This window comes from Falco rusticolus, chromosome 3 (assembly GCF_015220075.1).
Source record: "Falco rusticolus isolate bFalRus1 chromosome 3, bFalRus1.pri, whole genome shotgun sequence".
NCBI lineage: Eukaryota > Metazoa > Chordata > Aves > Falconiformes > Falconidae > Falco > Falco rusticolus.
In genome coordinates this window covers 44,914,597-44,972,437 of record NC_051189.1, presented here as the reverse complement: position 1 = coordinate 44,972,437, position 57,841 = coordinate 44,914,597, and the positions used below count along the sequence as shown (strand labels likewise).

The following is a 57,841-nucleotide window of genomic DNA, read 5'->3' as shown; positions in this document are numbered from 1 at the left end:
CTAATAGGTACCCAATTCTAATTTGAAATTACTTGGTTCTAACATCTAGCCACTGGTTGACATTATGCTTGTTTGCCTTGACGGAAGAGCCTTTATTACTTTGTGTGTTTTCCCTAATGTACTCACCCACTTTAGTCTCATCACCTCTGTGTGGTCTAAACAAGAGGAGCTCATTAGCACTTACTAGAGAGTTAAGACCAGGATATCATGGTTTTAGCTATTTTCTGCATATTTTCCACATTAAAAATACAGACACCAGAATTCTCTGTAATTCTTGTTTTCACCTCTGTGTTCTCATTCATTTTTTTTTATCTGCACATTGAAGATTCACATTAGTGTTTTTTTCTTTTTAATTACCTCATTTCTCTCTTGTTTTCTTCAATATTTACAAAATGTTCAAATTCCTTAAGTCTTGTAAAATTTTCCTGGATTTTGCATAAAATACTGAAGATCTGCTTAGCCAATTCTTGTACAACTGTACAGTGTAAGTACATAGATTTAACCAAGATTTTTAAAAATCTAAGTTTTATGATATTATATAATATGACTTGGCTATTAATAAACTGCAAAATTCTTTATCCACATATGATGTAAGCAGATCAGACTCCTCTATCCCCAAAATATTTATGAATATTTTATTTCTTTATCAACATTAACAAATGCACAGTCTCAGCCAGTAACTGACTTTGGGTTTCTTTTCTTTCTTTTCTAACTAATGTAGTTAGAAAATTGTTACTTATTTGTGTGAAACCTGGTTATGGATTTTTCCCTGAAGCATTCATCAATATTTTTATAGTCTACAATTTCTACTTCATATCAGTATTTGTTTACTCTTTTTTCCACTTATTACGGGTTTTATTTCTAATTATTTTTTATGCACCACTGAATCAGCACCAGATTCTAAGTACAACAGCTCTTTTTTTTTTTTCAGTTGCAGATTTGTGACACTTTGTCACGTCTTACAGCAATTAAAGAGCTCCCTATTTTCATTCCATTTTTTCTACCTTTTTCCTCTCAAGTCATGTCACTTGTAATCTTAGCAATAGAAAACAAACCGTATGATTTCAAAGTATATACAGCAGGAAGCAAAAGATATGGCAAAGCAGTTTGCAGTTTCAAAGTCCAGTGGTCAACTGCAGATAATAATTATGAAGGAGCAAGTATTTAAAGTGAGACCAGGCAGTAAATTATAGATGACAGTGTGAGATAACACTGTAATGCTGCTAGAAAGACACAGCTCACATCCTCAGTTCTGCAATTCAAAACGGTTCAACTGCAACCTAGGGAACAGGAGATATTTCCATTCAGATTTAGATTTTACCATTCATTAATCATGTTTCAGTGTAGATAACTAGGAAGAAGAAACTGATTTTGTTCTGATTTAAAGGTTCAGGGCAGGAACACTGAACACTGATTTCTTGAATAAGTAATCTTCCAGGATGATAATATCATCAAAAATAATGTAGTAATGCCTGACTTAGATTGGATGTGTTCTAAAAAGGATCACCCCAGCCTCAAAGAACTGAGATCTTACACAGACACAGAAATGTTCATATTCAAATGCAAAGGGACTGCTAATTTTTCAAGCCACTGAACAACTTCAAACAGTTGCCATTAAAAATAAAAATCCTTTCACACACTACGTATGAAATCTTTGCCCAAAATGCCCCAGATTTCCACGCAGTAAGTTAACCGTGACTCTACTATTTTATCAATGTCCTGTAATACAGTCATATACAGAAGTTTGATATGAAAACGGGGGGGAGACGGGGGGGGGGGGCGGGACAGACGGACCGCATCAGAGAAGACTTCTTCACTAAGAAGAAATGTTCCGTATAAGCTTTTTTTATTTTTTCCTATAAGATTTTGAATTTCCCAGTCTCCACCCACTTGTTTAAGACTCTGGAAACAGTATTTTCTGGTTTACACTGAAACATGAGACTCTTAAATATCTCTTCAGCTGCTTCCTAATGTTTGTTCCACAGGAAGGGAGTTAGTTCGTAGCATAGTGTGCTTTGTTGTATCTGCATCAGCAAAGCAGATAAGCTCAGCGTCTCTTCATCTGGGAAAGGGACAGAGGAAACGCACCAGGAGACAGTGCAGTACTTAAGGATTATTGTGAAGGTTTCAGGGAACAAGACAACTGTCAGGTAAGCAGAAAAGGAGAAAAGGTCCTCTGCTCTTTATGTTCTTGTGCTGCTTCCCAAAGTGCTTAAATGTGTGCAAGCACCTTCTCTGAAATAGCTTATTTTTGCATCCCAGCTGTGGATCGGTTTTTCTTATAATGAACTGAAATTCTCCTAAATTCTATTAGTATTATTATTTCTGCTTAGCACTTAAAAATCTCATTTTGGCACTGAAAATCTCTGTCTTGGGTTCGTTAAGATACATTTGAGCACTGGGTATTCCCTTCACGCAGAAGATGGACCATCTCTGGCAGTTCTACCTGACATGCTTGAGCTGGGGTCATATTGAAGGAACCAGCGGGGCTTTTTTCTGCAAATCTGATGCTCCGTGAGATTGGCTACCTATGTACTTTGATTAAGCAACAGTTCGTTCCAGAGAAATGTTATTATATGAAAGGGCAGGCTCCTCATGAGTCCCCAGATGTTTTGGGCTTTGGCAGATCCCTCCTTGGAATTCAGAGAGGCAGAAGATACTTTGCAGGTTGAAAGGCGTCATTCATAGTCTCTTGGGACTTTTCCTGGACTGTCTACATTACTAACAAGTAGAAGGCCTGTAGCAGTAAGACTAATGGCACTAAATCAAAGCATCTACAAAGCTTCTAACAGTACAATTCTTCTGTGCACTTCCCATGAGCACTTTCTCTCCTACCCTCACATTTCTTTTAGTGTCTCTGTTTGGGGCTGAGCTTTTGGCACAGTCATTGACACACAGCTTTGTCAAGTTGCAAATTACAAACTGAAAGTGTGGAAATACAAAATTAAAAGCTTGTTTATCACAGAGCTGCTCTGCTAGCCTAGAGCACTGAAGCAAGTTGTTCTCTGACAGGAGGGCTAGTGCTTTTTCAGTGTCACAGGGAAAGTGAAATCCATGCCAGACAATGCAGTGCATCAAGCCCAGGAAGCTGTAGGAGTTTACAAGAAAAACTTCTCCTTTCATAGTTAAAATCCCAGAGACTCTACAAAATCCCTGCAGTGTGGTGTTTAAAATGAGGTACTGCAAGAGCGGCAAATAAAAGTGGGCATGCTCTGCTAATGAGGGTGCATTGTGCCAGCTTTTCACAAAGAATAGCACATTGCCACCCACATCAAACCAGGTCTGCTTGACAGATGTGGAAAGAGAGGGAAGAGAGGCTATTGCACTGTTTATTCCCTTCTGCCCACCTTGGTCTGGCATCTTGTAGAGACTATGGATCATACTGGGTCTGATCTTGCCCTCATTGAAAAAAGACAATGTTTTGTGTCAGAGTTGGATAACCTAGGGGAAAATGGCAGCATTCAGATTCTCACCCCACACCCAAACATAACATGCTCTCAGACCGCATTTCTGTTCACTTTAACAGCAATAATATGATTGGCAACAATAAGATTGCAGCCTTCATTAGGTTCAGGAGTTAAGATACTGTTTGTCATAAATGATAATATTTTACAGCTACTACTTCAGGGTATTTATATGCAGATTCAGACAATTCCACAATGTATGGAGAGCATCCATTTGCGGGTTTCCAGTTTATAAAAAATTACTTCTAATAGCATTCCACTAAGGCAGACATTTTTTCTGGTATTAGGCATTTTTTCTTGAGTACTTTCTCTGGTAATTTAATAAATCATTCTTCATATCCTCATGTTTAAATTATATTCCCATACAAACTGCATCCATCAGAGCTGATGAGAGCACAGCAGTGCACACTGTAACTTCCAAAGAGCTGGCGTCTCACACACTCATTAGCAGAAATGTATCTAGAAGTTATAAATGCTTTTCCAAAGATACGTACAACACATGTCCCAGTGACTTACTCACTTCCTGCTTTCCTTCAAAAGCAGCTGAAAGAGGCAGTCTGCACCTGCTTTCTCCTTGTGCTGACATCTGTTTCTAAATGAGAAAGGAGGCAATGAATGTTAAGCTGAAGGGGCTTGTTTTATTTATGATTGCAAAGATTCTTGGCTTGAAAAAATCAGTTCAATTCCAGCGCCTTTCACCTTCCAGGCTAAGCAGGGAGACAAAGACAGCATTCATAGGCACAACACATGTGACATGGGGCAGTCTAATGGCATTAAAACAGTTCAGTGAAACATTAATGAATTTACAGTTATGACAGCACAACAGTGCAAGGATCTAACCTGCTCTGTGGTAAGTGGTTTTCGTAAGAAACCTCAAATACAAATAACCAGTCAGGAATCTAACTAAAAAAAGTTTCTCTTCTGACAAAACAAAATCAACATGTTTTTTTCTTTTTTTTTAACCAGTACCCATTGTCTTGTTTGCTGCGTTGCTGGTGTTTCTCCAGTCCATGCCATATCTCAGACTGTTCTCATCAAGCTGAGACAAGACTTCCGCTATTCCAAGCATCTGATATTTCAAATACATTTTTGCCTATAATCTCCTGTGCTTCATGGCGCTAGCCTCAGCAGCTGCTTGGAACTGAGATCCAGGAAAAAGCCTTGCACAGAAAAATAGGTGGTATGATCTAGTACATAATGCCTTACCTTTAATCCAGCTTTATATTCACATCCTTTTCTTCACCTTTGTATCCCCTTCCTGTCACATATGTGTGCTCACTCGTGTATTTGGGTGAGGTTGGACGTGTAAGGTATTAAATCACATATCAGCAAGGTTCCTGAGACGAGGAAAGATGTGAGCACTGGCTGTTCACACAAGATATTATCTTGCCTCACTGACATCAGAAAGGTTACTGCCATTGACTTAAATCAGCATGGTGACAGAGACAGCAACCTCTGCTAGAATACACATTTCCAGAATCCTAGAGAAGAAGGTGTTGAGCTTGAGGAGATAAATATGTAGGGCATCTTCTCTTCACAGTCTACCAAGAATGGTGGTCACACATTAGTATCCACAATTTTTTTCACAAGATTAGTCATTTCATTGTAGACATTCCCTTGTAAGAAGAAGCAAAGCAAAGTAAAAGTACTTCCAGTTTTTCTTAAATGTCTGTGTTTTAAAATATATCCCATGACATTTCTATGAAGAAATAGGTGTTCTTCCAAATGCTATAAAGATACATATTCTAAATCACATTGTCCCTTCCCAGGAAAATGGATAATGAAACAGGCAAGGGACACAGAGGGGAAAAGTATTCATCTCTGAGTTTTCAGGGATCTGCCAAATGAAGCTGGGTTTTGATTACTTAGATGAAGGCAGGCTGGAATGGGAAGAGAAGACGGTAAGAAATGGAGATGCACTGCAGTCTGCAGTGTTCCCACAGAATGGGTAAATACAGTGAAGCTTACCTGATTTTAGTTTACTCCAGCGCTAATACCAGTGAAACCAAGCAGTATGGGGTGCAGTGCAGCCCAGCTAATTACATAAACACCCAAAGGTATAACACAGCAAAAGCCTTTGTTAACAGTATCCAAGTCCGCAAGACTAAAGGTAACTTTCATAGCAGCTAGAGTTTGTTAGCACACCAATAAGTTCTATAACTGTGCTCCAGACGCACTGTAGCACTTTTCTTACTGAAAGAAAATGTTGCTGCAAAGACATTGTCATGAGAGAGGAACTACAGACACAAGGCAGAATAGAAGTGCAGCCACAGAATTTTATTTAATCCTCAGACTGCTTGTCAATTGTTTTCATCAGGACTTCTCATATCAGCAGGGACTGTTGGGAGGAGAAGAAAAATTTCCTTTTTCTATCAGAAATGCTTTGAGAATCAGATTTACAAAAAAATAGTATATAAGATTGATTGCCTTCATTAGCCTCATTTCAGTAATACTATTAGCTATAATCAAAAAACAGTTTCTTATGGAATTACATTCTTATTAATATCACAACATCCTCATCCCCCCACCAGTTATCATATTTGTTTATTGTATGCTGGAAACCCCAATAAAATTAGCTAACTGGAGACTAATAGGATGGCTGTTTCTTTCTCTCTTCCATACATCCTGTTCGCTTGGTTTTATCTTTCTTTCTAAAATGTTTTTTTGTTGTCAAATTGTATTGCAGAGGACAGAATGCTTTTCTGGTCCTTACCATGTCTCATACATTAAAAATGCATTAGGGAAGAGATCGACTACCTCAATCCACTTTAAAATGTTGTGTTTCCCTCATAGCCACCGAAAATAAGACTCATGAATACATCAGTCCTAAACAGAGTAAGTGGTGGTTCCTCATTTAATAAAAATGCAGGCCAAAACTTAATATTAAAAGGATGATGTAAAAAAAAAAAAAAAAAAGTATAGTTTGCTCCATATATTTGCTGTTCAAAATGATTCATCAATTATAATAATTGTAACAATAATAGGAATCTGAAGAAAAAATAAAATGACCTTGTCTAATTCAAACCTAGGAGGAAAATTAGTTTTCCTGAACAACCAAAAAAACTGCTTTCAGAAGTGGTTTTATCTCTGTGGAATTGGTGCAAAAGTCATGCTGTTACATATCCCTTCTGTTCAGTACCTAAAAGGCTGGGGGAGATATTTTTTCACACATATTCCCAGCCCTGCTCTATTCCCATCATGCTTTGTGGGATCAGCACAAAAGGTCTAGAAAGTAGGCTGGAAAAATCAGCTGCGGGTTCTCCTTGAGAGAAGGGCTCCCCAGCTGCTGCCGTGCCAGCACAGCCAACTGCTCCCCTCCAGCAGCTCACTCCTCTCCAGTATACTGGCGGACCAAGGTTGTGATGCTTACTGTGCTCCTTACGTGGGGATGGGACAGCCCACCTCTAAGTAATGCAGCTGGTGTGGAGTGACAAAGCATCCCACATATACCCCAGAACCAGGTCCCAGAAGGTCACTGCTGTCTCTCTGGATGTCAGGATCCTACACCCTGCAAGTCTATAGGTGATTTCTTTCTAATAGAATTTACTAACAGCAGAACTTGCATGATTGCACCCATGCCTATAAAATGGAGCTTCCTACAGGGACAGCACTTTTTGTTTTATTATATGAGCAATGATTTCACAGAATGGCTGAGCTTGGAAGGCACCTCTAGAGATCATCTAGTCAAAATCCCCTGCTCAAAGCAGTGGCAGCTAAAGCAGATTGCTTAAGTCCATGCCCCACTGGGGTTTTAATATCTCCAGGGACAGACACTCCATCTCTCATCCTCTGGGCAACCTGTGCCGGTGTTTGAGCACCCCCAGAGTAAATAACATTTTTTTCTTATGTTTAAGGAGAATTTCCTGTATTTCATTTTCCCTGTTGCCTCTTGTCCTGTCACTGGGAAGCACTGAAAAGAGCCTGGCTCCACCCTCTTTACTCACCTCCATCAGGTATTTATTCACATCGATGAGATACCCCGAGCCTTCTCTTCTCCTGGCTGAATAGTCCCAGCTCTCTCAGCCTTTCCTCGTAGCAGAGATGCTCAAGTCCCTTAACCGTCTTCATGGCCCTGTGCTGGACTCTCTCCAGTAGCTCTACATCTCTCTGGGACTGGACAGCCCAGAAGGGGACACAGCACTCCAGGTGTAGCCTCACCAGTACTGAGTACAGGGGCAGGATCACCTCCCTCAGCCTCCTGGCAACACTCCTCCTAGTCAGCCCAGGAGGCTTGTTGGCCTTCTATGTTGCATGGGGGCATTTATGGCTCACATTCAGCTTGGTGAACAACCCTCGGGCCCTTTTTATTGGAGGTGCTGTCCAGCTAGTTGACCCCACAGCTTCTTCTGGTACCTGTAGTTGTTTCTTTCCAGGGGGAGGGCTGAGCATTTCCCATGAAGTTCAATGAAAGGAAATGCTCAGCCCTGTCCCTGGAAAGAAACAACTACAGGTACCAGTAGAAGCTGTGGGGTCAACCAGCTGGAAAGCACCCTATTGAACTCCACGAGGCTCCTGTCAGCCTGTTTTTCAAGCCACAAACACTTGGCAGAGCAGCCACTCCTCCCAGACTTGTATCATCTGCAAACCTGCTGAGGGTGCATTTTGTCCCACTGTCCAGGTAACTTATGAAGTTTTTAAACCATGTTGGCCCCAGTATCGATCCCCAGTGTACACCTCTGGCAAGTGGCCTCCAGATGGACTTTGTGTTGCTGATCACAGCCCTTTCAGCCCAGCAGTTCAGCCACTTTTCAGTCCAGCTCACTGTCCTCTTACCCAGTCTGTACTTCATCAGTTTGCCAGTGAGGATATTTTGGCAGACAGTGTCAAAAACCTTGCTAAACTCATGACAAACACCATCCACTGCTCTCCCTCATGCACCAGACTAGTCACTTTGCCACAGAAGGCTACCAGGTTGGTCAAGAATGATTTTGCCTTCCTAGACCTGTGCTGACTACTCCCAGTCACCTTCTGTATGTTACGTGTTTGCAGATAGCATCCAGGATTATTTATTCCATCCCTTCTGCAGGGAATGAGGTGAGGCTGACTGGCCTGTAGTTCCTTCTTGAAGAAAGGAGTGTCATTCGCTTTCTTCAGTCCTCAGGAACCTCCCCTGATTGCCATGACCTTTCAAAGATCATCAAGAGTGGCCTCTCAGTGATACTGGCTGGCTCCCTCAGCAGTTGTTGCATCCCATCAGGTCCCACAGACTTGTGCGCATCCAAGTTGTTGAAATGTTCCCTAATTTAGTCCTCCTCCAACAATGGTACTTCTTCCTTATTTCAGATGTTTCCATGTGTTTCAAAGACCTGGCATTCCAGAAGGTTGGTCTTACCAGTAAAGACCAACAAGAAAAGAGCACTGAGTACATTGACCTTTTCTGCATCCTCTGCCACCATTCAGCAGTGGGCCCACATTTTTCCTAGCCTTCCTTTTGCTGCTGATGCACCGGTAGAAAACTGTCTTGCTGCTCTTAACATCCCTCACCAGATTCAGCTCCAGGAGGTCTTTGACTTTCCTAACCTGGTCCCTACATGCTTCAGCAGTGTGTCTATATTCCTCCCATATCACCTAGCCCTACTTCAGCCTCTTGAATGTTCCTTTTTTATCTTTGAGTTTTGTCCAGAGCCTCTTGTTCATCCATGCAGGCCTCCTCCCACTTTTTGTGTCACTTCCTGCATGTGAGGACAGACCACTCTTGAGTCTGGAAGAGATGACCCTTGAAAATCAGCCAGCTCTCCTGAACTCTTCTCCAAGATGGTCTCCCATGGGATTCTTCCAAACAGGTCCCTGAACAGGCCAACGTTTGCTGTCCTGGTGTCCAGGGTTGTTTAACCTGCTATTTGTCTTCTCTCAGGATCCTGAGCTCCACCACTGCACGATCATGGTGGCCAGGGCTGCTCCTGATCTTCACATTCCCAACTCATTCTTCTTTGTAAAAATCAGGTCCTGCAAAGCATTTCCACTCTTCATCTTCTCAGTCATCTGTATCAGGAAGTTGTCATCAATGCACTCCAGAAACCTCCTGGAAACCTTTGCCCTGCTGTGTTGCTTCTCCAGCAGAGATCAGGGATGTTAATGACTTCTGTGAGGACCTAGGCTAGTGAACAGATTTCTTCCAGTTATTTGAAGGAGGACTGATCTGCTGCTTCTACCTGATCAGGGAGTTTGTAGCAGACACCCACATCAATGTCACCCACATGGGTCTGCCAGCCAGCCCAGACCCATAAGCTCTCAGCTGGCTCATGGCAGAGCTCCATGCATTCCTACTTCTTTCTCAGAGAAAGAAGTTGCCCTTCTTACCATCCTGTCCTGCCCTTCCCAAAGAGCCTGTATCCAGCCATTGCAGCACTCCAGCTGTGTGAATGTGATTTGCCCATTAATCAGAGATTTCAAAAAATGCAGGCTCCATCTACTGCAGAATTCAAAGAAGGTGAGCATTTTCCTTTTTTTATTTCTTTTCCAAACAATTGGCAACAAACTCCATTTCTCAGTACCATTGCAAAGTGTATGTCTTATGGTCAAATACGTCCTATGCTACTGTTAGTTTTGTAACAAAGAAATGTTTCTATGAAATGGTGCTTATCACTGAAATTAAACAGAAATGATAAATGGCTTGCTAATATTTTTCTGTGAGCCAGTTTTTAAATGGGTCACATTGTTCTTCTCTTTGCTAGCAACCTAAAATAGAAGTTATTATATCAACAGTGGTTTGCACATAATAGAACGTTATCTGAAATTGAGTTTGATAATGTTTTTCCTTGAAAATTAAGGCTATAGCAGTATAGTTATTGAAAATTATGATCATTTACTCTTTATTTTTCTATTTTAAAACAATATTCTTGATAGTAAAAGTTGCATTTGGAGTTCTGACCAGAGAAAATCTTGGTACAAGCAATAAGGAAAATTAATGTTCACATTGAGAGCATGGCTTTATCAAGGCTTCTTTGCCTTTTGTGGGCCAAATTCTCTACTGGCATATTTGATGCAATTGCACAGACTTCAGTGGGACCACACTAATCCATGTTACAGTGAATGCAAGACTTTTTTTGTTGTTGTTAAAATTGAACTAAGCTGTAAAAATAAGGATAGAATTTAAGTAAAAGCATTGACAGCATTTTCTTTCACAAATCTTGGATTTGAGAGGTTATTTACGAAAACCAAACTGTGGTCCATTTCTCCCTGGAGTATCTTGCAGATGTGCAGCTGGCAGCTCTTCAACAGCAAGGAAAATATGAGCTACCCACAGACACCAGCAAAAATCCAGGCACATGATGTAGCCCGCCCAAGGCATGTGGGGCCATTCTGGAGTCACCAGCACCCCCACGGGAAGGGGTTTTTTACACTTCCTGTGAAGCACTGTTGGAAAATAGAAATTCAGATGTGCACAGGGTGCAAGTTTTTGGCCCAGCTCAGATTTGTGCATTACATCAGTGCTGGTGAGGACTGTGTTCAGGCAATGCCACATGCAGCTACAGAGAATTCCTTCTCAGAGAATGGATTTTCCTGCTGTCATGTAAGCAGCTTCTGCTCCCACTCAGCTCTCAGTTCAGGATTAAAGGGTATCTCAGGGCTCCACTTTGGTGGCTTAAGTTAAAGAAGCACCAGACTGGTCAAAATCATTTGCAACACTTAAAAGCATAATAAAGGAAAATCAAGAGGTCGTTCCACCACCTGCTGAGGAGAACGGAGGTGCAGGAGAGAACAAACTCAAGTACAAGGTCCTGACTACACCTGGCACCATGTGTTAGACTCTTCGGGGATTCTTCAGAGAGGTGAACTTCACTTGCACTGAGATCAATGAAAACCTGCGCATTCAATCTGTTTCTCATGAAAAAAATAACTCTGAGTCTCTCCAGTGTGCAAGTCAGAACAGTCTGAAAGTCACAGGGAAATGAAGGGCTGAAAGGCTAAGAATTTCATGCTTCTTTTTCTTTTTATATATTCTTTATTCCCGCACACCCTATGGGAAACATAGGACTTCAGCACAGGGACAGCGAGAAAGATTCAGGGCTGTTAAATTAGTAGCTTGTTTAAATCCCAAGGTAAAGCAATTGTGCTAAATTAATCTATGAACCCTCACATCAGATCTAGAGCCTCTGAGCAGTACAGATATTTTGAGATGATCTAATTGTGGTTGGAGAGAAAGGTAAGTATGGGTGCAAGTAACACTATACTGTGTGCTGCAATGGGGTTAGCCCACAGCACAGTGCAAAAAGTTGACACGACCAACACAGCCAGAACACCAGGGATCAAAGATGCCTAGGCATTTCTAAAAATTAGTTGCTGGAATAATCACAAGATACTAGATTTGAAATGCTTGCTAGGAAACTGAGCAAGATATGTAAAGAAAAAATGCAAATTTCTGGAAGGGGTGGAGGGATTGGGAAAAGCAGGGAAGGCTACTGCTGCCAATTAATAGGTTACTAGACAGGAGCTGTCTCTCATGGGAGTTTTTCCAGCTCTTAAGCAGGAATCAGAGGCAACCCAGTGAGCTTTGCTTTCTAAACTCAGTCAGAACCAGTTAACAGTAGTGCCTCTCACCCAGGTGAATTAGAGGATACAGGTACTGCCGTCTTTAATATCATATTGGGAAGCAGGGGACAGGTCTTGACAAATCACAGGTGAAGGCTGCACTGTGGAGCTGAGTGAGAGCAGCATTTGGGGTAATCTAGGCTCCTTCTGGACAATGCTCTTCTGTGAGTCCAGTATTGGCAGATGCTGTGGGATGGAAGCATTACATCCATCCCCACTCCGCACCTAGCCTAACATCAGCACTATGAAAGCACACGCAAATCATCATGGCATTGTCAATTTAATCTCTACAACCAAGCAAGAAGGGAATGGAGAAGGCTTCTAATGTGCAGCTGGTAAATGTGGAATTTGTAGTTTATTGGTATATCCACCTTCACTGGGTAGATGACATTTATACACTGAAATGGACTTTTTAAATAAAATTCTTCAGGTTACACGTTTGGTTTTACCTCTCTGCATGAATGGTGGAAAACATTTTTAAATACTATGCTGCAGAATGAAAATAAAATGAATAAGCATTTTGCAGTTTGCGACTCTTTAAAGATGTGATTGATGATTGTCCCATTGCTGCAGGTCAACCCCTGCCATACAAAACTCCAGATAATCTTCAGCTGCATTTCCTAAACCTTTAATAGGATGAACAAAGCTAAAATAACAATGCATGATTTATTTCCCAAAAGCAGCTGACAGAAGGAAATGGATACCAAGTGAATTAACGCATTAGAACAATTGGAAATACAGCCCATTTGGAAATCCAAAACAGACTGCCTGGAATGATTTCACTCTAGCACGAGATTAATGCCAGTCCCTTGCTTAGGTGTGTCATCTAGGTGTAATCTAGTGCTCCAGTTTTAGAAAGGTTGATGGGTGCACACCCTGGGGCTTGAGTGTTAGGGTGAGCCTTGACTTAATTGATTACATGACCAGAGTAGCACCTATCATGGCCACACACATGTTGAGGATTACATGCAAGGGCTACATTCACATGCATGGACAGACACACACAACACAACACTTTCTAATATAAACAAATATTTCTATTATTTGGTTGTTGAGAGGCATTATAAAAAATAGCAGGTATATTATAGGCTGTAAATAACATTCTGTCTTTAAGAAGCTGCATCTGTATCCAGAGCAAAATCTTGGCGGTCATCTCAAGGGAGTAAGGTTTCTCTCACACCTGATTTATAACCAAGAATTTCTCAGAAATTGGGGGTTACCATTTGTCAGCCACAACTTGTCAGCAAAGCCTGTTTTCTTCAGGTAAACTTCCACCTGTGTCTGTTTCAAAGTTACAGGAGTGTATTTTTAGAAAACTGTGGACCTTTAGTCAGCATACCAGACTCAATCACAGCACTGTTAAAGTAATATGTACATTTACAGCTGTCATTAACAAGGTATATTTAAGAGCTTTAGTTCTTTTTTATCCTTCATGGGGTAATAAGCCATAATTAAAGGAATGAGGGGCTGTATTACAGAAACATTTCCCACCACATGTGTAGCACAAGGATTACTTTGCAGAGAGACAACTGGCAGCTGAAGCAGTTCAGGGTATTTCTTCATATATTCATGGCAAAAGCATGATAGCACTTTCCACTAAAAAAAAAAAAAAAAAAATCGACACCCAAACTCTAACACAAGACCTTGTTAAATCACTGTACCTGAAAATGGGTCAAACTTCATTAGTGTGTGCAGGTAATGGAGACTAGGCAACGTCATAAAAATGGTCCTGTTGGTGGATATCTGAGTCCACATACATGATCTGTGACCAGCAGCTGTAAAAAGCTCTTTGCATTCCTTTTGGTGCAAGAATCACTTGGAACAAAGGTCACCCCAAAACAAAATCAGTTCAAGCAGCCTATCTGAGAGGAAGATGAGGAAGGAAGGAGGAAGGCTTATTTCATCTTCTGCACTGTCAATCATTTTTACACCACTCCAGATTATGCAATATGCCAGAGCAGGGACTGTGAAGCATGAGTTCCTCAGGAAAAGGCAGTGTTCATTAGCACTATCTGCTGCACAATGTGTGCTCTCAGATGTCTAAGGTGGAAAGGTCGCAGCCACAGACTTCACAGCATCTTTATCCAGCCTCAGCCTACACCCACTCTTGAGTACCCACAGTTATGAGGAAGAAAAGTTAAATGTTTTCATGTGAAGTCTTGTGTTTATCCTGGTGGCATATAAAGAAGAATCCAGTTAAAATCAAATTAACTAGCTCCTGTCTTAAGAATGCCATTGTTACCAAGCAGTACAGATTAAAATAAAATTCCATTAATTAGTGATCTGATTTAATTTTGCAATGCTGTTTTACAATGTGTAGTGTCCAACAATACATAGCAATAATCCTAAAAAGAGCACCTGAGGATTTACAATGTATAATGATGTGTAATGTCTTTGGTACTCAAACTCTTGTTCCTTTGTTTGCATGTAAACCATGGTGATACAAACTGGCTTCGCATAAGGCACAAGACTTTTTATCATCTCAAACAAAAATCAGCTGTAATGGAATGAGGTAAAATTACAAACATAAGGGCAGAATTACTTCTGTTCAAGGGACTGTGTCATATGGTCACAAACCTTCTTTTCCTTGAGTATCTGGGTTTATTGTGATATTTCAATAATCTTCAGAGAAGTGTTGAAAATCCCTTTTTTAAATTGTATTGGTTTCTCTCCTTTAGTTGAATTCCCCACCTACACACGTACACAGGCACACACTCTTAACCTTTTTAATTATGCACCGAAAGGCTTTAATGGAGCCTCAAGCCACAGTACTTCTGAAATCAAACATGTTGGTGTTTTGTGGAAGCTATCTTGCAAATTTTTGGCAGAACAGATTCAAGGCAAGCTCCATGCAACCTCCCAGCTCTGCATACAAATTGAGAGCCCGAATCAGAAACAATCCTCTTCCTTTATTTTGTTCTGGCTTAAAACAGCTCTCTGAGATCAACCTCATCCATGCAAATGTCCCAAAGAGAAATGCTAGATTTAGCTGACAAATGCATAAAATCTCATGTTGTCACAGAATTCCCCAGTCTCTACTCAGCACCAGATGTTAAAGAATGCAAATCTACAGCTGGGTCTGGTGTTCATGTGTACTCCAAATTCCCTCCTTCACAGCTGTTGTTTTCCACTTCCATGTACATAGAGCCAAATTTTCAGAAGCAGGAGGTAGACCAAGGCTCCCTATGTTGATGTGAATATACGTGTTTCTTTATTTGCCTGGAAAACACCTGTTTGAGTTGAATAATCGTTTAATTGTGAGGGCTTATTTGGGTATGCTCACCTGCTCACTCACCAGGATTGAAAACAACCTTTCTCATCTTTCAAATACAATTTTCTCTGGAAATAGATTTGTCTTTCCAAATATCTGTTTGGAGGTACAGAATAGGATTTTCATCCTTGCTTAGGCCTCCTGGGCTCCGTGGAAATAATAATTATAACCACAGTAATACAAAACAAAAGATGTGATTATGAGGAACTGCAGAGTACTGTTTCTTCAGATATCTCGGGGGGGAGGGAGGGCTTTTCTGGCCATCCTCTGTGCCACTCAGGAAAGGAAGATCTAGCCTGGCACTATAATGACTGTTTTAAACTTCTGTTCTCCCTTGTGTAGATACAACCAGTCTGTGCAGCTTTTGAAATATAGTCAGTGAGTGCCATGAAAATAATAAGTCGGCAAGAGCTGAACTGGTGTGATTGTTTTTCCTTTTCTTCCTATCTAAATAGTGGAAAATTTCAAACAACAAGTAGGGTGACTACAACACCCACATTGCTTTCCTGAGCTTCCTGTAAATTAATTCAGATTTGCAAGGCTCACCTCCAGTGGCCTCAAGTGTAGTTTAGGTTTTGTTTTCTTAAATGAAGATAAAAATGCATATGGGACCTTTTCTTTACCCTTACTTATGTAACAATCTTCAATTCACTGTGTTCTCAGTGTACAGGCAGTAATCATAATCTAACCAAACATTTGTCTTCTTACACCTCTGATTTTCAGCCAAAGTTGAGAGATTGGTTTCACCTAGGGCTGAGATATATTACTGTGTTTAAAAGGGTTGAGTCTTACATGATGGGAGAGGAATGTAGTCAAGACACAGGTTCAAATTTAAATAAAGAGTCCGAATTGGACGATCACATGTAAATACCTGATTTTTAAGGAAAGCATAGCATGCACTGTACCATTGCAACACACCTTATATCAGACTCCATTAGTTTACCAGAATGTTTGTCTTTTCCCAAGTTGTTTTTATTCCTTTGGGCTAGATGGGGATATTTTTATCCTGGTTTTATGCCTCTGAATGTTTTAATGCCTGTGTCAAATGCAATTCACCCAACAGCACTGTCTCCCCGATGTCACTGAGACCTAAGGTGGTAAACCCACGCTATGAATAGCAGTGTTGTCCAGCTTGGTCATCCAGTACCTGTAACTGGTACAGAGAATTACCTCAGCCTTCAAGCCCTGAGCTGGCTTGCAGGAGCTACCCCAGTTCTCTCTACAGCACTGCTATCCACCACCTCTGCTCTGGCCCTAGGGCCAACCGAGCCAGGCTGGTACTTGCCTCTGCATACCCAGTGCTCTTACAAACCTGCACGTTGCCGATAGATTGAATCAGGTAAACAAATCTGGCTACAAATACTGAAAAATTGACTCCTAAAGTTGCATAAGCTAATGCCAGAGTCCTCTTATTGTCGTGAAATGTTTTAACATAACTTGAATGATAGCTATGAAACGTAGAAGTGGAGCAGAGATGTAGTGAGAGTCCCCAGCTATTTCTGCATTTACTGACTGTGGCCATAAGGCAGAGCAATAGTAATGAAAATATTCAGTGTTAAAGACACTTCCGGGCAGTCTAGCAGGTTTTATTACTACTATTATTGTACACATATCCATAATATCCTTTTTTTAAAGTAAACAATAGTGTCACTTTAGGAAAGCTGTGATTTAAGATAAAAGGAAAAGTAGTGTTTGCTGGTTTTACAGTAAGCAATAACAGAGTTATCCACTTATCTGATAAGAAGAATGGAGGGAGAAAAGTTTAAAATACTTTGTTTGAAGTTATATGACCCGGCACAAATAGCCTCAGTGACATTTTAAGATCAAATAGTCCCAGCATCAAGTACCTGTACTCATGTACTTCAGATCATAAGGGGAAGTTGTGACAAGTTGTGCCTGACCTGCCCAAGCAAGGGAGCTAGTGCCTGGGGTGACATTTAATTTATGTTATTAATATATGTGTTATATATATGTATATTATGTATACATTATATGTTATGTACATTATGTTATTTATTAATAATCAGACTTTAATTCTGAGTTCCTGGAGTTTATCCTGCATATTTTGCAAGTGTCACCAGGTTGTATTTACTTATTTATTTGACTCTGAATATCTCCCTAGTAACAATATCCCAATTAAGTGTTTTATACCAGTAATTAAAATTGCATTTACCGAGTTACCTTTTTAGGTTAGTGACTGTTTTCCTGGAAGAATGGAAGGGAATTACTACCAAGGCAAAACTAAATATTTCGAAATTGGTAAAGAAATACATGGTAGACCCTTTAAAAAAACAAAACAACCTGAGGCAGAGCTGACATTTAAATATGATAAATGTAAAAGGATTGTTAAAATGTTGAGAAATACTAAGAAAGAGGAAGCACTGAGAAAGGTGGGGACGCCAGGGAGATTTCAAACAGCCTGCACCATCAAAAGGCATTAAATCTGAGACTACAAGATGTTGAGACCTAAGCTGTGAGAAGTCACGAGGGAAAACAAAGTGCTGATTGTGCCCAGAGTAAGCATAAGGGGTGCATGGGGAGGGAGTTTAAAAACCTGGCTGCAGTTGCGTTTGGAAGGTTTGGGGGGAGCATCATTCTGAGGCAAACAGGCAGGTGGGAAGCTGTTACATAAAAAATAAAAATACATACATACATAAAAATAACTGTGGGAAAAGCAAAGTCACCTACAAAAATCATTGGAAAAGAGGGTTCTTTTCTTCCATAGCAAAGGTTTTCATTCATAGGAAGCAAATAAAGGAGATTTCTACAGGAAAAAGCAGTCTGCCAAAGCGTGCCCCCTACCCCGCACGCAGCAAACATCACTGCTGTTAGGAAGGCGGCGTTTTCAGCCAGCACCGCTCTCAGGGAGACTGCAAAGCGCAGTGAGCCCAGTGCCAGAAGCAGGGCTCGGGCAGGACAGCCGGGCTGTGGGGAGCCAGGCCACAGGGAACAGCCACCGCTGCTCCTTCAGCGCGCTAGGTATAAAGCAGGTTACCTTCAGATTAATTATATTGTATGCCTACTTTATGACATTGTCACAGAAATTATCTCAGAAGAGATGCCTTCTGCCTGAAAATAAATGTTTCTGCTCTGCTTCATTGCCACATAGCTGGAGGAGTCCATTGTCTTGGGAAAACATTTTTCCATTTACACTGACTCTTAATATTTATTATTCATTTTCCTTTTTAGCTTTGCACAGTAAATAAAGCAAATACTTGACAGACACTAGATGTTAAATAGTCACCAATGTATATAATTTAGTGTATACATTGACTCCTCACCTATTTTCATCCTGACTTTCTATAAATTGTACTGTACGCTATGCTGTTTCCTTTGATTATTTTCATTTACTTTAGACTGCCAGTGCTTAGTTTGACTACTATTCAGTCTCTATAAGTACTTCATAATGGGCTTCAGGAAGTACAGCTTTTAAATGATGTAGCTCTGGGGCTTGAATCCGAGTGTTTGAAAGGCATTTAATTATTACTTCTTTTCTATGAGGATTGCTGCAGTACCTCTGCCACTAACTCACCTTCAGTTAGTTTAGAATCAAATGTTATTTTTATCAGTCTGAAAAAGATGTTAGAAGACTTTTTTTTAACAATCAAATTTAATACATCCTGTAGTTCTGCACACAGAGCCAGAACAGCTACATGGGTTGAAAGCAGAGGGGAGGGGGAGACTCAAAGTCAGCTTAGGGATGCATTGATTGAACATGTCCCTGAAAACTTATTTCTATAGCACTGGGGGGGGAGGGGGGGGCTCCTTTCTGTTTTCAGGAATCCTGATGAAAGAACAGCAGTAAGAATACCTGCTTTCGCTTACATGTATCAGCCACGTGGAAATGCCCAGGTATGTCCAGGGAAACTGAGCCAAGACCTCCCCAACATGGGAGCAGATTCTGCTTTCTATACTGAACCACTCCAAATTGGGTTATATATAGGTAATAGGCAGTGCCCTTGGTGTATATGTAAAGCACCATGTGCATGCTTGATGCCATACATGTAAAGGGATGATCATTATAATGTTGTGCACATGATTAAATCAAACCAAAAATTTGTAACATTGTAGGAAAAAAGCACCTAGGATTATTCTGTTCTTTAAATCTTGTAAAATCTGGCTCTGTTTTGTGAGTCTCAAGTTGAACACTTTGAAAAAAACATGCTTCTTACTTTCTGAAATAGAAGAAAAAAAAAAAAGTAGGCCCATTTCATACATTATATTTTGACTACCAAAACCAAAAAATAATTAGTGTCTCTGGAAAGCATCATCCTTTTCCATAAAGTCTCTCTCTTCATTTTGCGGTGTGCAGAACCACACTGATAATGTCATGAAATGTTTCAGGAACTCCCTCCAACCTTTATGGAACAGTTACATTTGCTATGTGCAGATATATATGACATCAATTTTCAAAGGTCAGGATATGCAAATATTACATTATTGCAACCTATTAACGGTACCCAGTGACTATCACCATCTGTACACCACTGACTAGACCATCACAGCATTAACATTTTTTCTTTGAAAAAAAAAAGAAAAATACAGGCTTGAGAATACCAGTCACCTACCAAACTACCTTTTCTGAATCTTGCAATGACCAAAAGAAATTTTGTTCTGTTCAAGGAGTAGTTACAAAGGAGGTGAGATTTAAGGCGGCTTTAGAGCTGGGCAACATAAGTTTTTGTGTAAAGTAAAGGAACTATGGGGGGTACTGGAACCAGGGAACTTTGGATAAAATCAGCTAATAAATTCAGCCAGAAACAGGACTGACTGGGGAGAATAAAAAGTCACAATATTTGTTTCATATTTCCTTTTTAATGAATTCCTTATTTGAAAGCACTGAATACTTTGTTATGAAGGCTTTTAAACATTGACGTCATATTTTTAAACACCACTTTATTACTAATTTCTTATTTTAATAAGTAATCAAAAGTCTTAGCCCTAAATCTTAAACCAGCATTTTGATCTTAAAAAAAAAAAAAAAGATCCAAAATGGGCTTTCCAAATCATTAGAATATAATTTTTTTTCCTGTTTGTTTAGTTTCTCCTTTGAATAAAATGTTCTTCAGATTACTTTCTCCTAGTGAAACATAGGGTGTATAATCTGCCTGAGCTGTAGATTGCACTACAAACTGATTTTACTTTTTAGACCGTTTCTGAAACCTGCTTTATAGATGCATTCATTTGACCTAAATTTTACCTAAATCCCTGGGCCGATCGTCTCCTACCGTCCAACCTTAGACCTTCAGAGATGACTTGTTAATAGAAAGCCCACTGCCACAAAATTTAACTGGAGTTTAAGCTGTCTGAGAGTGGTATTAGGTTTATTGCAATTCCTACATTGAACTTTCAAAAGTATATCTATAATATCTAATACAATACTTGAGTATGTTTTTCTTGGCCATTTATATGGTCACTTTATGTCTACTAATGAATAGGAATATTTACAGGAATGTTTCTGACTATTAAACCCATACTGGGGAACTGCACAGTGAGCACCTTACTTCCTAAACCATAGCGAGAGGCATGACAGTGATGCTGTTATGAGAGGAACAGAACATATCCAAAATATGTTTTTTCGCAAGCCTCAACAGACAACTCTATAATATTAAAACTTAATTCTCTTTCTATCAAAGAATGGCAGCTTGCTTTATGTCGTACCACCTTGGCATAAGACACAGTAAATAGTAAACTGAAGCCCTTGAGTGCCAGTTGCACCACTCTCTTCACACCACCAGAGATACATGACTCTCATTGCCACAGGCTGCCACGACTCATGTTTTAGTTGCTGTAAATTCTTTAGGTAATGTGTTTAAAAGGTTCACACAATATAATGAAGAAGTTCTATTTTGCTAAAGCAGAGAAAGGTGTATAGTTTCTGTGTAATGTTGAAAAGATCTTGAAAAGGTGTATAGTTTCTGTGTAATGTTGAAAAGATCTTGGAAAAGAGATTCTTTTGGCTGTTGAGTTTTCTATACTGAAATATTTCCACACGGCAATTCAGGGTGAGGCAGTAGCATTTGCCATAACTCCACTGAAACTCTAGTCAAGGAAATGCCCTCAAAAAAGTGTGATTTCCTTTCAAATATTTTTTTCAGTGTTATCTTTCTGGTTTATTTATAAAATTAATATGAACATTAATATGAACCCAGTCTACGACTTTAGGTACCCAGAATCGATGTATTCCTTAACGTTCCCTTCACCCCATGCCCAGTATCACACAACGAGCAAGCCATACTTCATTCCTGCTTTCCATCCCTTCCTCAACTCCTGAAAAGGAGTGAAGTAGGAAAAGGGGCCTTACAGCATGCCCTGAGGGAGAAAATAATCAGGATTAATGCAGGAGCAATTTCTAAAGTTGAGGGCACATGAAAACATTTTCCTCCAGTCCCAGAATTCTCATAGGTAGCTGCAGCTTCAGTTCTTCCTATGGACACTGAGTACAGTGCTCTGGGGCTGAGTAAGCAAAAATACTGCTTTCTCCAGGCCAAATGTTTCTTTAGGAATGGTGTTTGTTTAGGTTGTCCAGGTTATCTGAATAATTGGGGTTCTGTGATATTTCTATTCCTCACCAGACCAAGATATATGCAAACTGTAAAGAAAGAGAGATTATAACCTCAATATTACTTATTTGTGCTATTTATTTGTACCCTTTTGCTCTTTGTTGTTTTTATAGCTTCAGCTTAATGCAAAAAGTACTTTTCAGATAGTATCCATTCAAGGAAAATCCCTCTGGCTCATCCAGATTTTGCTTGAATAAAAGTAAAGGAACAAGTCTTTGTCTTCTTAACTTGAACTGCTCCATCTTTACTACATACCCTCAGAATCTGTATGACAGACGTGCTATATAAACAGAAAAACTACCTACTGATAGTAAAAGGATGCAAGCTTAGAGTATTGGATTTGTCATGCTGGGACTTAGCCCCAGTGTATTTCATCTACCCAATCTGACCCAAGCCCCATCAAATGTGCCTCTGCAGAAAGCAGCAGCATCTCAGTGCCTACAAAACTTCTCCAAAGCACATCTGATCTGTCTTTACTCTCACACAGTGCTTGTGATGGAGACCCATGAATGACTAAGCAGAAGCGCATGAACAAGAACATCATCAGCCCATTCTCCTTTCTCTTTATGTTGTTTTGTTTTCCCAAATCTCATGGATGGAATCTGCCTAGTTAGACAGATACAGTTGCTAGGGACTTACAGAAAATCCCTAAACACTGTATGGCATCACTTAATCTATATAAATTCTCTTGACATTTTTCAGAAAGGGTAGAAGCTTAGCTGTACCTCAGTACTAAAGATGGTCTTCAGCTTTTGCAAGCCCTATTTGCAAGCCCTATTTGAGCATCTGTGTCACATGTGAGTCCCCAGAGAGCACTTTCTCTTCTTCCATCCTCTGATTTCCAGCTGGTATTCACTGCAGTTTAGCTTCTAGGACTCCCATATGTAAAAGTGAAATGACTACACTGAGAGTTTTAACTTGTTTTTCTACCTACATAACCCACAGAACGGCTGACAAACCTCTGTGTTTTATGAGAACACAAATGTGTGAAGCAAAGCATGTGTATTCAACATTGACTTTGTTTATTTTCTGTGACTATGTTTCACTGTAAACTTAGGATCTAAACACTCAGTTTGAATCTAGGCATAGAGGCATGCACTTATACATTTTTTATTACTACAAAAATAAATTTCCTACACCTTGATCCACTTACTGATCTTACAAACACTTTCTATGTAAAAGATATTTATTTTTAAGCAATCTGCTTAACATATAATGACTTATCACAAATATTTATGATCAATCTTACATAGCTTAAAAGAACTGGCAAACAAAATTATACTAGCCTCCCCCTCAGAAACATAAAAATAAATCAGCAGTGTATGTTGGCCTGCATTAACATACAAGCACTTCAATAATTCCTCACTGCCTAGTGCCTTTTCCTCAACAGTGTCTTTTCCCTACCTCTGCTGCCTTCCAGTGGCTCTGTTGCCTTTCAACTGTGACCTACTCTTAACTGCATCCGTTCTTTCTTCAAGGATCTTTGGTATCCCTTTACCTGTAAGTCTTGCTTTACCCTCTTTTGCCTTATTTGCTGTATAATGAACATTGAGTTTGGAGGTTACACAAGCTTCTTCCAGCTTCCCTTTTTGACTTGAACTGTTTCTTTATAAAGAAACTTAAAAGGTGCTCAGTTTCTGGAATAATTCCAAATGGTCAAATATCCCAAAAATCCAGATATCTCAAATTCCTGATCTATCTTGTAAACCTCACTGCTACTTCTTTGCCATTCTTCTCTTAAAAAGAAGAAAGAAAGAAAAAAAAAAGAAAAAGAAAAATCTACTTCTGGCTACAAAAAGCCTCTTCTTTGAGTATCTTCAAGCATGGCATCATTCCTTATCTGATCCCATGGAAACATCGCAGTGCCTTTTATCAAACTGTGTAGCATGACTGGGAACACCTTTCAATACCATTAGTGATCCCACAATTTTGTTCCACACTTCTATTTTCTGTATCCACTTGGTAACAACCACCTCAACAAGATAACCCAGCTCTAGATTTGTCTCTTCCCAATACTTGTGTGAATGACTGTCTTCCAGACTGCAGATATGACAAATTTCCTGGAAAACAAGCAAGAAATTTTTCACTAACAGAAGTGCATGAACTGCGTAACTCTCCTGCTGAAGCTCAGATAGGGTTCATTATACAGACAATACAAGCTATTAATGCAGAAAAACAAAATTTGCTCTTATATCATTCAACTGTGCCTGTGCCAAAACAAGAAGTAAATCATTGAAGCTGTGTATTATGCATGAGGTAGACAACATCATTGAAAATTGGGGTTTTTTTAATTATAAAAGGGAATTTGCACAGGAACAAAATGTGATTTAAAATTCTTAGCCTAATATCATTGCTAATTTTAATTGCTATTAGAAGAACCTAGTTTTCCTCTAAGGCATTATGTAAAGAATCATTCTAGCCCAAATATGCATGGGAAATGTTTAAGGGCCATTACAGAACAAACAATGAATATGAAAGCAACAGCAGTAAACTAGCAAATATCCCTAGCTATGATGCCAGGACTTGGCTGTTTAGCTATCAAACAGACGTTAACAGATGACAGATAAGTAATTATTCAACAAAATTGGATGAAAAATGCTTACATGTATCCAAAAAATAATGCAAAATACAATCTAAAATTTGATGAATGGGAAAAATTACACATAACATAATGACATAATTTCTGTGTAATATTCTTAATTATGAAATATTAACATTTCATCATGCAAGGGTTTAGCAGCAGTTTGGAATCCCATTTATGAACCGAGTCCCACCCATCTGCATATAATTGGATCCATGCAAAAGATTCCAGTCTGTGCTGAGAACAGACTCTGGTGTGCAGCGCCTCGGAGGGGGGGAAGCAGCCCAAAGGGCATTGCAATCCTATATGTTGCATAGACACTTTTCTGCTTAGAATCAAAGCTGTCCTGTATAACAATAGCAACAGCCAGGAGCTCTTACCACCTTACAGGAGGTGACCTTCACAGGAAGGCAGAAATGGTCTTTAAAGGCACACCTTTTTCCTCTCCTGACCTCAGGAAAGCCCTGCTCATTGCTGAAGGGAGAGAAATTACATTGGTGAAGGACCAGGCATGGGATCCCAAAAGTAGCATCTGGAAGAGATACCAGCACATAGATAAAATGGAGTGCTTGGCAATGGGGTTTTTAACACATCTAACCAAACTGTATGAAAATACAGAGAGAAAGAAAACGCCATATGTAAGTAGCATGTGAGTAAGTGCAATTCAGTGATGGAAAAGGTATTACACAGCAAAACCAGAGGGATGAACATTCAACTAAAAACAGTGGAGGAATGCAACCAGAAGGATATTTATTAGTGTTGTGGAAGATGTAAGCAGATGCTGTGTTCACTGAAAATATAAAAAAAAAAAACCAAGAAACACAGAGAAAAATTTTTCTAATCAAATTTTCTAAGCAAGTAGCTTTTTCATAAGGGTGGGAATTGGACTAAACCAGTGCATGAAATCAAATCCAGCATCAAAATCTTGGTCATTGTGACACCACAGACTCAAATACCTTCTTCATAAGTATCTCCTGTAAAGTTTATTACTAAATATGGGAATAAGGAAGCAGGAGAAAAAGAATACAACAGAGTCAACTCAATAGCCGAGGCATTCTCTGATAAAGGTTCACATTTGTGCTATTCTGCAATATAAACTCAGAGAACTATCCAAAGTAGACAGACTTTAGGGTAATTTATAAATCAATTACTTACTTGTTAACACTGTTATGAAGAACACTTTGGACATTACATAAACATTTGCCCAAAACAACAAATTTGGGTTTAATAGCACAGAAGTGCCTGTAGCCAAACAAACGTGCAGGCCATATGTAGAACAATTTCACAAAACTAATAACTAAATGGAGTTAATTTATAATCAGTTAATCTGAAGTAAAACTATAGTTTAAAATACCCCATGAGACATGTAGGTGCTAGAATTTTTGCTATGTGTTCTGTGTTCTAATTGGCAGGAACTATTTGGTCACAACAATTACATTTTAATTAGTAACAAAAAAAAAGGTAATGTAAAAGACATAATGACAAGTAAGAACAACAGATACCGGCACTATAGTATGAAGAAGTACAAGTAGAAGAAATGAAGTATTAGTCATAGTAGTCACAATATTTAATTTCAAAATATTTGAAGGAGTGAGAACAAAGCAGTATTGGCACAAAAAAATTTCTGATCAAACAACACAAAACTTTTTGCAGATAAAAGGATGGAAAAATGTTTCGACTGAGTTGGATTAAATACAATATTCTTAGGTTATAATAACATCTGATTTATGGGTTTTGTCGTAAGAAGTTTTTTATGTGTAAATATAGGCTGATTGGTAATGGCTGGAAAAGAAGTCTGTATGCTTACTCATTAATTGCTTATTAAGTATTAACTTGGAATTGTAGTTAACCATTTCAGAATTATTATAATGAAAGGTTACTTATACTGTTTGACATGGGCATGCATATTTTCTGCCATCCTTCATTGCTCACTGCTTTGCATGTTTCACAGAAATATAAGATTGGAAGCCCCCCCTCCTTCAGTCACTAAATACATTCCCTGCTGACAAAGACAGCCATGTGAATAGTTTGCTATCATTCAGTTATTATTAGATACATTAGACAGCTTCCTTTTTCTTTTTTTAATAATATTGTCCACGGAAGCTCTGTAAGTCTCATTATGTTAGGTTCACTGCCAATGCTCATGAACAAAGGGGAAAGACATACAATAAAAACAAAACCAGTTATCTTTTAACCACATGTGAATTCCTGGCATGACTGAAGTCAGTGGGTGTTTTGCCATTTGTTGGGGATTTCACCCTGCAATTACAGAAAGTGCGTGTTCTCACTCTGCAGGCTTTTCTCATTTAGCAGTCAGAAGCACAAGAGCAAGAACGGGAATATAAACCTAGATTCATAAAAAGGTTAGGGTCCAGGATTTACACACTGAATCTAAAAGTCACCTACCTGAAGTCTTCACTCAGCAGCCCCTTGCTCCAGAAAGGCCTAAAATTTCCAGGTATCTAAATTTTGCCAATAACATTACTAGGGCACACCCAGAATTGCTTCTGTCCTCAGAGGGAATTCCCAAATGACAGGAATACCATTGCCTTTCTCCCTGGTAAGGCCATATGCAACTGGTGTTCTTAGACACAAAAAAAAAAAGCTGTTTCTTCTACAGAATTAAGAAAAAAGAACTGTGTCTTTTATCCTGATGTTTTAATGTCCTTATCAGTAATTAAATATTCAGAGGTTAAACCACTTATCCAGGATATATGACACTCAAGGTTAAATCTCAGGATGACTTGAACTATACCACCCACTTCCCAAGGGACTATATTTTCACCATGTCCCAAGTAAGCTAGAGTGAAATTCTCTCAATTAGTCCTCTTAAAGCAAAAGTTTCATCAGAAGAAATTATGGAACCCACACCCAGCTCTCCCTGCACTGCCGCCTCCACGGATGGAAGAACAAATCTAAGTATGGCAGTGAGTGTTTCACCACACTAAATAAATTGTATTGGATCTGTCTCTCTTCTGCTTTAGGGATTTCTGAGAAAGGGCATGTAATTTCAGGAGAGAGAAGGAGAGCCTTAGCTTTCTAAGGAATAAGGCTTCTGCTCACTTGGGATTTCCTGTTACCATTGCATGCCGACAAGTGGCTCCATATACCCCACTCCTGCACACCTAACTCTCCGTACGTATAGTCTGACTGCTTAACTGTTGATTTCTCCACATTGAAAAGCCGATCCCTGAAAATTCTTTAGCTGATGGAGTGTACAGGCACAGAGAATAAGAGAAAATAGAATTTATTCTTGTCACTTTTTAGGTCTAAATTACTAATATTACTGATCATATGGGATATAACAACACCAGTGTGAAGCTGGACTGTTAAAATACTTTCCTGGGGAAGTAATGCTTCTGGGACTTATATAAATGTTTTTGTATTCGTGAAAACATGGAGTTGATGAAGCACTTCTGGACTGAAGATCAATATTTCCATTACAAAGAATAAGTCACGCAGGCTCTCTTAACCAACTGCAAAATAAGCAAAAACCATCAGCTTGTAAACATGTTTGAATTGATAGGTTAAGAAAAAGATGCTTGCATCTGCTGTCTTCTGAACAGAAAATAAGGCTTTCACTGTCCAAAAGACACTGGTTTTTCTTATGTATTTCATTGTGTTGTGCATCAGTGTTGCTGAGGTCACTTTTACACAACTGTTTTGTGGCAAGGGGAAGGAGTTTACGACCTTCCTCCTTGTGGGTTTTCACTTGTTCTACAGATATCACACTTTAAAACAAAGATCTCCATCATTACACCTGAACTTTGTGTCCCACGATTTTATCTCTGACTATGGACATCTTGGCTCTTGATCTCTTGTTTCTGCCTTAATTATATGGAAAACAATTGCTCAGAGTAGCCAGCTATCTGGAATGCTTCCATACAGAGACAGGAAAACAGGAGTGTTTTCTCAGTCTGGCTCTCACTTCTGCTCCTTTGAAGCACAACTGAGATAAATTATTTTCTGTTCTCTGTCCATCACATAATATTTGAGAGCATGTCAGCCTCCTGTAGCATTACCTGTACTGGCACATAACAGGCTATTAGAAACGTTACAAGAGCTGGCAGAGCAAAACTTATGGAGAACAGTCAGGAACACTCTTACACGTGGAACATCGTGCTAAAAAATGCACCAAACAAGTCTCAAGATAGCAAAGACGCTAATAAACCCTCCCTACCCATGTTGAAATTAGAGAATTGTTTGCCTTCCTGATCAGTTAATCCTTTTCACGGCTGTACCATCAAAAAAAAAAGCAATTGTTAGCCACCTTTTCATCAAATGGTAACTCTTGACAGCCTATTCTTTCAAAAAGCAGATAAGGAGATGGAGGTGATTTATAAGATATAGCACTCCTTATGCCTACCATCTTAATTTGGTACACTGACATGTGCCTCATTTAAACGCTTCTGAACAGTTTTAAGCATGCATGGAAACAAACGGGATATGTTTTCTCAGAAAACAAAAAGGGAAGGCTGAAAGGCTGTATCTCATTAACACCAAACCAGAAGGTGCAAAACTGGTACAATGCAGAAGTCAGAAGAGTTGCTGTGATCTAGGTTTCTGAGAAGCAATCTGCCTTCACCATATCTTGGGATGGGTTGAGCCAGATCTTTTTCCTGTAGAGATGAACACCACCCAAAAAGACCAAAAACACTTTTAAATTCAAAGAAGTCAGTTTTCCTCAGAAAACTGAATCCTTTGGTTTTATACCCAGGAAGCTCAAAGTGAATTAACTAGGCAAAAAAAAAAAAATTGTTAAAAGTTTATAAAAAACTCTCCATTTGCCTTCCATACTTTGCAGAGGAGCCAGCTCAGTGTTCAGGCTTTGTACCAGTTCAGTGACCTTCTGGACCAAAGGAAACTGCAAAGTCTTCTGTGGATCCCAGCAAATCATAAAATCATTTAGGTTGGGAAAGACCTCCAAGATCATCAAGTATAACTGTTAACCTAGCATTGCCAAGCCCACCGCTAAACCATGTCCCTAAGCTCCACATCTACACATCTTATAAACACCTCCAGGGATGGTGACTCCACCAAGCCCCTGAGCAGCCTGTTCCAATGCTTAATAACCCTTTCAGTGAAGAAAATTTTCCTAATATACAGTCTAAACCTCCCCTGGTGCAACTTGAGGCCATTTCCCCTTGTCCTGTCACTCATTACTTGGTAGAAGACACTGGCACCCACCTCGCTACAACCTCCTTCCAGGTAGCTGTAGAGAACAGTAAGGTCCCCCCTGAGCCTCTTTTTCTCCAGGCTAAACCACCCCAGTTCCCTCAGCCGCTCCTCATACGCCTTGTGCTCCAGCCCCTCCACCAGCTTCGCTGCCCGTCTCTGGACACGCTCCAGCCCCTCAATGTCCCTCCTGCAGTGAGGGGCCCAAACCTGAACACGGCATTCGAGGGGCGGCCTCACCAGTGCCCAGTGCAGGGGGACGGTCACTGCCCCGGTCCTGCTGGCCACACGGTTTCTGACACAAGCCAGGGGGCTGTTGGCCTTCCTGGCCACCTGGGCACACTGCTGGCTCACGTTCAGCTGGCTGCCGACCAGCACCCCCAGGTCCTTTTCCTCTGGGCAGCTTCCCAGCCGCTCTGCCCCAGCCTGTAGCGCTGCGTGGGGTTGGTGTGACCCAGGTGCAGGACCCGGCACTGAGCCTTGTTGAACCTCACACACTCGGCCTCGGCCCATCGGTCCAGCCTGTCCAGATCCTCTGCAGAGCCTCCTGCCCTCAAGCAGATCAACAATCTCCCCCAGCTTGGCGTCATCTGCAAACTGACTGAGGGTGCACTCAGTCCCCTCGTCCAGATTGTTGATAAAGACATTAAACCGAACTGGCTTCAACAGCCTCGGGGAACACCACTTATGACCAGCTGCCAGCTGGATGTAACTCCATTCACCACCGCTCCTTGGGCTTAGACACCCAGCCACTTTTTTACCCAGTGAAGAGTACACCCATCCAAGCCATGAGCAGCCAGTGTCTCCAGGAGAATGCTATGGGAATGGTATATTTTCTCTTTTCTTAGCTATGGATGCTCCCTGCACCTCTTGGAAGCCTCCTGGTCTGAGCAGCAGCACCCAGCTCATGCTGTGACTCTCTCTCTGCTCTTCTCCTACAGGCTCCAGTCAATGGAAGTTTTGTCTCCAGACATGCCTAGATGTTCCCATGGGAAGAAGCCATCTTCTTCCTCCTTCAGGTAGTTTCTCTAACTCAGTCACCTTTTTACCTTTTTCCCAATGTACAGTCTAAGAACAAACAAACCAGACAGACAGTCTGTCCATAACAGTCCATTGCCCTCTGTCAATAGTCAACTTGTGCAAGATAAAAGAGAGGAAAGGATTACTGGAAATAAGACAAATCACTAAAGGTTGTTACAAGCTAAAAAGAGTATTAAATGGCTGGACATACCCATTTATATATGTGGCAAAGGACAGAGATGTCCACCCTTTCCATTTTTTGCAGTATCTTTTATACCGTGAGCATCGCAGGTCAAGTAAAGAACAGGCTGTCACACCATTGTACAGCATGTGCATTAAGGTCCATCTTTGCACCAGTCCCATTGATCTACACAGGTTTGATGGTTTCTTGTAACAACAGTGAAGCCTTTGCTGTGTCTGCACCACTATTGTGGTTCCACCACTGGGAGAACTTTGACCACCATCACAATCAGAGCAGACCAATATTTTGTCCACCTTTCCTTATGTCTATTACCCTTTAGCTGTTTGGCCTGCATCTCCTTCCAACCAGATGTGCTGTCACTCAACCCATGAACATAATTCCTGTATTTGGAGGTTTTTTCAGTTTAAAGTGTACTTCTCACCAGCCACCAGTGTAATACCAGAGCTATGCAGTGTGATCTACAGAAAAATGCAATGGGATTCTGGGGCATGAGCAGGTGTTGGACACATGTCATGAAATCATAGAATCATAGAATCACAGAACCACAGAACTACAGAACAGTTTGGGCTGAAAGGAACCTTTAAAGGCCATCTAGTCCAACACCCCTGCAGTGTTGGGGCATCCTCAACTAGATCAGGTTGCTCTGAGCCCCATCACACCTGAGTTGGAATGTTTCCAGGGATGGGTTCCCTGGCAGACAAAGTCAGATTCACTGCAGCCCTCTGCCAAATAGTCTGGGAGATAACCTGAAGTGAATTATCAACTGGTCTGGATTTACGTTTGGGTGAAATAATTTTCATCTTCCAAAGGGACACGGGCATGATGGCTCATCAAGGAAAATGAGGCTCAGAAATGGAAACAAGGAATGAGTGAGACAGACAGTGTGAGAACGCCTTCATGTTCCCCAATGCTAATGCAAGCCTTCATCGTACCCAGGAGGCAAGTTCATATACTACAAGAAAACCTAAATCTTTACTACTGCTGTCACGTCTTCTGTCTCATATCAGTTCTTGCAGCACTTATACAGGATGACAAAGTCCCAGGGCACTCCTGGGAAGGCAGGGCAGACCTGGCAGCCCATCCTGTCCCACTACACCAGCCAGGAGCAGCCAGGGGCTCTCTAACCCTCACCATGACTGTGACTTTGATTCCTGGCAGGGCTTCCCTTTCGTCAGTGGAAGGAAAATAATGTGTTGCCCCCTAATAATCAATTCTCCCTTTGTACCCCAGACGGCCCTACAAAATGCCATAATAAACTCGTCTGTTCAAATACTGGGTTTCCAAATGATAACTTCAGCCCTAATTCAATCTTAACTATGTTTAATTAGATATGGCCTCTAATTTCTAATATCTTTAAGAAATTGCCCTTTCTAAACATGGGTAGACCTTACATAAAAGAAGAATGTACTGTAGTTTTGAAGTTTTTGATTTCCAAGCTTTAAATTTACTTCCAACCCTGAACCTAAACTTATTAGCAGGAGTCTCTTCTAGTATTCTCCCTTATATTATTTAATAATTTTGGAAAGCTATGATTTTCTAGTAATTATTACTATAAATAATATTAGTAAATACTAGTTCTTTCTGTCTTTGTAAATCATACAAAGTGCAAATCCTAATGCAAAATTTCATTATATGAATGAATAGAAGGAACACCAGAAGTAAATGAGAATATAAAGCATTGGCCCAGCTAAGTGTTTCCTCTCTTTGTTGTTATCTACACCCTCTAGAATGCAAAAGAAAGAAGTTCCTTTAAGCATTAAGCCCAAAACTTTATTTTTAGCTCCAATCCCAATATTAACATCAGCACCAGCAGTGATCACAACAATGAAAATGAAGGAAAAGCATCGTCCCTTAGAAAAGCACATCATCTTTGTGTTTCCCTAGTCTGTGGAGAATCCACCCATAAAATGGGAACAGTGAACTTTAGATTCCAGATTCCTAACACTAACCCTAGGCAGTACAGCTGTATAAATCTAGCCTCTACAAGACAAAACAGAATATTGGTCCTTTCCAAAACCTACCTACTTCCAACTCTTTAGTAATAATAGGATGCAGCAAAGATCTGGGCTCTTAGGAAGGAGATAGTGCCTCTGAACCTGAAAGCTAGCCTCAGTCCTAAATTTAAAGCAAGTTAAAGCCTTAACTTAATACATAGCCCACCACTAGCCCTGATCTTACTTATAACCTGGTATGTATCCAAACAATAAAATGCACAGCATTTGCCTTTACTAGCACCTGTTATCTTGTCTTCTGAACTCTGCAAGCCACAGAGAAACTAGAGTCTTGAAAATCCAGTTCCAAATCCTATGTCTGAGGGTTTCTCCTCAGACAGATTGTCTCCTAATTATTCACAGGGTTAAGTGCATAATAAAAGAGTACATTCAACCTTCTACCCTGTCATCACCTGCCCTCTTACTAACTCTGTGAGACCACCAGAATAAAGACATGAACAAATATCTTGACTTGAATTCCCAAATCCCAGTTATAGTACTTGCATTAATTAAACATTAAACATATGTAAATAGTAAAGAAAGATATAGAACATTTACCCCTTTCTCTGTTTTCCTGATTCTTTACTCCCCCAAGAAAACAAAAAGCTCCAATTCTCTCTTATACTCCCAAAACCCAAATCAAAATGTACCTTGAAGCTTAATGTTAGCTAGTGCACTCAAACAAGCGATGGCCCCTTCTGGATTGTCCCCTTCTGGACATATGGGTCCTAGAAACTTTAGACTCTGACTCTTACATAAACGATATACCACTTTCTAATTATTACCAGCAGACAAATGTGCAGATTTCAAATTCCCAGAGATTTGTCCCCACAGATTAGCGTCAGCAGATTAAGAAAAGCTGGCCCCTTTAGTCTTTATTCTCCTCCCTCCTATATGGGACCTACAGAATACTGCAATGCTACAGAAATCTGAACCTGCAGAAGCTCCAAAGATAACCCCAGTCCTAATTTTACTTAATAGTTGGCACCTATATCCAGCACAAAATTACACCTGGAAATGTTCCCTTTTTTCATCATTTGTCCTCTTCATAGTTGTGAGAAATATTGGCCATGTTGACAGAACCAGGGAAAAAAATCAAACATAACATATCCTTAGTTTATGATTAACTGGGATCCAGTTAAATAGGGTTTAAAAAAAATTAATATCTCTTTTTGGCAAAGATTTTTCACTGTTTCTACCCCCAGACAGTCTGCACTGTCAGCACCTCATTAGAATGAGCTGGATAGTGAAGAAAAATGTTTTAAATGAGTACATACCACAGAAAAGTTGTCAACTACTGAAATTAACTTCTTCAGTTAACATATCACGAAATGTATGTTAAACCTTATATTATTTTTTTTAACATAAATCAATATAGTGTTCGACAACCTCACAGAATTTCTTTGCTACAAATCTAAAATTGCTCCTCACTAGAAATTATAAAAGGAAGGTATGAAACACAAACTATTCAGTTATTAGGAGTTTCATTTTTGCAGCAGTGGCTAGGATTTCAGTCAGGCGCACCTTCTTAGCTGCATATTTGATGCAAGTTCGCCACCTAGTGGAGCAATTTTTAATGCTCCAAAGGATCACAATTCCTTGCACGTCATAATTTTTATTTCTGATTTATTTAAGGAGTAACAGCAACAGTTTCCTGACATAATATTTTACAAATATTTAACCTATACAGTAATTTTTTTAAAATTACATTTTATTTCACACAGTGACTGAAATAGTTATAATAGTTTCAGAAAACATAAAGGCCAAGAGAGCTATGAAAGAAAACCCAAGTCACAGCAAACTGTATCCACCAAACTATTTGAACAAAACAACTCCAAATATTTTTTTCACCTAGATTTTGGTAGTTGAGCAAGAATCTCTATTTTTAGAAAATCCTACACTCTTCACAAATATTGACAACAATCATATTTTAAAGAAAATTTTAGCGCAGGCAACATACCTGCTCATATAGAATCAGCAAAACAAACCCATCCAGGTGCCAGAGTAAAGAGCAGCAATTTGAACAGCTTAGCATGGGACACAGTAAATTCCAAATCACCTGAAGTTCTTACTTTGAGGCTGGGTGGGAATGTAAAATATGCATTCTGGTCTGACCACGTATGTATGTATGCATGTACATCATCCATTCCAGGCAACAGAAGGAACATTGCCATGCAGAAAGTCAAACCAGATTAACATAATCATCCACCCTGCCTTAAAGGTATGAATCACAGTAATATTCCTCCCTGTGCTTACAAAGAACAGCCTTTTGGAAAAAAATATACAAAACCAAGAAGTGTTCATACAAAATACGCCGTTCACATCTCAAACCGATTAAAACATAAGCTGGCCCCCAGCTCCAGTACCTGTAATCAAAGCTGCAGCACACAGCATAGAGTAATAGATGTCCTTTCAGGTAGGTTGGTCCTGAGCCACTTCGGGAGACAAAGGTCAAGGCAGAGGATATGAATTTCACCTCTGTTCTTGCTGGCGACAAGTCTGCTCCCAAAGCAATTGGTGTAATGCACTGTGCTCCTTGCGTGACACATCACTTAGTAATTGCATGGCTGCATTTCAAGTCACCTTCGGTTCACAGTAGTTTTTAGTTGTGACTTGACAGCAAGAGTAGATTACAGTTATCCTGCACTTGAGATAATGAAGGTATAGATTATAGTTGAGAGCCCACATCAGACAAAAGAGGTCACACGTCCTGACTTGATACAGATCAACATTATAAACTTGTTCTCATGTAACATGAACATCAGAAAGGTACCTTGACTCATTCAGTGCACTTACCAGAACTCAATTTGCCAGTATTGGAGATCATATTCCCTTGAGCTGATGAAGTTCCAGTTTAATCTTTCTTACTGTACTGGCTGACTCTGCCACAGCACCAAGTCTTGCAGATGCAGGTAGGCTTACTTGGGTAACCTAGCTCTCAGCCAGCGCACCATCTCACGTGCACACTACGCTGCTCACACAGCAGCAGCAGGCAGATGTCCCTGCTGCACAGAAGGGGAAACTGAGACAGCAGGAGGCTAAGACTTCTCTCAACAGATTGCAAACAAGCAACAGTGGAGGAGAATCTTAACTGAAATCTTTTCCTGTATGCTAATAACACACAGCCTTCAAAAACGGTGCATTATCCTTCCAAGCAGGGAGACAGTACTTAATCCAGCACAAAAGATTTCTTAATGCTATATTAGGCAACATATACACAGTATCCTGCAGGGTATGACACGAGGCAAGAAAAGGCAGGACACTTTCCAGGTCATCATGGGATATACACATGTAATACCATCTTTTGCAGAGTCTGAGTTTCAACTGTGGTACAAACCTTAGCACATGAATTTTGTTGTATTTACTCTTATTTAGAGAAAAACTAAAATACAGAGATATGTAGCTTGTGGAGTTGTGCAGCTATTTTTTTTTAAAGTTACTGATCTCCCACCAAATTTTCATCACTCAGAAGCAAGGAACACTCCCAGCAACTTCAGGACACATTTTACTGTGATTCTAGCTCATGATCCATCACCAAGAGAAAAATCACTTATTTCTGGAGATCAGAGTGCAGGCTTTAAAAGCCCAGCAGCTCTTGACTGGAAAGAAACAGGTTAAATTGCAGAATCCCACCACCACCACCTCTCCAACTGGAGCCTGTAAGGAATACAGGTATATAGCAAATATACAGGGGAGCTAAGAGACCCCAAATGACTGTACTAAGAAAGGTCCTTCACCTCCTCAGCAACCTTCACTATAAGCCTTTCGCTTGGTTTTTAATGCACAAGGGGTAAATTTTGTGACCTCTCTTATTGCAGAGGGCAGCTGGGGGAGCTGGGGCTGCCTGACTGGATGCTTAGCCAGCACGTGTACCCCAAGCCTGCCTTCTGGCCCTTGGCCTGTTCCAGGAGTCATCTGCAGGGTTGAAATCAGAGAGGACTGCTGAACAAGGACTGTCAAATTCTAGGGTGCACAATGACGAGGGAAGATCAGACTTAGCCACTAAGTCAGACCATATCAGCAATCTGGTTGAAGCAGGAGGGCAGCGTTCACAACTCACCTTCACTGTTTTCCTGCCTGGGAACACGGCTCCTGCTCTTCACTTGTAGCCACGCTGGCTTTTTGCCAACATACTGCTTTTCAGTACATACTGTTCTTCTTCAGTTGTCAGTCATCTACTGATTTCATCTGTTACTCCTGCTTAGAAGTTCCCTTTATTTCTTCCTAAGCATCAATAATTACTGTCCTTCAGAGGCAAGGAGCTAGACTGGGTACCGATGTTCCCTGCTTGCCAGGTTCCTTCCATGAAGATTGCCACAAGGTTTCTGGTAATGAGCTAGAAAACATCTGCAATATTCTTCCATCCTGCTGTCCACAAAGGAGGGCGTTCACATGCTACATGTTTATATTCAATTAACTTCTAAAATCTTGTAGTCTGACTGAAATTAGTTTGTTATCTGAATGAAAACTGACCTTATGTTCCTTGATAAAACATAAATAACCTGAAGGAGAAAAAGATATCCTCAGACATTTGAAGAAATACCCTTAATTGAGGAGTATGCCTTGATTTTCATATTTGTATACACAAGGGTTGCCGAGAAATCTCTTGATACTGACAGGATAGTAATTTCTAGGGATGTAGCTACAAGGCACTGCTTGAAAAGTAAGAACTAACGTAAGTGCACAGCTCTGGAGTGTTTTTTTCAAATTCCCTTATGGAATTGCATGATAATTTCAGGACACCGGCAATGCAGACTGAAGGAATCAAAATGAAGTTTGGGAGCACAATTCAGAGCTCCTGTCCTGCCAAATTTCATCTTGCTGACCACCTACTGCTTTGGTTCTATGATTGTAAAAAAAATTAAAATAAATTCTTATGGGAAGAAATATTTTTTATTTGTCATGACAAAAAAAAAAAGAGAGAGAAAAGGCTGAATTCTTCTATGAAATTTGTGGGGGGAAAAAAAAAAAAACCAACCAAACCAAAAAACAAACCAAACTCTGGATCTGAAATCTTAACCGAGGAAAACTGAAGTTTCTAGAAGTGATTAATACATGCAGACATTTCTAGCAAAGGAAATATTTAAGCGTTGTTAGGCAGACTTGCAACTATGACACCAAAGCGTGCAAGTTTGCTATGTACTGTAGTTTGGAATAAGGTCACAACTATCCTTAATTCACAGTTTCATCAATGCTGATGCCCTTTTGGGTTTGGCTTTTTTCATCAGTTAAATTAAGATGGCATTTGTTTTGACTATGGGGTACTTGGTGCTTTCTTAATAGCACGGCAAATTCTCCTTTCTTAATTGCAGTTCATGAGAGAATCCTTAAATAAATGTGCGCTATTACAAGAACACAGCTCACTGTTAGAAAACATATATTTATATATCTACAGCTGAAGGCAACTTTCTGCAGATTGCCACTATGCAGCTACAGGAAGAGAGGGAACATTTCTTCATTATATTATCACTATAATTAGGGTCATACTGGACACAGAATAAGTATCTCTTGGGATTGGACAGTGATTCCAAATATATTTTTTTTCCACTAAAGATGATAAATGCAAAACATTTTAAGTAGCTTTTGTTCCTTTTTTATCTAGGCTACATGGACGAAATCTGTCACATTGTTCTTTTATGAACTGACCATTTACTGAGTACTTCAGAAATTCTGAAATACCTTTCACAGATGGATGTTGTTTGTTGGCAAGGATTATATTCAGTTATGATTGTAGATATCATGGGAGACATGTAGTCTATTTATGTGCATAAGACTTGTGTTTTTTCCTCTCATATGTACCACAATCCATAACTGAAGATGTCTGAGAAGTTTTAGAAAATTGAAACTTTCAGCTTTTATTGGATAGTACCACAGATTCATCACTTGCTTATTACCTGCTAAAACAAAGCCCAGAACACAAAGACATTGATTTCATACTGCCCAAAGTAAAAATAATGGTTCCGTATATAGTTCATGGAGCAAGACAGGTCAAACTGCTATCTGAAGGAGCTCTGTGATTTGCTTTCTGAAGATGTCTGTCTTTCTCCATTGACTAGAGAGGGAAGTTAGTAGGGTTGATGGCCAAACCTAGACAAGAAAAGAAGTTAGATGTTTTGGGGATGATTTCGATATAAATTAGGATAGCCTCAAGGAAGTAACTATGTTAAACTCTGCATTTGTTGTTGGGGCAACAACAGCTAAACATTTTTATTTGCAAGGCTGAGATCATCTTTCTTACAAAAACAGCAATGGAAGGCTTAGTTGGGCAAGAGGGTTGTTGCTATTGTCATGACGTTAAGATTGTGATATGCAGATTTTTCAAATGTTCTTTCCATTCACAGTTGCAGTCTTACAGTTAAGCAAAATGGATTGCCATCCTGCCCTTTGAATTGGCCCTTCAAATCCTTGTGTGTTCCTGCCTCCCTAAGATAGGAAGGGATTAAGGGTGACTGACAGCAGAAAAAAATTATGCAGCCACATATATGTTAATCTTGCCATCTTTTCTGCAGGATTTGGAAGGAGAGGGATATTTATAACTGTTCCTTTGTCTTGCTTTTGGACTAGCCACTGATTTCCCAGCACCCTAGAAAACATTTCTAAAGGTCTGGGAAAGAAAAATAATTCTTTCGAGACAACTAATCTCTCCATTCATGTCATCCATATGAAAGTAATTCTACACCCTTAATATTGGCCAGAATATTTGGTCTAGAGTCTCAGGCCAGGAAAAGACTGGGAGGCTCTGATAAACATTTCCTTTATCACAGTCTTAACTAACTCAGTTTATTGTAACATTTGAAATTAAATCAGTATACTTTTGCATGTTGGCAAAGTTGGGACAGCAGCCTGCTTCTGGCCACAGGCTGCAAAGGCTTTTTTCAACCTCAAACACAACCAAAGTCTTATCTGAAGGCCTTGTTAACTGAGAAGGGCTTAGAATGTTGACTTGTATAATCTGGCTGCATAACTGTTATCAATTCAAAGATGTTAACCTGGTTTATAGATGTGGAGATCCAAACCATTTTAAATAATAAGTTAAAGCCTATTCATTTCTTCAAAAAAAAATACTCCATATCTCCTCTAACATTTGTTCTACTTCATTTATTTTCAGCACTGTTAGGTCCCCCTTTTCCAGAGTTTAGCCTCAGAATACTGTTACCACTGCATCTGAAACAGACCCTTGTCTTTGCCTATTCAACCCTACATTAGGTACCAAACTGGAAAAGTAATCTGCTACTTAACTCTAACCACCATCATTTGTTATTACTACTTTTTTGACATGACCATATTGAATACCATGACAACATATTCTGGACAAGAATGACAGGACTTACAGGGAACATAAATGAATGCACTTTGTTCACTAAGTATGATCACTTCAATTTTTCACTTTATTAATATTTTACATACATAAAGATCCTTTTGTCCTAATGGATTCCAAAGCAAACCATTAAAAAAGGAATAGGAGTGATTTAGATATTACTCTCCATAATTGGATTATATGTTCCTTGCTTCTGTGTTAAATTACTGTAATAGTTCAGCCTACAGATGACCAAAGTCTCTGATTTCTCAGTTGAGAAACAGTCTTTTCTTTGAGCAACAGACTTGTAATTGTAGCGCAGAATTTTTCAAAAGATCCATTCTATCCTCTGCTGAATTAAACTCATAAAAGATGCAAGAACACATTTGTGCTGCTGATAGTGACAGCCCTAGCTCTGCAGATGTCACTGTTGCTGTCACTTTGCCCCACATAACCCAGGCAGTCTTGGGTATCTTTCCAGAAACTAGCACAAAGCCTGATTCAGTCCTTCCCTTTTAAAAGTGGCCTTTATAGTACACAGAATTATAGCAAGCAGGAAAAGGAGGATCCCATTTGGAGAGAAATTTGTAATTAATTTATATTTTCTATGTCTGAAGTACAGTTTCAGCAAGCTACTGCTCATTAATTTGGCCCTTTGGGGACGAGTGCCTCTAGATCCCTGGCTTTGGAACATGTTTCTAAGCCAGCAGGCTGTCTGAAGTGCTGACTGGTGCAGAACAAGGTCTTTTTTGAAAGACCAATATTCAATTACATTTTAGAAGTTTTATATTGTAAGAGGTTAGTGGGATAGCCACAGGTCCTCACAGCATCTTTCCGAACAAGCTGTCCAACTGTGGGATATGTGCGTTCACGGTGCACTGGCCAAAGAGCTGGCTGAAGGGCAGCGCTCAGAGGGTTGCAGTGAATGGGGCTACATCTGGCTGATGACCAGTCACCGGCAGCATTCCTTAGGGATCAATTCCAGGGCCACTCCTGTTCAAGGTATTTACCAATGATCCGGAGGCAGGAGGTGAACGCACCATCAGAAGGTTTGCTGATGATACCAAACTGGGAGGTGCTACTGACTCGCGTGAGGGACAAAAGGCCTTGCAGAGGGATCTAGATAGAGTGGAGCATTGGGCAGTGACTAATGGGATGAAATTTAACAAGTCCAAATGCCAGAGTCTGTACATAGGACAGAGTAACAATAGGCACAAGTATAATTTGGGAGAGGAGCAGCGGGAGAGCAGCCCTACAGGGAGGGCTCTGGGGGTGCTGGTCAGCAGCAGGCTCAATACAAGTCAGCAGTGTGCCCTGGCAGCCAAGAGGGCAAGCCACATCCTGGGGTGCATCACACACAGCGTAACCAGCCCATCACAAGAGGTGACCATCCCACCGTTCAGCGTCGGTGCGGCCTCATCTTGAGCACTGTGTGCAGTTCTGAGCCCCACAATTTAAGAAGGATGTGAAGGTCCTTGAATGTGCTCAGAAGAGAACAACAAAGCTGAAGAAAGGGCTGGAAGGCATGTCCTGGTGAGGAGCGGCTACGGGCTTTGGGCTTGTCTAGTTTGGAGAGAAGGAGGCTGAGGGGCGACCTCATTGCTCTCCACAGCTTCCTGAGGAGGGGGAGTGGGGAGGGAGGTGCTGGTCGCTTCTGCCTGGGATCTAGTGATAGGACACATGGGAATGGTTCAGAACTGCACCAGGGGAGGGTTAGACTGGACATTAGGAAGCATTTCTTTACCAAGAGTGTGGTTGAACACTGGAACAGTCTCCCTAGAGAGGTGGTCAATGCCCCAGGCTTGTCAGTGTTTAACAGACATTTGGACAGTGCCCTTAACAACATGCTTTAACTTTCTGTCAGCCCTGGATTGGTCAGGCAGTTGGACTAGATGATCGTTGTAGGTCCCTTCCAATGGGAATAGTCTGCTCTATTCCATTCTGCTTCTAAGGGGAAGCCAAATTATACTTACGGACATTCTATTCCAATCAGGATTGGAACTCAAAAGAGAGAGATAAAAATGAGTAATCACAGGATTGTAGCAGTCATGTTTTGTTTGGTTTTTTGAAACTCAACAGGCAAGACAGGTACCCATGCAAGCTATGGTATGAGGGTTTTTACATGCCTCAAGTTAATATATCACTGGTTTTAAAGTCACCTTTTGTAACATGTAACTGGCCTGGCAGGAGAAGCTCAACTGTTAAAAGTCTCATTTACCTGATGTTGAATGCTCTAGGAGAACTTACTGTGGAAGACTTAGTTACTCAGATGTATAATCTAATGAATAGTTGAAAGATTTTTGCATTGGGATAGGAGGACTCTTACATTATCTAAAGAAAGACTATTTCAGAGAAGTCTTTTGAGTATTATTCAACGGGAAATGACACAGAATTACAGCAAAAATCCATTCTCACAGAATCAAATATTGAATTACTTAAAGAAGAGCTATAAAAATGGAAATTAACTACAACAGGAGGAAAAAGAGAAGGGAGAATTCAGAAAAAGTGTAAAGAAAACCTAAAAATGACACACTGTTCCAAGAAAGCATGAAGGAGAATATGTGCCAGTGGAAAATCTGTTAACTGTCAGCAACTAAACCCAGAACAAAAAAAATAAAACAGTTTAAAATCACAGCTCCCTGTAAATGAACAGATAAGTCAGCTGTAACTGGTTTGGTTTATCATAATGAAAGTGGGATTCAACTAGGGTATTCTGGATAACTGAAAAAAAATGTTAATACTGCAAAAGTTGGTATTTGGGACTGGTGGCTGAGATACAGGATTACATAGTAGTATCATTCAAAATGCCATGCAGAAGAATAACAAGTGAACAGGCACAAAGCATAAAACACTAGCACGAAATATACTGTGAATTAATTAAAATTACTAGTTTAGTCAGAAAGATAAAAGATGAGGGTTTGTGGCAAATTGGAGCCCGTGAGCAGATAATTTTCTATGGATATAGAAATAGTGTGATGACTGACATAAATATATTAGAAAGTACAGAAGGAAATCTTACTTTGATTAAACGCAAAGGCTACTGAGTTAGTCATTAATTGTCCCCAGCTGGACTGTGCTTTTGATCAATAGCTACAGTATGCCTGATATTATAAATATAGCTCAGTAAAGTACAGTAAGTAGTATGGCTGCAGTTCCCTAGTGTGGTATTGAGATTGACCTTGCTAAGAGTGTAGAATATGTTCTTCATCAGGCTGGCACTTGTGGACATCATTACATTCCTATAATTTAGGCAGACTGAAAAGGAAAGAGAACTGTCTCCCCAGAGAAAGTCCCTAATGTGGCATATTGGACTTGTGGACCTGGTTGTTGAAAATTTAACAGCAATATTTTGGAGGAGTACTACTGCTCAGTGACTCAAGAAGAGAAAATAAAACATACTAACCTAAGTATTTTAAAGATTACACTGGTGTTATTCTAAAAAGACAAGACTGCTCATAAGTTTATAGATATGAAAGTGCAGTGGACACTCAGCATGTATAGGTGCAATCTGTCTGGAAAAATAAAGAATTTGAGTCTTGGATTAGCCAACAGAGAGAATAGCTGCTTTGAATCAGCAGTAAGCTACTTAGCGGAGACGTACAGGAAAATAGCTTTCAAAATACTCAGCGTATTTGAACATCTTAGAAGGTTTAGACGGGATCCCTAGTCTGCATGCAAGAAATGTGATCAGTAACCTGTAGAGGAGACTTACTAATGTCTTAGCTAATATACCAAATGACCAAGGGGAAAAAAAGAATTATAAAGTATACCAAAATCAGGCTCTGAGAAACTGGAGAAAAACATACTGGTATACAACTTTCAGCAGGTAAATCTGACTACTCACTCTTAGAGCCAGAAAAAGCCTACCATTAAGGGTTAAGAGTTGAGCAAAGCACAACCTTCTGCAGGCACAAAAATCCTATTTGGTTAAGCAATTTGCACAAAGATTCTAACAGTGGATAAAAATATCATGTATAACTTCAAGGTGAGATATGTATATTCCAATCATGGAATAGCCTTATTATTGTCATATCATTACTGCAGACTATGTTGTGAGTATAAGAAAAATGTTGCAGCCATCATAAGAACATCAAATACATATGGAAGTTGGCGAGCCTTCAAAGAAATATCTTAATTAAAACTGGGCTGAAATTCATCCTCCTGTAAGGGATATGAGGTTCATCAGCATACTATGGATGCAAGCTGTTAAACTTCCTCATCTGCATTCAACAGTATATTTGACACTTTTTTCAAGTACCAATACATACAAAAACACTAAAGAAAGAAATAAGGGAGGGAAAGGATACATACTACCAAAACAGTTACCTGTGCTGGGAAACTTCATAGAATTTTAAACCAACAGTTTAAAAAACAGTTTAAAAAAAAAACAACAACAAGTTGCAGCTAATCCATCCCTAGGTGCTGGCTTGTACCAAATTTTAGAAGGTAAACCAAATAATTGGTAATGGACCACTGCCTACAGCTCAAAGAAATAATTGCTCTATTTCATGAAAGCTGGACTTTGTGACTTTGAATTAGGCTTCAACCAGCAACGTTGTAACCTTCTGCAATGTAATTCCTTCAGGAGTTACAGTGATGGCAGCTCCTTATCCTGTGCCTTCAGTTCTACAAGGCTGAAACTCGATACAGAGTCAGTCAGCTTAGAGGCTAAAAGTGGAAAGGATATTTGTCTGCTGAAGAGACAAATGCTTTCTCCAGATTGTTTCTGATTATGAGAAAATGACCAGAAAATAAACAAACTGCAAAAAGCAATGGCTCTGTTTTTCAGTAAGGAGATAGGCAAAAAGATGGGAAAGCATCTCAGCTAGATATTACTAATCTTGACAGAAAAAAAAAAAAACCAAAACATTTGCCAGATTTAAAGTCTTCTGCATGAGGAAACATTTCAGTACCCCAAAGAAAGATCTATATTTCACCAACTTTTTCCGTTACAAGATATTTGGTCACAAAAACACTTATTAAAACATAGTAGAACAAACAGTTGAATTACTAGTTGAGTTGATTATGGCTAAGTAGCCTTTTACAGAATTTAGATTATATATAAATTTAATCAAGTGGAAGGTTTTCTGAAGTATCTAAAATTACTTTAGTAAATCTTGGCTCTGTTATAATACATATAGCAATAAAAATATATGACTCCAAATAGTTTGCTTTGGAAGCAAGCAATTCTTGATTTTTTTTCTTTTCCTGATGAAGGTTGCTAATCTTAGCCAGTAATGTAGAAGAAATGCTCAGTTATGGAAAAGGAAGAACAACCACTAGCCCTAAATAAATTCCTTTTAAAACTGCACTCTGCAATTGGTCAGCTTAAGAATTACTTTACACAGTTGTTATTTCTAGATAAAAGGTTGGGATACACTAAATTTCTTGGTGAAAATATGTTTAGTAACTCCAAATAGTTAGTAATTACTTCTAAGTTGTTAGGAATTCATTACCTATTACAAGAGTGATAAAATTTTAGAGAGGATAAAGTTAATCACTGTTTTAAATGAAAGACTGAATTCAGTTCCGTTAGAGTTTCTGGTTACATTTCATAGGAAATTCAGAAAGAATTGCTAATACAGCTGTATCTCACATAGAGAGAATATTTATACAGACAATCCAGAACTCTGAGAATGATTATATAAATAAGTAACAGAAGATCCATTTATCTCTGGGATAACATTCTACAACAGCACAGTAAAATGTCTTACTGAAGATCTAAAAGATCTTGAGTAATCTAACCATGGTCAAAGCATCATTGCTAACCTAGCCCAAATATAAACAGACACTTGGTTAATCCAGCTAAGGAATCCCAGTGAATGATCATTATGAAAGTACACACTTTCTACTGAGTTATCCAGTGTCAGTTGACTACACATCTAACACGCTTGCATTGCTCCCATTATTGCAATATCTGAGCTCTTCAGTCTTCATTGATCTTGACAATACTTGAGTAATGCAAGAAAGTGCTAATCATAATTTTTATCAAAACAACAGCAAATCTGTGGTAGAGCAGTAAATTCAAGTCACAAGCTGATGTCCCAGTTCTTAAGCCAACTTTCCTTGATATGTCCTACGTAAATGTGAACTCTCCATCCTAAAAATATCCTAATTCCACTTTTAAGTGAAGTTGTGAAAAGAGAGAAGCTGGCAGTAATAAGCTTCTTTTCTGTATCTACATTATTTAACCGGGAATATGTGACTGGGAGAACGGTAAAAGCGACCTTGAAAGTTCTTTGTGTATAATAAAAGTACATTTTGTAATGTGGGCCTCTCAATTAACATAGAATACTGCAAAAGAAACAGTGACTTCAATAACCTATGCTAGCCTAAACTGTTTATTTTGACAGTCACTCAAGAAAGTGATGTTTCAACCATGACTGCTGACCTTCCTCAAGGTTTCTTCCAAATGATTCAAAGCAAACTCTCCAACCACCTAGAAGAAACACAATGTCAAAACAGTGTACTTCAGAATAACTGTCAACGTGTATGACTAAATTAAATTAACCTAAACCAAAGATTAAACATCGTAGTTCTGATATGCATATCAGTCTTTGCATTTATTGAAGGAACAACACCAAGATAACCTTGATAATTTCTGTGGGTTTGGGGAAGAGGACACAAACATATGGCTTCTTAAAATCAGTGGTCAGCAGTCAGTGTTGGCCCATGGAAACAATAAAAAGCCAATATTGTGCTAAATGAAACATTAATAGTTTCAGGTTTAAGATTTAATATCTGAGGTATTGACAACATTAACTGTAAATCATGGTTTGGGGGAAGAAGCTTTATGTTCTCAAGTATCAAATCACCATAGTTAATTAACTGTAGTAGTGTTCTGGAGGGGTTTAATGGTTATTTCAGAATTTTTTTCTGCAATTAAAGCATCCAAAGACTGAAACGGTAGCCTGTAGGAAACAACTGCAGTACATTTAGATTTGGAAAGCCAATCATCTTATTCAGATTACTTTCATTGGAAATAAAATAATTACAGTAAAACAGGAATAAGCTCCACTGAAGACTAAACTACAGGGGTTACTATATTTGCTATTTACAGAAGCAAAGCCTGGAAAGATTTTATGTAGCTAATATTCATGCATACAATCATCTCAAACATTTAGGCTTCCTCAAGGCAGTTGGAGTTGCACTGCTTAGCCCTCAGTTAGTTATATAAATCTAAACTGTCTATTTCTTATCTCTTTTAATTCAGATTCCTGGCAATTTAACTGTGAGAGTGCATGTGTGCTTCTATACACACAATTTTTTAAACTATTTAACTGAAAATAGAAGACATTGCAAATTGGGGAAAAAAAAATACCTGGAACAGGCTGTTAGTTGGGAGACAGACATGAGTGTTTAGTATATGCAAAGCCAAGGCTGGTTTTTTTCCCTTGATGTTCACAGATACATTTCTTGTTATTTAAACTCTCAGCAATTCCTCTTTTAAAGCTCCATTATCACTTAACGTGCCAGGAAAAGTACATGAGCCAAAATGCATCTTTGGGGAGGCATTATGCTGCTCTGGAGGGCTGACTGTTCCAACATTCAGAATCTATGGTTCTGTCATTACAGATAATATTTAAACCTTCAGGATCTGTAAGGATTTGAAGCTAAATTCAGTCCAGTTAAGAAAGAAGCTATTAGTAAGTTTTAAGTGGTTTATTTTCGTTATTTCTCAATGGAGGCTGCTATCGTGTAAACTACTCCACAGCCTATAACTGCAGCTCTAGGAAATGTTTACATGCCACCGCAATGCATGCAGTTAAAGGAGCTAAATTATTCAGTGAACTATCTTTTTCATACTTCACATCTTGGCAAAGCCTGCTACTTCCAGGAAGATTCTACTAGAACAGACCATCACACTCTGATTCCAGTAGCTCCTCTTTCCTCCGGTTACTAGTAACTTTCTAGAAAAAGTTTTTTTCTTAGGTTTGCAGTTTCATATTAACTGAAACGATTATAAAGGTTACCTTCCTTTACACAAAGTCACAGAACAGTCAGGGCTGGAATGTGCCTCTGGAGATCATCTACTCCAGCCCCTGGTAAAGCAGGTTCACCTACAGCAGGTTGCACAGAGTCACATCCAGGTGGGTTTTGAATGCCTCCAGAGAAGGAGACTCCACAGCCTCTCTGGGCAGCCTGTGCCAGCACTCTGTCACCCTCAAAGTGAAGATTTTTTCCCTTATCTTCAGAAGGAACTCCCTGTGCTGCAGTTTGTGCCTGTTGCTCCTTGTCTTGTCACTGGACACCACTGAAAAGAGCCTGGCACCATCCTCTTGACACCTGCCCTCAAGATATTTGTAGGTGTTGATGAGATCCCCTCTCAGTCTTCTCCAGGCTAAACAGGCCCAGCTCTCTCAGTCTTTCCTCATCAGGGAGATGTTCCAGTCTCCTCACCACCTTTGTAGCCCTCCACTGGAACCTCTCCTCTTTCTTATTCTGCACTTCTCAATTGCAACAAAAGTATTGTACCAAGCTTCCATTCCCCTTCCACAATTCTGTCTTGAGGAAAAAGGACTGAGAAACTCTTGCTGACCTTGTTACACCATTGGAAGAAGGCTCTGGAGCACTCATCTACCCTTCCCTCCAGTGCTTCCACAAGGTAGCTTTCTCTGATGAGGGATTATGTTTGCCCTTGTACTGCCTTCCTTTCAGCAATGGTTCCCTAGTCATAGTCAGCTGCAAAGACCATTATTGTTTGACAAAGAATTTAAACTATTCAACTTAAGTCTAAAATCTGGTCTTGTTTCAGTAGTTGGGGAGATTTGACAGAAGCTTACCTGATTTACTTTAGTAGATTCAGATTTTTAGTCAGTAGTCTAAGTTCAAGACATGCTAAATACACCGAGCCAAGCTCATCAGCTGTAACTGAAATCTGAAGTCCTTGGGCTGATGCTCCTTGGTACTTTTTAAGGATTTAATTCACAATGTGCTTCTTGTTTTCTGCAATGTATTCTCCATGATGTTAAGTTTATCTTTATTGCATCACCTACTGTTTCCTCCATGAAGAGGCAACAGTTTGCAAGAAGTACTAGTGTAATACTGAAAATGCTTGTTCTTAAATAGTATTGAAAATTAGAGACAGGATACAAAGAAATATCAGATACAGCTAACCCGGTATTTTTAAAAGAGCAGGATATGGAATGTATTTTTTTTTTCTGACAGAAGAGATTTTCTCACAACAATAATATACATGACAAAATTGTGTTAGGGAACCATTACTGCAGACAGCTGTACTTACTTCCCGGAAAGCATGATTGCTGTTAAAACAGTAACATCTAGTCCTTCATGCGTATAATTTAAAGTAGGTTTGGGGAACAATGACTATCTCTGTCTTTGTGTCAATTTTAGAGACTAAACTTGTGAAATAATATTATTATTCCCACCTATTCCTAATATATATCATGTACATTTCCAAACTGTTTTAATGCCACAGAGATATGTCTTCTATGCCCTCCAGTCTGTGGCAGTACTTCAGTCAAAAGTGCTTTAAATCCTCTCTAGCACGTCATTTTGTTTCACATTTACCCTAAATATAAACCAACACATACACTGAGTCACAGGTTTCTTTGGATTTATATAATTTCTGTTTCTCAAATATGATACTAATCATAGTAATTTGCTACAAATAAACATACAATAGGTAATGTATTTTTCCCCTCACAGAACTGCATTCATGAGAGTTAAATTTGTAATTTCATTTTTTCCCGTTCAATAGACAGAATTAACAGAATTTCAATTCCAGTCAAGGTAATTACTTTCAAATAAGGCTCAGCAAAGTACCATTTCTTACTGGTTGGTTTGTCAGTTCAAGTCTACTTTTCTCTAAAACTCAGCTAGATCACATGCATTACTAAGCATCAGTTAGACCTCTGTAATTCTCTTTGGCAGAAAGGCAGAGCTCAATTTATATATACAAAAATGCATGGAATTTACTCACCTCAGAACATAAAGTCGAACATCTGCTTACCACAAGTAGGGTATTTAAACCTGTTTGATTTTTATCTAAGATGAAGGATAAAATGTTTGCATGTTTTATGAGACACTCAAACTTTGCACTTGTAAGAGATGAACCACTGAACTGTTCCAAACAATGGGACAATGCCACGTTCCAAGTTGACTTATGTAAAACAAAATAAATACGGTTGTTGTCATTACAGCAAAATTTTCATGTAAGGAAGTACAATGAAATCTTCAGTATTTTTTCATAACTTAAATGCAAATTACTGACAGAAAATTCAACTTATTAAGATGAAACCTGAAAAAATGAGCCACAGAGTAGATGGAATGTTCAGCAAGCTGATCCAGTTCATGCTCCAAAAGTTCCCAATTACAATTTTTCTTTCCAGTAAAAGTGGAAAGAGAAGCAGGCTTAATTCAGAAAAATTAGGGATGAATTTCCTCAGAAATGTTAAAAGGCCTGTGAATCTCTGTATGGTCTAGATATCTCTTTGTTTTGGAAACCAGTTCATTTGTATAATTGATCTGTATTTATCTTTTTATTTTCTTTCTCTTCTCTTCTTCCTTTCAATGTCTACTGTAATCAACATATTTTTTACAAAATACTTGGTTTTATTTTATACATGACATTGTACACTTAAACTGGATATTGCATCATTTCCTCCATTTTCATCAGACATAAATATTATAATTGTCATAAGCTTTTACCCATGTTTTCTCTTTGCTACAACTGATACTATGCTAGAGGAACTATACATTTTTATTGCTTTCACTTCAGGGAACTGTTTTAATACCTTGCTTTAAGTCATCAGGATACAATATTTTGATCTCTACTTACTCTAACTCATATGAATTAGATTAGTGCTGCCACACCTTTTTTGGAGGGCTGGCTGTTTCTTTTTTTCTGTGGCAAGACAAGTTGCGTTCCCAATACATGGCAGAACTTTCCTACATACCTTCAGCGTAGTAAGTCTGATGCACCATGGGAGCACCCCATTTACTCAGTAGGTAAAGACTGATTAACTCTATGTTACACAGAGTATACGCAACAGAAAGGATGAGAGGATGCCTATGGTCTGACTGATAATACACAAAGAATTCATGCAGTATGCTCCCGGTCACTGTTTTTGTCAGAGACAGTTCTGCTTTTCCTCATCATGCAGCTGGGTTCAGGTGTACGGCAAGAGGAACTATGGAAGATTTCCACATTGCTGTTGCTCATGGAAAAAATCATACAGGCTCTGCCCTGTACACTCCTCTGTTGCCTCTGTCAAAGAAAACAACTAGGCTCAGTCCTAAGAGTAGGCTCCCAGTCCCTACAGGGTGTAAGCTGGCATGCTGATTTTGTTGTTATATGGCCTTCACCAGCTGTTGCATGGCTGATGATTTCCTAAAAGGAGCAAGTTTGGGTTTTATTTCTGACACACTAAATTACTTTTGACAGTTTGTGGATCACTCAGTGCTCATACTAGAGAGTACTATATGCTGTGTGGCTTTTTTATACAGCATCAAGGAGTTCAGCAAAGTGACTGGTCATCTTACCTTTTGAAAACATGGGAAGAAAACACCGTGAGTGAAATTGTAACTCAGAAGGCCATTTTGTCAATTTTCATGTATTTTTTGACCACATAAAATAAATTAAGGTCATTCTGAGGAAAATGCAAACAGGATTGAGAAACATAGCGGGAAAAAAAATGCTAAATAGGAATAGGCCTTGGAGAAGAGGACTGTCCACATGCCACAGGGCAAGCCTTATGATGAGGGCTCGGTACTGCCACAAACTGCAAGCATTTTCTGTGCTAAGTAATTATAAATACATGAAGGCTGTGACATCTAAACAAGCTTCAATGTTAAAAAAGATGGGATTACAGTGGCTAATGACATCATCTGAACTTAATTTTTAGCAGACGAGCTTCTTTAAGTCAATATGCGATACAACTCTTCTTTCCATTTGTGGACTAGAAATAAAGAACTGAAAAATCGCTTTTTTAAGTGTTATAGAAGTAAACTATAGAACTATATAAGAAGAGACTCTCCACTAAATAGAAATCTGATGAAAAATAAACTGGACCTTGGACCCAGGAGAATTACCTTCCTCCTACAGTTATTGTCATGAAATACGAGACACAATCCTTGACATCCAAAATTTTGTGCTACTTGACATCTCATGATCAAAGCAACAAGATATTGTCAGTAAAAATGTTGAAATTGAACATCTAATAATTTGCCATCTGAAATGAATGCAAGCTGATGAGGTGGGGGGGTGTTGCACTATTACAATTCATTCTCTTGGGTTTTTTGTCTTTCTAGGATGTACTGTTTGCCTTCTCAGCCAGTGTACAAATGGATATAGGAATGTGAATGAAGAGAAAAAAATTAACACTCACCACCTTCTGATGTGTGGAATTAAAGACTCCCTGGCTTACGAAGTAAGGCTGTGATGGCACAGCTCGCGTGGGCAACACATGAGGTCACATCCAGCTTTGGTGTGACCTCCACAGCCTGTAGACAAGTGAGGGAAACTGTGCTGAAATAACCTTAAGAAGGCTGAAGTTCTAAAAATTACTCAATCAAATGAAGGAAAATACATGCAGAAGCATGTGCTGCCCTCTACATCAACAATGGCTGAATACTAAAGGAGCCTACCTATGCATTTTTCAAAGTGAAACATATTCAAATTTAATATAATTAAGATGAAGCTTATTCAGTGGAATGCATAATGAAGAAGTACTTAGAAATAAACCTCTAGTTTCATGCTATTTTGGTATGTTAAATTTTTAATAATTTCAATAGGAACTTAAAGCCTTTAAATGTCATTTTAGCTATGGTTTAGCTACAAACATTTTCAATAGAATTACCAGACATTGCTATTATACCTTTTAGACAAAAATGTAGGGTAGGTTGTCTGCTAATATCTTGGTGGAAAAAGATCATTTCTGTCATGCTGACCATAAGATTTCCTCAACTCAAATCCTTTAGCAATAGTCCAGAGTCTTAAACAGTTCCTTCCTTTCTACAGCCACCAAAAGACATGAATGGAGGTGTCCGAAAAAGAAAAAAAAAACATTACTATTGGAAGAGAAGAAGAAGAAAAACAATTGGGGAAAAAATTGTTTTTCCTTTGAAAAAAAAAAAAGCTTCTTTCTAACCCTCTCAGACCAAAACATTTTCAATTTGAAAAAAAAATTTGACCAGGCTTGCCTACTCCTATTCCTTTTTAAGCAAATGAATTTCCTTAAAGTTGCCTCACTTCTTACTGTGAGTAAACAGGAAGTTTTCATGATTTTCACTTCCTGTGAGCCTGTGCAGTAATTTTATTTACCTTCCACTTTCTGTTTATCAAACCATTGACAAAACAATTTTAAAAAGAGATCTAAAGTAAATTGAGAAAATTTCTGTCTCTAAAGTGAAAAAAAAATCCTGAAAATTTGCCTTGATGCCAGTTTAAGTAGACTTCTGCATGGTTCTGACGTCTGTGTAGCACTAATGCTACATGCTTTTGTGATTCTTGTTACATAAACACGTTTTCTAATGTTCCTGGGAATAAAAAAACAACCATCAACATACCTTTTCAGTTGGTTTGTTTGCCATTTCAAGGTTATTTCAAGGATAGTTTTATGGGAAAAGTGTATTAAAATTTATCATGTGCTGTTTTATCAAACTATTTTTGTGTCAAGACAATGAAAAACAAGGTTATTTGCAAGGAAAAACAAGGTGCAATGATAACAGTGGCAGAGGCCATTAGTAAATAAACAGGGATAAAGCAGAGGTCATGTAAATATTTCCATGGGTGCAAAAACCCAATATGAATATAGCTGGGAAACTGAGTAACTATACTTTTACTTTTTATTGCACTGGCTTGAAAATGTAGTCTCAAGATCATATTTTGAAAACAAAAAATGTTATTAAAACTGAATTTTCATTCTCAAAAAGTATTTATCAAGATAGTTGATCTGCAATGAAATATTCAGTAACTATAGTGATTGGACAAATACAGTGTCTTTCAGAATGCATTACTTTTATTTTAGCATTTAGCTAATGGCATTTCCTAGAATCATAGAAAGGTTTGGATGGCAAGGGACCTTAAAGATCACCTAGTTCCAACCCCCCTGCCATGGCAGGGACACCTTCCACTAGACCAGGTTGCTCAAAGCCCCATCCAGCCTGGCCTCAAACACTTCCATGGATAGGGCATCCACAGCTGCTCTGGGCAGCCTGTTCCAGTGTCTCACCACACTCAGGTGAAGAATTTCTTCCTAATATCTAATCTAAATCTACCCTCTTTCAGTTTAATGCCATTTTCTCTTGTCCTATCACTACATGTCCTTGTAGAAAGTCTCTCTCCAGCTTTCTTGAGGCCCCTTTTTGGGTATTGGAAGGCTACTATAAGGTCTTCCCAGAGCCTTTCCTTCTCCAAGCTGAACAACCCCAACTCTCTCAGCCTCTCTTCATAGGAAAGGTGCTCCAGCCCTCTGATCATCTTTATGACCCTCCTCTGGACTCTCTCCCACAGGTCCATATCCTTCTTATGTCAGGGGCCTCAGAGCTGAACACAGTACTCCAGGGTGAGGTCCCACAAGAGCAGAGTAGACGGGGAGAGTTGTGGCATACGAAGGCACAGACCCCATGTGAGATCCTTTATTGCATACATAAGTGCTGGTTATAGACAATCACTTATCCACCCAAGTTCTGCCCTGGCATGTGCCTATGTGCAGCAAAGCACCTTTGCAGCCAGTTCACGCTCCACCGAGCTGTTTACTCCTTCCATGCTCATCTGAGGAGGTCTCTTCTTCCCAGATCAGGATTACAAGATGTGGAGGCTTTGGGCAGCCCCTCATTGCAGACAGATGTGCACAGAACTGATTTGCAGGTGAGCTCTGAGAGCCAGATTTAGTGCTAGCTGCTTCCTCACTACATTTTAAGGCATAATGACTCTGCAACCTGGCACCCAGACAATGAACAAAGTCTTTTCTCAGAAAGGGCCCTTACAGAGAATAACCTCCCTCAATCTGCTGCTTTAAGTTGTTAGTTAAATACTGCACTGTTCTAAATAAAGTTTTTTTAAAAGAAACTTATTTCCAAAATTCTTTTCACCAGATCAAAAGTAACAATGTAACTTAGCTTGTGTCTTTAAAAGTATACAAATTTGCATTAGTAAAATTGCTGTATTTCCGAAAGCAAGACAGAGACCACACAAAAGGGAGGGGAAACAGCCTCTGTGCATGTGTTCCAGCTGTTAGCTGAAATCCTAGCCAAATGTCCCTGTGCTAAGACCCTCAGAGCCCAAGTCACACATTCCTCATATGCATGTATTTCTAGGTACTTTACTCATATGCTCAGTCTCCAGTTTCCCATTTCTCCACTCCAGAATTTATGTTTCTCAACTCTTCGGCCCCAAACCCCCTGGTCTTCCATCTCTTCTTCCAGCTTTCACTCATATTGCCCCAAATCACCTCTCATTCCAATCCCCAGCTTTTCCCAGCACAGACACTGCTACTGTTATTCTCTGCACTCACCCTTCTCATACTTGAGTGGGAACATCTGAGCATTTTCATTTCTTAGCTCCAGACCACCCGTCCCACAATCCAGCAGAACCCTGCTGCTCTGCCCCTCCTAGTCCTGTTGTTCTCTGTGTATACAGCCTCTGCTGCTTCCCACACTCTGGGCCTACATGTTGTAAAAAATAATAGAGATTCTAATGTGTTTACTATGTCATGAATTACATGCCTAGCAAACCAGCCAGAGTGTAAAGGTTTACATCATTCAGATGGTAAGCCATGCTTACTTTCTCAAATGCAAAGATTAAAAAAACAGTGGAAGACAAGCCTACATTCTAGCTCCACAAGTGAGAAGCCTATTATGAAGCCCAAGGGATGGAGGACTAGGAACTGAAAGACCAATTTACTAATTTGCTTCCTTCTTTCTGTGCAAACAAGAAGTATGCATGAAATTGCCCATTCAAGATATACAACAATCTGTCAGATTGACCTGAAGAAGGGAACACAGATTTCTACCTGCAGGAGGTAAAAAGACCAAATACATCTCAGCACTTGCTGATACTTCCAAATGCCCATCACAAAATGAAATCAAATACAAACAATGAATGAGAACCTCAAATTGCCAAAATCAAGTATCCCCAAGCCCTGCAACTGGAGGGAAAAATGTAATTTCACCATTGGGACCCAGCTACAAAGTCTAGGGTGGGGATTGGAGCACTTCACATAAGACATAATCAGCAATGAGTGGGTCAGAAACCAAAAGGGAATTTCAGAATTTCTTTCAGAAATATTGCACCAGCAAATGTCAATGTTAATATAACAAGCAACTTCAGCAGCTCTCTGCCTGTAATGAGAACTGTTCCCACACCTCAAGGACATATCTGAGCATACAAAATGCTTGCATAAACAGACCTAACAAATGATGTGTCAATTTTCCAAGAGTACTAACTAAATAAATAAACGCCATCTAACTCATATTAAAGAAAAAAAAAATCCAGCGTGGGTGGTTGTTGTGATAATTCACTATTAAAGTAAAATACCTATAATTTCACCACAGACAAAATAAAAAGTTAGTAAATACCATTGCTTGATGCTGCACATTCAGACACTACAAGGGCTTCTACCATTACTTCAGCTTACAAGCTTGGGACGGGGAAAAGTGTTATGAACCTAAACCAATAGTACTAGACATAAAATCCTAGATTGGAAGGAGGATGTACTACACTGATCAGTTGACAAACCTTTCTTTATTCCATTAGCATAATGATTATTTTATAATTTCAGAGGATTTATCAATAGGCCGGATTATCCCTATGGTCCCTAATGTTAATAATATCTAAAAGAGATTCTATTATGGAATTTATAAGTCCTCAAAATATCCTAGATTTTCTAAAAATAAACGAAAAACTAGGATGGCTGGCAAGGGGCTGGTCACTTTTTGTCCTTAACAGGTACCTAGAAATTCTCTTTCCAAAGGCAGATCTTCATTGAGATTTATATACATGACAGTCTTCCTGCAGGATCTGCTCTATATTCCCACATGAGGTGAGGTCCCATTCTCAACATTTGTAACAAATAATATGTGCTATATATTACCTTGTTACTTACGTAAAATACAAATCTGATCTTCTAAAAATTATTAAATAAAATTCACAAATAAGATAAATTGTAGTATACAACTGATGTTCAGAAGAAGCATATACAGACAGATTAAATGTCAGGGACCAGAAGATAATATTTCCTACTCAGCATCTGTATCAATAATTTAACAGCACAAAGGAATGATTTAAGAATTTTAAGCTAAACTGAAGTGTGGGTAGAAACTGGCTTCTAACAGTTAAATGATAGTACATGATTGTACACAATAAAGTGTGGTCGTATTCAAAGGTTATGCTAGGGTTCTGCTTTTGTGGTTTAGTTTCCATAAAAAAAATCGTGTCTAATGCTTTGCTCTGCAGAGTATCTAGAGTTTTGGATACCTCCATGGCTTTCCTAAGTAGCAGTGGTGGTAAGGATCCTGCAAAGCCTAAGGCTTTGCTATAAACCCCAAGTGAGTTTGTAGTGATAAATGAGGGAAATTTAGGGGAAGACCAACTGACACAGAAAAAAGGGAAAACTCTAGTTTTCTCAAGTGTATCAAATTTGCCAGAATATAATCCTGATATTATCATCTTAGTGGAATATTTCATGATATTTCCAAAGAGCATGTTATATAAAATCACTAACAGGTAACATGTATTATTCAAGAGAACATTAACAAAAAGACAAAAGCAAAGCAACCCTC

General features: G+C 39.3%; 1 long non-coding RNA gene across 1 annotated transcript; it reads left to right on the top strand.

The window, feature by feature from the left end:
- Positions 1-1,844: 1,844 nt before the first annotated feature.
- On the top strand, positions 1,845-31,746 carry LOC119144980. Its single transcript, XR_005103266.1, has 3 exons — positions 1,845-2,150; positions 30,528-30,605; positions 31,618-31,746. It is a non-coding gene; the product is annotated as an uncharacterized LOC119144980 (long non-coding RNA).
- The last annotated feature ends 26,095 nt before the right edge of the window (positions 31,747-57,841 follow it).